This window comes from Vicugna pacos, chromosome 12 (genome assembly GCF_048564905.1).
Source record: "Vicugna pacos chromosome 12, VicPac4, whole genome shotgun sequence".
NCBI lineage: Eukaryota > Metazoa > Chordata > Mammalia > Artiodactyla > Camelidae > Vicugna > Vicugna pacos.
Genome location: NC_132998.1, coordinates 12,971,169 through 13,034,882, shown reverse-complemented (window position 1 = coordinate 13,034,882; position 63,714 = coordinate 12,971,169). Strand labels below are relative to the sequence as shown.

At 48.9% G+C, this 63,714-nt stretch overlaps 4 protein-coding genes and 1 non-coding gene across 16 annotated transcripts; 3 read left to right on the top strand and 2 right to left on the bottom strand.

Annotated features, from left to right (window-relative positions):
* The first annotated feature begins 4,747 nt into the window (after positions 1-4,747).
* Positions 4,748-8,314, top strand: PRPH (peripherin). Of its 2 annotated transcripts, none has more exons than XM_072973916.1 (9): positions 4,748-5,342; positions 5,741-5,801; positions 5,960-6,055; positions 6,431-6,598; positions 6,701-6,826; positions 6,915-7,135; positions 7,240-7,289; positions 7,536-7,615; positions 7,873-8,314. In XM_072973916.1, the coding sequence occupies exons 1-9, from the start codon at positions 4,801-4,803 to the stop codon at positions 7,936-7,938; spliced, it is 1,410 nt and encodes a 469-aa protein (XP_072830017.1). In that variant the 5' UTR covers positions 4,748-4,800; the 3' UTR covers positions 7,939-8,314. The 2 variants fall into 2 exon arrangements, with proteins under 2 accessions (XP_072830017.1, XP_031538718.2); XM_031682858.2 differs by having other exon boundaries at positions 4,789-5,342; positions 7,870-8,314.
* Positions 8,315-26,985: 18,671 nt separating this feature from the next.
* On the top strand, positions 26,986-33,450 carry TROAP (trophinin associated protein). 9 transcript variants are annotated; one of them, XM_072972853.1, is made up of 15 exons: positions 26,986-27,064; positions 27,320-27,468; positions 27,573-27,759; positions 28,278-28,435; positions 28,525-28,662; positions 28,854-28,936; positions 29,438-29,490; positions 29,950-30,071; positions 31,015-31,131; positions 31,239-31,322; positions 31,423-31,482; positions 31,736-31,867; positions 32,026-32,659; positions 32,932-33,125; positions 33,286-33,450. In XM_072972853.1, exons 2-15 carry the CDS (start codon positions 27,325-27,327, stop codon positions 33,331-33,333), a joined length of 2,154 nt encoding a protein of 717 aa, XP_072828954.1. In that variant the 5' UTR covers positions 26,986-27,064; positions 27,320-27,324; the 3' UTR covers positions 33,334-33,450. The 9 variants fall into 9 exon arrangements, 6 of the variants coding, with proteins under 6 accessions (XP_072828954.1, XP_072828953.1, XP_072828956.1 ...); XM_072972852.1 differs by having other exon boundaries at positions 29,923-30,071; XM_072972855.1 differs by lacking the exon at positions 31,423-31,482 and having other exon boundaries at positions 29,923-30,071.
* Positions 33,451-34,604: 1,154 nt separating this feature from the next.
* C1QL4 (complement C1q like 4) lies at positions 34,605-37,518 on the bottom strand. Its single transcript, XM_015238088.3, has 2 exons — positions 36,982-37,518; positions 34,605-34,899 (listed from the first exon to the last, which is right to left on the bottom strand). Exons 1-2 carry the CDS (start codon positions 37,516-37,518, stop codon positions 34,720-34,722), a joined length of 717 nt encoding a protein of 238 aa, XP_015093574.3. The 3' UTR covers positions 34,605-34,719.
* A 10,033-nt stretch (positions 37,519-47,551) lies between these two features.
* DNAJC22 (DnaJ heat shock protein family (Hsp40) member C22) lies at positions 47,552-54,870 on the top strand. Of its 3 annotated transcripts, none has more exons than XM_072972850.1 (3): positions 47,552-50,369; positions 51,407-51,588; positions 54,853-54,870. In XM_072972850.1, exons 1-2 carry the CDS (start codon positions 49,530-49,532, stop codon positions 51,584-51,586), a joined length of 1,020 nt encoding a protein of 339 aa, XP_072828951.1. In that variant the 5' UTR covers positions 47,552-49,529; the 3' UTR covers positions 51,587-51,588; positions 54,853-54,870. The 3 variants fall into 3 exon arrangements, with proteins under 3 accessions (XP_072828951.1, XP_072828950.1, XP_072828952.1); XM_072972849.1 differs by lacking the exon at positions 54,853-54,870 and adding an exon at positions 52,106-52,842; XM_072972851.1 differs by lacking the exon at positions 54,853-54,870 and having other exon boundaries at positions 51,391-51,496.
* A 5,344-nt stretch (positions 54,871-60,214) lies between these two features.
* On the bottom strand, positions 60,215-60,344 carry LOC116282746 (small nucleolar RNA SNORA11). Its single transcript, XR_004192325.1, has one exon. It is a non-coding gene; the product is annotated as a small nucleolar RNA SNORA11 (small nucleolar RNA).
* Positions 60,345-63,714: the final 3,370 nt, after the last annotated feature.

Here is a 63,714-nt window from a genome sequence, read left to right as displayed (position 1 = left end):
TTCTAGAGATTCAGAAGATCTGGTAGGAGCATTAGAATCTGCCTTTTAATAAGCCCCCAGGTGATTCTGAGTCAGGTCGCTAGGCCACCCCATGAGAAAGAAGCTTCACTTAGCATTCTGTAGCCATAAACTCCTCTCCTGTTCTCCAGTTGAGGTCGGTAGCTGGTTGGAAAGCCTGGCAGGCAGATAGAGATGCAGTTTTACAGTGATGGTGGGACTTGAGACTGTGGATGGAGTAGAGGGTGTGGGGGGAAGTTGAGGACAGAATTTGCCTACTTCCCTGGCTTTTGGCTTCTGGGGTGCAGAGGAGGCTCCAAGAGCCCAGGGGAAGAAATAAATCAGGGCTCAGACCTCCTAATACAAGTACTGCTAATCTATTTTACACACCCTTGGATAATTCTCCTCATCTTTATAAAGGAGGTCATTATAAATTTAGGAGCATCCCCCAATAAACCCAATAAACATGGATGGATTCAGATTGCAGATTTGTCATTCTAGATTCTGACCAGAAGGTGGCAGCAACACACCTCTATTTTCCAGACCTGCCAACCATGGGAAAGATTTGTTTTCAGGTGCCTCTGGGTTCATTCCAGTTTAACCAACACTTATTTGACTGAGGTCCTGTGATGGACACCACAAACACAAAGGGGAATTAGACTTGACCGCTGCCCTCAAAGAGTATATTGTCAGGGAGCAGGAGAACCAGACATATAAACAGATTACTAGTTTACTAGCTGTGTGGCCTTGGGCAAGTTGCTTAACCTCTCTGTGCCTCAATTTCTTCAACTGTAAAATGGGAATATTAGTAGTACCTATTTCATAGGGTTATTGTGAGGATTAAAAGCGATAATACATGTAAAGTTCTTAGCATAGTGTTGGGACATAGGACATGTTAGCTATTACTGTAGGATACAGTGAGAGAAGTGATGAGATGGAAAAGATACCCATGGTTCTCCCTATCTGGGAGGAGTGGATCCCCAAAATGGAGATAATGGGGAAAGTATTCTACTCTGGTGGAGCCACTCTTTCAGAGGGGACCCTGCAGCCAGACCAGCCTGGGAGAGCCCACCTTGAATGGAGCTGGATTCCTTCTGGCTTGGGCTGATCTTAGCTCTTGCATGCCCAGGGCCCAGAACACCAGCAGGGACTGACCAGCTGGGCCACGTCCTCTTGGAGAGGGAGTCGAAATTTGCTCACTGCACAACCCGAGCCTCAGACCCTACTTAGTGATGGAAAGGGGACCACAGGAACCAAGGGACAGTGCTGAGTTCCACATCCAGGACACTGGAGAGTCACTGTAAAGTCAGTCAATTCAGAGACAGCAGGGACTTGGAGCTAGGGATGTAAAGAAGAAGCAACATTAAGGCACAGAGGTCTTCGGGAGGACTTTGGGCATTCCCCAGGATGCAGAATGGAGGTTGAGCCACTCCTAGACCTCAAGAGGCAGGAGGCCCCAGCTGACAGATTGTTACAAGTAATAAGGTTAAATCATTGCTCCTCCGTGTCTGTTTCCTCTCTGTCACATGGGAGGGGAAGAAGGAAATCAGCAGTGTTGAATACTTACTATGAGCCTCACAATCTGCTTATTGCTTAGTGTACACTACCTCATTTAGATCTCACCACATCTCTGGGAGGAAGGTGTCATCTTCTCTTTTACAGATGAAGAAAGTGAAGCTCAGAGAGGACAAGTAAGTGGCCCAGGGTCACACAGCTAGTAGGTGCCCAGTCTGGTGGCTTGATCTCTTCTCTCATGACCTTTTCCACCCTTCCACCTCAGCCTCAGCTGCCCACTCCCTTAGAAACACTCTGAGAATCATCACCTTTGAATACCCCAGCTCCAGAATCGCAAGTTCGTACACCCTGCTTTCTGAAAACAACTTCCTACCCTCTCAGTGCCTCTTGCAATTCCTTTGTACTATGATTGTTCTTTGGCCTTGCCTGGACGTCCAGCTATAGACCTCTTTACTCTCCCAATATCCCAATATCCCACCATCTTTTGCATACGCACCCCTCCTCATTCAACTTTGAGTCCATGACCTGTCATTTAGCAGCTCTCTTGCCAGTAACCTAAACTTCGTTGCTCACCTGCCTTGCAAACCTCTGAATGCATCCAATTGTCATAACTCTCTGAGCCTTCACCAGAGCAGCCAAGGGCAGCAGATGGAGGAGGGGGAATAATAACACTGGCTAATACTTACATAGCACATGTTATGTGCCAAGCCCTAAGTGCTTCCCATATTGGAACTCATTTACTCCTCCAATACTATGGGGTAGGTCCTGTTGTTATCATCCCCACTGATGGATAAAGAAAATGAGGTGAATAGAGGTTAAATCATTCAACCAAACTCAAAGCATTCAGCTAATTAAGTTGAGGAGCCGTGATCAAACCCAGGCAATCTGTCCAGAGTCTGTGTCTTTATCAGTATACTATTTGCCATTGCACTGTGGAAGGGTGAGGCCACCCCCTCTCCCTCCATTAGCCAGGAAGTACTGGGCTCCTGCCACCCTGGTCCAGCCCTGCACTTAGAGGGGACAATAGTCCAGATCCTCTCTGCCCTTGAGGGCTGACAATATCACTGGGTGGCGAGCTGGGAGCTTAAGCAGGAGAGGGGACAGAAACCCTACTTGTAACTCTCCAAACTAGCCCTAGGGGCCTATATTGTGAAAGGTCCAGGTCTACTAGCAGCTCCCTATAAAGATAAACCTGAGGCTTTGACTGCTCCTCTTCAAGCAGTACCAGCTCATACGCCCAGCTTGTTCCCAGAGGATAACAGGCAAGGGCAGGGCAGGGCCTAGGCTGGAGTTGATGGGGCTCCAGGCCAATGGCAGCTGGAGCTCAGAGCTCAGGGCTGCAGCAGAAAATACCAGGGCTCCCTGGCCCCCTCCTCATAACTATCAAGCCCCTAGACCCCAGGTCAGGCAGAACCCTACCTCTCCCCACTTCCAAGAGTTAGTGGGGACAGGCCCTGGTTTATCCATCCTATCCCCTCTCTCCCATCCTCCCTCTTCCCATTCCCCTGGCAACCAAACCAGACTCAATCAAGGAGAGGGACCTGGCAGCTGTGCAGGGAGAGACTAATAGCCCGGAAGGAAGGAGGGGCCTGGAGAGGAGAGGAAGGCGGTAGAGATGTGAGCGGGAGGGCGTTGGCCCATCTCAGAGGACACACAAAGAGTGGGGAGGCTCCCCTGCCCTGCAATGCTGAGGAGATGGCCAGCCAGGGAGCCGCCCTCCTCATCCCCTCAGCCAGAGATCCAGCCTGGAGTCCCCATCCTGTTTCCCCAGATGCCCAGCTCTCGTCCTCAGGGCCAGTCCGAGGTGGACCTGTCCTTACCGGAGAGCCCAAGAGTCCCTGGCAAGCCCAACAGGCCTCAGCACCCCGGATCCTGCAGACCATCCAAGCTGTCTCTCTCTACTCCTGGGCAGCCTGTGCCTGCATTCTGGAAGCCGTTTGACATGCAAAGGCCAGATTTCAGCCTCCCTGCTAAATGGGTGGGGGTGGGGTGGGGGAGAGGGTACAAAGGGATGTGTGGTTGTTTGTGTGTCTAATGTGTGCACACACAGGCATACAGTGCTGTTACGCATATGCATCTGCTTGTGTACACAGGCTTGTGGATTTTCTAGGCCTCCTTTCTCCTCTTTCAGTCCCTGAACTATTGGGGATGGGTACCTTCTCTTTCCCCTTCTCTTCCCATCCAGCCCTGCCCACCCCTGGGTACCTGCAACTCCTCAGTACTGGAAACCGGTTCCTGCCAGTGCATCCTTCTCTCAGCCTTGGCAGCAGCTGCCACCCCTCAGCCCCCTCCCCTTCCTACCTCAGGAATTGCCCTGGTTCCCGTAAGGTCGGAGACTGAGTAGCGGTTGGTTGGGGGAAGGGAGAATCCAGTAAAGCCAGACAGTACACACTAGCTCACTCGCTCATCCTCCCCCTGGCAGGGCACGGATACAAGTGGGACCCAGAGCTGGGCCTAGTCACCCTCAGCCCCATCTGATGTGTCCACCCACTTTGTTGGGGCCTGGGGGTACATTTTAAATCTGTGTCTTTCAGGCTGAGACATCAGCAGGCAACCCCTGGCCAAGTGTCCAGGGGAGGGGGAAGGGAAGAGGCCAGTCCATTAGCAGCAGAGCTGGCACCAGGCAGCAACTCTTCACAGAGCCCTGGAGATTACAGAGAGATCAGCCATTCCTCACCCACCTCAGCTGTCTCTGCCTTCCTGGCCCCCAAATCTCTCTGGGTGTGGTGACAGGGTAGCTGACAGCAGTTGAAAAGCAGAGCCTAGCCTTCAGGGGACACACGGAGGCACAGGCTCTCTGGCCTAAGCCAGGCCTATTCTCCATCTACCTGGGCCACCTCCTCCCGACTCATGTGCCAGAAGGCTGCCCTTTAACCTCCAGTCTTCCTACCCTCCAATTTTTACCAGCTCTTTCAGGCAGGGACTCCAGCTCAAGTCAGGCCCTCCCGCCCTAGGCTCCAAATTTGGATGCTTGCTGGAAGGTGCTGACCCCCAAACCCCGGCCTGCCTGTGACCTGTGGTCTCCATCCCTGCTTCCCTCCCTGTCAGCAACAGGGGGAATCAAGTAGGCAGGGCGCCAGCAAACAGGGAGGGAGGGTGTGTCGCTCCTGCTGCTCCGCAGGGGTGGGGCGTCCCCCTCCCCACATAGCCCCACTGTCAGGCCAGTGGGAGGAGCTGCCCATGCCCCCGCTGAGCCCGCAGGGCTATAAAGCCGCCTCGCAGCCATCTCCGGCTCCTTCCCAGCGCCCGGACCAGGTCTGCCAACGGTCACTGCCCATCCTAGCAGCCATGAGCCACCCGTCGGGCCTCCGGTCCAGCATCACTTCCACCTCCTACCGCCGCACCTTTGGGCCACAGCCCTCACTGTCCCCTGGGGCTTTCTCCTACTCATCCAGCTCCCGCTTCTCCAGCAGCCGCCTGCTGGGCTCGGCGTCCCCTGGCTCCTCCGTGCGCCTGGGCAGCTTCCGCGGTACCCGGGCGGGTGCGGGCGCCCTCCTGCGCCTGCCCTCGGAGCGCCTCGACTTCTCCATGGCCGAGGCCCTCAACCAGGAGTTCCTGGCCACACGCAGCAACGAGAAGCAGGAGCTGCAGGAGCTCAACGACCGCTTCGCCAACTTTATTGAAAAGGTGCGCTTCCTGGAGCAGCAGAACGCGGCCTTGCGCGGGGAGCTGAGCCAGGCCCGAGGCCAGGAGCCGGCGCGCGCCGACCAGCTGTGCCAGCAGGAGCTGCGGGAGCTGCGGAGGGAGCTAGAGCTGCTGGGCCGCGAGCGCGACCGGGTGCAGGTGGAGCGCGACGGGCTGGCGGAGGACTTGGCAGCACTCAAGCAGAGGTCAGGGGGCAGGGCCAGGGCTGGGCGGTGGCCGTCAAGGCGGCTGCTCTGCGCTCCTCTCCCCTCCCCACCAGCCGCCGGAGGGAGTGGCTCCTGGGCGTGTGCAGGCAGCATCCTCTCCCGCGGGCTTCAATCCACCCCCTGCCCTCCCTGTAGCACTTAACTGAGTCTCTGGGGAGGTAAGGGAGGAGGGGTTACTATGTCTCCCCTGGGTATAAAGTGGCACCATCTCAGCTCCCAGCCGACTGAAGAGAAAACTGGGTAAGCCCATTTGGCAGCCTGAAGACCCCTCCCCAGAGTCCTGAGCAGTAGCAGCCTCTAGCCCAGATCGTGGGGGTAGCGATCCGAAGACTGGGCAGTGACCCTGCAGTTCAGCTTCTGCTCACTCTTCCCACCAGGCTGGAGGAGGAGACGCGCAAGCGGGAGGACGCGGAGCACAACCTCGTGCTCTTCCGCAAGGTGAGCTGGGGCCCCACGTCGAGCTCCATCTCCTCACCCCTACCCGGACTGTGTACCCATGGAGGCCTTTGTGGGCGCAGGGAGGCGACTAGATGCCTCCTCTTCCTCGGCCTAAGCAGCCCCTCCCTGCTCTCAACCCCTACTGCCACCCCATGAAGGACGTGGACGATGCCACCCTGTCCCGCCTGGAGCTGGAGCGCAAGATTGAGTCTTTGATGGATGAGATTGAGTTTCTCAAGAAGCTGCACGAGGAGGTGGGTGGACCCGGGTGTCAGGGGAAGCTTTGGATGTTGGGGGTGGTCTCGGAGCTAGGAGACAATCTCTGGAAAGACTGGCGAGTGGAGCCGAGGAATAGCTGAGGAAGGTTAGTGAGAAACCCCCTCTACAGGTGGTTTGACGTCCACCCCTGCGCCACCTGGTGGCGAGCAGCAGAGCTGCACCCCTGTAATCTAGCCGGGGGCTTAGAGCCGGCGGGGCGCAGGCCTCGCAGGCCTCGCAGGCCTCCGCACGCCGCACTCTCTGGCGCCCCCTTCTGTTCATTTAAGCGTTTCTTCTTTTTCGTGCACCAACTGCGCCGCCCGCGTGGGATATGTGTGGTGAACTGGACATCTCTTTGCCCTGGGCGGCAGGAGCTAAGAGACCTGCAGGTGAGCGTGGAGAGCCAGCAGGTGCAGCAGGTCGAGGTGGAGGCGACCGTGAAGCCCGAGCTGACGGCGGCGCTGAGGGACATCCGTGCCCAGTACGAGAGCATCGCGGCGAAGAACCTGCAGGAGGCAGAAGAATGGTACAAGTCCAAGGTACAAGATCACGGGAGGGTTTTGGGAGGGCCTGGAAGGGTAGGGCGCTGGGGGGAGAGTGCATCTGGTCCGCTCACTCCCGGGTTGCCCCCCACGCCCTAGTACGCGGACCTGTCGTACGCCGCCAACCGGAACCATGAGGCCCTGCGCCAGGCCAAGCAGGAGATGAATGAGTCCCGACGCCAGATCCAGAGTCTGACGTGCGAGGTGGACGGGCTTCGCGGCACAGTGAGCACCGGGCTGTGCGCCCTGGCCCAGGGGGGTGGAGGTTGAAGGCTGCTCCCCCATTGACCCCCACTTCCCCCACAACCTCCAGAACGAGGCGCTGCTCAGACAGCTGAGAGAGCTGGAAGAGCAGTTTGCCCTGGAGGCCGGTGGGTACCAGGCGGGCGCCGCGCGGCTCGAGGAAGAGCTGCGACAGCTAAAGGAGGAGATGGCGCGACACCTGCGAGAGTACCAGGAGCTCCTTAACGTCAAGATGGCCCTGGACATCGAGATCGCCACCTACCGGAAGCTGCTGGAGGGCGAGGAGAGCCGGTGAGGGGCGGGGCAGGGCGTGGTCTGGACTGGATGTGAGGCGGAGGAGGAGGGGTAGAGGCCAGGGGCCTGGAGGAGTAGCTGACCACATGCTTCACCCCCAGGATCTCCGTGCCAGTCCATTCCTTTGCATCCTTAAGTGTAAAGACGACTGGTGAGTCTCCCAAGTCTGTCTTCCAACCTGTCTGTTCCCTTGTTCATTTCTGCCCTGACTGGACTCTTGGTATGGCTCTGCTCAGGGATACGTTCTCTCTGTGAACTACAGAGTCCTGGTCTACACTCGCCCCCTTCCTCAGGCCCTGCCCCTCTTCTCCCGTCCCCTCCCAGAGAGAATGAGGGCTTTAAGAGAAATCCCAAGCTTCCTCCCATCCACCCCTCATGCTGTTTTTTATTTTTCTAGTGCCTGAGATGGAGCCTCCCCAGGAGAGCCACAGCCGGAAGATGGTTCTGATCAAAACCATTGAGACCCAGGATGGGGAGGTGAGATGGGTCACTTGAGTCTACGACCTCCTCATTTCCCATAGTATTTCTGAGCCCCAGCCTCGCTGCAGCTGATCTTATGGTATTGTTGGTTAGTGGTTCTTGGAGTGGGAGGGAAACAGGGAGATGGATAAGGTGGATGGATAGACTGAAGCCTCAGTTGGTTATGCCAGGGAGAGGGGACACCATGCAGCCAAGGAGCTGGGAGGAGGGCGTGCTGAATGGTCTGTACCCTTCACATGCCTCACCCCCAGCAGGTGGTGACAGAGTCCCAGAAGGAGCAGCGCAGTGAGCTGGACAAATCTTCTACTCACAGCTACTGATCTTATTGTTCCAGAGCTCCCTGACCCTGCCCTAGGCCTCTAAACCCAAACCCTAATACCAGTCCTGAATGAGTCTTCTCCTTCTCTGCATGTGTCTAGGGGATGGCACCAGTCACCCCTTCCCTGGTTGTGGCCAGGCCCTGCCCAGCACTATAGCTGGGCGTCTCCCTGCTTCTCCATGCCCACATAAACATGATTCGTATGCTCCCTACTTCTTGTTCTGGTAAGAGTCTATATGTTCCCCATGTCTTGTCCTGGTAAGAGGCTGATGATCCCCAAGACAAGTTCACTCCTGCCATGATCCCATGATTAGTGAGTGGGCCAGGGTCTGAATTTCACTTTTAAATTAAATAAAACTGCTATCAAGAGAACCCTCTCCAGCGGTGATCATTTTGTAATGTATAAAAATACAGAATCACTATGTTGTACACTTGAAACTAATATAATATTGTAATTCAATTATACTTGAATTTTTACAATCATGGAATAGTAAAAAGAGAGAGAGGACCCTCTCCAGTGCTCTTATGTCTGTGTCTGTGGAAGCGCCTGTGCAAAGGAGGCTCAGCAGTATTTTTGCCTTGTCTCAAGTCCCTTTTTTTCTGACTCCCACTATCTCAGCATCTATGACTTCTGTCTACCCTTCTGGTTTTCTCCCACCTTTCTGTCCAACCCTTCGCAACTTCTGGTCCCCATCTGCAGCTCTGAATGTCCAAAGCAGAGCCCCTCATCTCACTCTCCACTGTCTGAATCATGTTCTTCCTTCTGAATTCCCCACCCTAGAGGAAGACACCACCAGGACCTCTGTTGCTTAAATTAGAATGCACTTCATCTTATACCCCTTTATTTTCTTTGCCTACCCCCCAATTCTGTTAATTCTACTTTATAACTCTTTCAAGTCTGTCTGGTTCTCCCTGTCTCCACTGCCACCACCCTAGTCCGGGCCACTGTCATCTCTTACCTGGGTTACACTGTCTGCCTCAGTGGTCACTTTCCCCTGGCCTAGCCCTGCCACCCACCTAAACCTATTCAACACACTTAACCAGCAGATCCGATTCTGCCACCACCACCCCTACCCCTGCTTGAAAATAGCTATTTCCATGCTGCCGTCCAACTCTACTCCATACTACCCTTGCCTTCAAGTTAAAAGCCACTTCTGAATTTAGAATGATCTTTATCACTCAATTGTGGTGCTAGGTGCAGGGAGTAAGCCAGAGTCCCTGCACTCAAAGAGCTCGTGGTCTGGGATGGGGGAGATAGGCAAGCATACAATTCCAACCTCGTGATGAGTGTTATGACTGAGATAAGGACATGGTGTTGTGGAAACTTGAAGAAGAGCACCTAACCCAGCTTTGGGGCAGGGATGGCTTCCCCAAGGAGGTGCTATCACACTGAGCACTGGAGAACGAGCAAGAGTTATTCAGGTGAATCAGGGAGAGGAAGAAGACTTTCCAGGCAGAAGAGTCAACCTGGAGATAAGAGAGAGTAAGTTTGGAAAGTGAAAGTAGTTCTATGATGCTGGAATGAAGGATAGAAAGGAAGCAATGGTGTTGAGGTTAGAAAGATGAAATGAGGACCAGGTCATGGAGGGCCTTATATGCCATATTAAGGCATTCAGAATTTATTCTAAAAAGGGAAAGAAAAGGATTTAATCAGGAGGGTGAGATATTCAGATCTGCATTTTAGAAAGATCACTCTGGCTGTGCTGTGCAAAGAAAACTGGAAGAAGATGGAGGACCAGTTCAGAGGCTGTTGCAGTGAAACATGTGAGAGATGGTGGTGGGTGAAGAAGTGGATGGATGTGAGAACTACTGAGGCGGGTAGAATCTATAGTTCCTAAGGAGGAATTGTCAGTGTGAGGGAAAGGGGAATAGCAAAGATGACCCAAGGTTTGGAGTCACAACTAGGAGGATGGTGGGACCATTCACAGGAACAGGGAAAATTGGAGTAGGGGGAAGTGGGGGCCCAAGAAAACCAAGTCAGTTTTAGACATTGATTGTGAAATACTATGGAACAGCCAAGAGGAAGGGCTGGCTGGCAGCTGGGTCCAGGTTCTGGACTTCAGGTGTGATGTGACATTTTGAGATACTGAATCTATCAGGATACTTTCTTCTACAAGTAACATATAACCTCATTTTTTTTAAGAAAAAGAAAATAAAGAAATGTAACAAAGAACCTGAGGCAGGTGGGCTCTGAGGTTGGTTGATTCAGCAGCTCAATAATGTCAACAGGGACCCAGGCTCTGTCCATGGTTCTGCTCAGCCTTCCTCCTTGGAGCAGAGTTTCGTCCTTGGGATGGTTTTCCTCGTGGTCTAAAGATGGGGGCAGCAGCTACTGGGGGATGCTTCTCTCTTCACATCCAGTAGAGGAAAGAGAAAGCCCTCCCCCGCCTAAGTGTGAGATATAAGTCCTTTCCTTTAGGCTGTCTGGCAAATGTCACTGGTGTGTCCACTCCTGGAGCAGTAACAGTCATCAGGGAAAAGCTGCTTACTGACGTGGGCTAAACATCAGGTATGGAATGGATGCTGGGGATCAACCACAATGTCCATTGCAAATATTACTCAAGCTCCCCACCACCATCACCCTCCACACATGGGCATACATACACACACAGTCTTTAAATCCTTTGCCCTCGCTCCCTTTCACTCAGTGGTATGTATTACTTCAGACGAGAAATATCACTGCAGAAAAGGAGACAAAAGCTTCAGAGTTTCAAATGTTTAGGTTTTCAAGTGAGCAAAATTTCCAGTTTGGAAACTTTCACATCAGAGTCTGTGGCCTATGATTTGTACCAGATTCAGGAAGAGAGACTGAGTTGAAGAGAAGGGCCAGGGACAGCTAAGGTGTCCCACATGAGAAGTAGTGAGACCACCCAAGAACAGGGTATAAAGTGAGAAAAGAGAAGTGCCTTGGGGAGACTTGTAGAGGAGAGAGGAAGAGAATCTCGAGAACTAACTGGCAGAGATGCAGAAGGCCTCCGGAAGGCAGGGCAAGACGGCGCTTCCAGGAGGGCGCGGCCAGCTGGGTTTGAGGATGCTGGGGACCCAGGTTAGAGAAGCCCTGGGAAATGGGGGGTTTATCAATAAGAAGGTGTCAGGGACCTCAGTGAGGGCATCTGCAGGGCAGGGTAGGGTCAGAGACCAAACGTGGCCAACTGAAGAGTGAATGAGAGATGAGGAAGTGGAGAGCAGACTGTTTGACTGTTAAAAGAAAGAACCAGAGTAAAGAAACGACATTTTGAAGAAAGGAGAAGCCAGGCCAATAGTTTTCAAACTATGGGTCATGAAACATCATAATATAAATTATTGGGTCAAGACCAACATTTGTGTGTGTGTTTTTAAGTTTTATTATTAATTTTACAAGATCAAAAATTTTAAAGGAAAAGAATAGAAAACTTTAGGGTGTGGTGAAACTTTTATTTTCAATGTATTTGTATATAGGTGTATACTGAGTTGTCATGTTAAATACATTTTAAAATCTTGGATTGTGGTGAGAAAAATGGAAAAAGATGAGACTTGAACAAGTTTAAATGCTGGGGAGAATTAGAAAAAAATCAATTTGTCATGGGTGGGCCCAGCCACCTACTGAAATAACACAATCTCAGACTTGGCTGTGATTGAAGAGTTTTAGGAAAACTCAAAATCCAATTCTAATCAAGAGATCTGATGTTAACCTCAAGAAGACAGGGCTGGGATTTGATTGTAATTAAGAAAGCTTATACCACATTGATTTTATTGTACTCTGCTTGTTGGAAGAAGGGAGGTAATTTTCATGTCATCTCTATGAAGGTCACCTCAAAAGTGGTCATGTGACCACATTTACTTGGCAGTTCCTAGAGGGAACTGGGCTGTGGTGGGCATGTGTGTCCTGGACCCCAGGGAGGTGCCGACTGCTGTAGCGTGATAATTTTTTAGGGGTCACCTGTCGTGGATGGAAAAAGGGGTTCAGTTATCTGAACTGTAAAGAACAGAGATTAACCAAGTATCTCCGGCAAGGGGGAGTTAACTGTGAGGTTACACATGGAAATAAGGGGGACAAGAATTCCAGCTGCTCTGAGTGGAGTGAGTTACTTCACAGGAACCCAGAAACCTGTGTGACATGGGCCCCATTGGGCCTCACCGAGCATGACAGGTGACAGAAAGCACAAGGCTATTGCTTCTATTGCTCCTGTCACAACGAGCAAATGACCTCACCCTTACCCTGGCTCTCGCTGACTCATGGTTTCTTCTTAACTGGTAGCTTCACCTGTCCTATGGCTTCCGTGGCCTGATAGCAATTGCATGCTGATGTTTGGGGCTTTCTTTGGTTCCACTCTCACTTCCTATCATAGAAGATGCCCTCCTTACTAGCCTGATAGGTTCCCTGACGCCCTCCACTCCTTCTGCGAGACACACCAACAGATACCCCAAGGCTGACAGTCTGCTCTCATCCCCGAGCACGTCCGCTCCCACAGTTAACAAATGTTGCTTAATGCATAACAAATATTGGTTGTATTTGTTCCTAAACCTTTGACATGTATTCTTGTTACAGAATCCCATAGTTCAAGCAAATATTTTTTAAACTAAAGAAAGTGTGTAAAGAGAACAATTTGTATTTAACAGATGGCACAGTGGTTAAGAACCTGCATTTAAATCTTGGATCTTCTTCTTATTAGATGCATGGCCTTGGAAAAGGTACTTCACCTCTCTTTGCTTCCGTTTCTTCATCTGTATAATGGAGACGACCATACTTCCTAGGACTGTTGTGAAAATTAAATGAGATGATTCGTGCAGAGTTGAGTGGACTTGGAGATCCTACAGGCAGGAGAATGAGGTGACATGGTTCGGAATAAGGCCCCCTGCAGGGTAGTGGGGGACCCATTATAAAAGGCAAATTAGAGATCACAGTTCTAGTTCTTTTTCAGCTCTGTAAAAAACCAAAGGTTTTTTTCTGTTTTAAGGGGACAGCTTGAGTATGCATTGCAGGCTTTTTTTTTCCTTCTGTATTAATTTCTTATTGCTGTTGTAACAAATTACCACAAATTTAGTGGCTTAAAACAACAAATGTATTATCTTATGGTGTTGGAGGTTAGAAGTCTAAATCTCTTTCCTTTCAGCTTCTACTGTAGGCAGCAAGAAACCAGACCACACCTTCAACACTTGGCAACAAAGCTAAATACCCAAGTTGATCGTTACAAATTCTGCTTTTCACATAACTGACTCAGTTCTCCCACTGTATAAAAAAAAATCCACTCTTCCATTTTCCAATAACACGCTCCTCATTTCCTTCTGAGCCCACAGTACCAGCAGCACCCATAACATCCACATTTCCACCAACAGCCTGTCTGTGATGCCATACGGCTTCTCTAAGATGCCATAGGTGTCCCCTGCCGCGCTCCTCGCTTCCTTCTGAGCCCTCACCAGCAGAGTTAACATTCGTATTTCTACTAACAGTTTGTTCAATGCAAGCTAGGTTTTTTTCTATTATGCTCCTCAAAGTTCTTCCGGACACTATCCATTACAAAATTCCAAAGCCGCTTCCACATTTGGAGGTATTTCTTACAACACCACACATTTCCAGGCATCAAAATCTGCATTAGTCAGGGTTCAACCAAAGAAACAGAACCAGTAGGAGATATATATTTAAGAGACATTGCAAGGGATTGGATTATGCAATTGTGGGGGTCTATGGTTCAAAATCCATTGGCCAGGGGGAGGGTATAGCTCAGTGGTAGACCACATGCTTAGCATGTGTGAGGTCCTGGGTTCAGTCCCCAGTACCTCCATTAAAAAAAAAAATCCATAGGGAAGGCCATCAAGAAGGGCAGGCTGGAACACTTGGGCACAGACTGAAGTTGCTGTCCACAGGCAGAATTTCTTCCTCAAGGAATCCTCAGCTCTGCGCTAAAGGCCTTTCAACTGATTGAACCAGGCCTACTCAGATTTTCTAGGATAATATCCCTTACTTAAAATTAACTGATTGTGGTCGCATCTACAAAGTACCTTCATAGCAACACCTACCTTCATGTTTGATTGGGGACTGAGCCTATTTAAGCTGACACATAAAACTGACCATCAAACATCCAAATCACTTACAAATGATAGAAAATATCTATCAACAAATTAACAAATATGTAGCCAACCTGTAAAACAAGAAAAGGACTTCTTAGTGGGCCAGAATCAAGATAATTCTTTTTTCCCCTCAAAGGTCCAAAGTTTTATTGTTTTAAATACAGTCCAGCAACCCCCGCTATCCCCCACTCCCAACGTCAGGTCTCCAGTACAGAATAAGCCTTGACCACAGCCCCATCTCCCCCACTAAGATGCAGAGGGGGCTTCCAGAGAGGTTTCAGGGACCCCCTTCCCATCTGCCTGCCCATGGGCCTGTCCTACGAGCAGCTGGGGGTGAAAGGGTTGGATCAGAGCTGGGGTGGGGAGTGAGAGAGGGATTGTGGGCACTTTGAGAGACTTGTGGCCCACAAGTGGCACACCTCACCCTCCTCCAACTCCCACCCCGATGGAATTTTTGGTTCATCATAAAATTGTCCCCCCACCTTCCCCTCCTACAACCTTGTAGAGAAACCCAGGCACTCATGGCCCCTGAAGGGCTGGGGAAGGCAGGAGTAGGGTTGTGGGTGGCTGGTGGGGGAGGGGACAAGGTACAAGAGGCAGAGAGCTGAGAGGGAGACAGGATTTTACTTCCTAAGCAATTGTAATTTAAAAGTTCCTAGGTGTTGAAGCCAAAGGGTCAATTCAAAGATAAACTTCCCAGAACGGATGTGGCCTCCTGACCTCCCCCAACCACCACTTTGTCCTGAGCTTAGATACCCTGGGGGGTGGGGGCAGCTCCAGCCCTGGGCACCTACCACCATCACCGTTAAAAATAAACAAATGAAAGTTTTATATTGAATTTGGGGAGGGGAAAAGAGGAGGCAGGGAAGAGACTAGAGAGCTGCCCTCACCTTCAGGGAATGGGGGAGGGGAGGAGGCTAAGGCATCGGAAGGAGCCTGGAGGCTGCATGTTCCAGAGGGAGCTGGGCCCTTCAGAGTGAGGGGTCCCCTAGCCTCCTCTTGTCTTTCCCTCTTGTCCTCACCCTCATCCTTGAGGCCCCCAGCGGGGGTCCCACAACGTCCAGGCCCGCCTTCACTCCAGCGCCCATTAAAGCGCAGCTTCAGGGCCGTGCGCTGGGCGGCCCAGGCTGCCCAGCTTGGGCCTAGAGGGCGCAGGTGGGGCAGGGGGCGTCCTGAACGCCTCTGCATCCCCCTACCTCCTCCGACTTGCCTTCAGAGACAGGCTCCACCCTGCCCTGGGGCTGCGGGGCCGGAGGACCAGCCCCCTCCTCCTGAGCCCGCTGGCCCGCGCTGCCTCCACCGAGGCCTGCGCCTCTGCTCCCGACTTCTCCCCAGCTCCCGGGTGCCCGCGGCCCAGCCCGGCTGGAGCTTCAGCGTCAGTGGGGAGGAAGGAAAGGACGAGGACGAGGCCGAGGAGGGGACGGCGGGATTCCCGGGTGTCATGGCGGCAGCAGGTACTTGTCAGGGCTCTGGGCTGGGGACCACCCGCCAGGGCAGTGCAGGAGGGCGCAGGGGCCCTGGGGTGCTTGTAGACGCTTTGGGTGTGAGTCTGTCCCGAGGTTTCATGCCCTCAGGGCTGAAGGAGAAGCAGGAGTCTCCCGGAGTCACGGGGGTACACAGGGCTCAGGTGGGCGAGGGTGTGTCAGGTGAGCAGGCGTCAGGGCTCTGGCAGAGCCGCTGAGAGCTGAGGGGATGGCGGGGAGCCAGACGCTGCCAAAGGCCACACAGGGATGGGGCCAAGGGGCTCAGGGCCAGCAAGGCCTTTGCTACAGTCACTGCCTGAGCCTTAGTGGTCAAGGTCACCAAAGCCGAGAAGGAGAACGAGGAGGTAGAGCAGGCCGGAGGTGAGTGGGCGACAGCACTTGGGAAAGTGGGGGGAGGGAGTCCTCGAGGGAAGGAAGTGGAAAGGGCTGCGCAGCTGCTCCAAGGTATCACAGCCCCAGCCAACCCCGTGATGAGAGGGTAATTAACCAGGAACAGTTTGCTGAAGTTGAACTTGTAGGTGAACCATTCCCTGCTGCTCTGGTGCAGAATGTCTTTGTTGTAATAATAGCGCAGGGCCCAACTAAGCTGGTCAGAACCCATATGGGACTTATACTGGAGGATGCCCCTGAGCCAAGCCACCTCGTTTGTCCTTGATGACAAATCCCCTGCAATCCAGGAAATGACACCTTGGTACTCCTCCCAGCTCCAGGATAAAGTGACGCAGCTGAATCTGCCTCAAGCCAAGGAATGGCTCCAGCTTGTAGGCCCAGTTAGAAAAGGTGAACCCTGTGTCTACTGGGTCTTCATGGCATGGGGGCCGGAGGCAAGGCATCCTACTCCAGGCTGCAGCTCCTGATGCCTGTGCTGCCCTCTCCCAGTCTCTCACCTTCCCACATCCTGGCTGCCTCAACCAACCTTGCCTCTCAGAACCTCTCCCAACATAACGCTTGAAAGTCATCTATTGCCGCATAACCAATTGCCCAAAACCTTAACTACTTTTATGGGGGGAAGGTATATCTCAGTGGTAGAATGCATTCTTAGCATGCATGAGGTCCTGGGTTCAATCCCCAGTACCTTCATTAAAAATAAATAAATAAACCTAACTACCTCCCCTCAAAATTAAAACAAACAAACCAAAAAAATTTACTATCTTTTAGTTCCTGTGGATCAGAAACCGGCACAGCCTAGCTGGGTGCCACTGCTTCAGCTTTTATTAAAATACTATTGAGCATTCAGCCAGGGCTACAGGCTCATCTGAAGGCTCCATTTGTTTGGGGTTGGGTGTGTGTCGGGGCGGGGCTGGGGGAGGGTACTTGTTGCTGAGCTCACTCATGTTCTTTGCAGAATTTGATCCTTGACATGGGCTTCCCTACAGGGAGGCCTCCTGTCTTGGCAGCCGGTTTTCCCCTAAGAGTGAGTTATTCACGAGACAGCACCCTAGGCAGAACAATCGTCTTTATAACCTAGTCTTGGAAGTGACATCCCATCACTTCTGTCATATTCCATATTCAAGCCACCCTCTAGGGGAAGGGATTACACAAGGGCATGTCCACCAGCTGGCAGGGATAATTGTTGCCTTTCTTAGAGGCTTTCTCCCACAGGCAGTGATTAGATGAAAAGGTAGACTACAGTGAAGGTAAACTACTCTTCTATGAAGAATTCTGGTGTGGAGGTGAGGAATAGCACAAAGGGTATTCCATACCCAAAAGGGTGCAGGCTAGAAGCAGCAGACCAGGAGCACTAACAAGATCAGACTGAAGTATCAAAGCAGCAACAATCCATCAGTCTGGCCCCTGCACAGCCCCTTTCCCCCCTGGCCAAGCAGCAGTGATGGGAGTCATGTCCTACTCTTTCCCTGCTTTAACTGCAGACAGGCTAGCAGTGAACAGTAACACGTGGAGCAGCACCCTGCTCACCCCCGTGTGGCTCCTTAAGAGAAATGGAAGACAGTCTAACCAGTAATAACATTGACAAAGGTGAGCGCACAATTAAGAATCACTGCATATTTCAAGAAAGCCAAGTCTAGAAAGAGAGAAGATAAATTTGACTTTAAAAGTAAGTCTTTTTGTGGGGGAGGGTATAGCTCAGTGGTAGAGTGTGTGCCTAGCATGTGTGAGGTCCTGGGTTCAATCCCCAGTGCCTCCATTAAGTAAGTAAGTAAGTAAATAAATAAATAAATAAATAAGCCAACCTAATTACCCCCCTTCAAAAAAAAAAAGTAAGTCTTTTTTGCAGAAATGGAAAAGCTGATCCTCAGCTTTATATGGAATTGCAAAGGGCCCTGAATTTCCAAAACAATCTTGAAAAAAGAGGAACAAAGTTGGAGGACTCACATTTCCAGATTTTAAAACTTACTATAATTAAAGTAATCAGAATAGTGTGGTACTGGCATAGGATAGACATACACAATAGGATAGAGCCCAGAAATAAATCCATACATCTATGGTCAATTAATTTTTGACAAAGGTGCCAGATCCATTCAATAGGGGAAGAATAGTCTCTTCAACAAATGATGCTGGGATAACTGATTTCCACATGCAAAAAGAAAAAAAAAATGTGGACCCTTACCTCACGCTACATCCAAAAATTAACTCAAAATGCAAAACAACCTAAACATAAGAGTTAAAACTCTTAGAAGGAAACAGGAGTAAATCTTCATAACCTTGGGTTTGATAATGGATTCTTAGGTAAGACACTGAAAGAAAAAAACAATAAACTGGACTTCAAAATTTTAAAAAATTTTGTACATCAATGGACATTATCAAGAAAGTGAAAAGATGAGCTACTTTCATGGGAATGGGGTAAACTATTTCCAAATCATTAATCTGATAAGAGCTTAGTATCCAGAAAATATAAAGAACACCAAAAACTCAACAATAAAAAGATAAATAATGCAATTACAAAATGGTCAAAGAACTTGATAGATATTTCTCCAAATAAGATATATAAATGGCCAACAAGCACATGAAAAGATGCCCAGCATTATTAATCATCAGAGAAGTGCAAATCAAAATCACCAAATATCACTTCGCACCTGCTAGGATGGCTATTAAAAAGAAAAGGAGAAAAAAATTAAGTAACAAGTGTTGGCAAGGATGTGGAGAAACTGGTACTCCCATGCATCGCTGGTGGGAATGTAAAATCATCAGTCAGCTGTGGTAGAAAACAGTTTAGCAGTTCCTCAAATAGTTAAACATAGAAGTACTTTATAACCCAGCAGTTGCACTCCCATTTATACACCCAAAAGAATTAAAAAACAGGTGCTCAAGCAAATACATGTACATGCATGCTCATAGAAGCACCATCCACAATAGTGAAAAGGTTGAGACAACCCAAATGTCCTTCAGTGAATGAGTGGAAAAACAAAATGTGACATATCCATACAGTGGAGTAGTATTCTGCTATAAAAAGGAATGAAGTATCTGCTGCAAAATAGATGAACCTTGAAAACATAATGTTAGATGGAAGAAGCCAGACACAATAGGCTACATATTATATGGTTTCATTTATATGAAATATCTGGAATAGGGACACAAAAAGCAAACTGGTGGTTGCTGGGGTTGGGGAAGAGAGGAGAATGAGGAGTAGCTGCTTAATGGGTGTGAGGTTTCCTTTAGAGATAATGATAATGTTTTGGAACCAGATTGAAGTGGTACACTAAATGCCACTAAATTGTTTGCTTTAAGTGATTTTTACCTCAGTTAAAAATCACAGGAGGGAGGTTATAGCTCAGTGGTAGGGTGCCTGCTTAGCACGCACAAGGTTCAATCCCCAGTACCTCCATTAAGACAGATAGATAGATACATACATACATACATACATACATACATTCATACATACATACATACAAACAAACTTCCCCCCAAAAAGAAAAAAATCACTTAAAGCAATTTTTAAAAAACTGGGCAGGGAGGGAAATAGCTCAGTGGTAAAGTGCGTGCTTAGCATGCACGAGGTCCTGGGTTCAATCCCCACTACTTCCATTAAAAAAAACAAACCCCAAAACTAGAAAGAGCTCATAGCTATGATCAGGTAGAAACAATATTTCAAGTGAATATAATTAACATTGTTAGAGATAAGGAATAATATAATCTCCATAAAAAGAATAGGTAATTATGAAAAAGAACAGTTAGGCATCTTGGAAATAAAAATTACAATTGTTGAAATGTAAAATTCAGCTTGTTTTGTGTTCTTTCATGTGATGGTCAGGTGTGGCTACAAGAGGAGACACACAGAAGAGGTACAAGAAAACAAAGTTTATTATACTCACAGGTCCTAGAGAGGGGACCATCACATGCCATGCAGGGTTACAGGGGAATCTCTGGGTTTTGATCAACTAACAGAAGACAGGAGTCAGGGGAGAGCTTAGGCCACAGCATTTATTGGAGTTTTCATAGGAAAGGCAAGGCAGGGCAGGGTGAACAGTTTGGGATTGGCTAGTTTGAATAATTTCAGCAGGCTCTAAATTGCAGCTGTGGTTCTTCATTTCCTAATAGCTGGTCCTGGGATGATCAAGGCAGAGGAGTTCTACTTCTTGGGAGTATAGGAGTCAGTTAGAGGAGGCAGGCTTTGGACTGATTAGTTTGAATTTCAAAAGAATGCTCCAGCCTGAGCCCTTTGCTATCCCTAAGAATCAGGTAGCCCCGGAGAGGGGCAGTCTCTCTCCAATTTTTTTTTAAAGCTATCAAAACGTCATAATTATAGAAAATTATGTATATGTATCTATAGATATTTATATGTAATACAAAGAGCATCTGAAGAATTCCAGAATGCTCCTGTTGCAGATTAAATTAGGGCTGCATTATTTCAGAATTTACAACGGGAAAAAGAGATAGAAAGTATGAAAGGAAAGTTTAAAACATGGACAATAGATGCAGAAAACCCTAAATCCGTCCAACAGGCATTTCAGTGGAGAGAATAAACTAGTACTTCCCAAATTTTAGCATGTATACAAGTTATGTGAGGATCTTATTAAAATTCAGATTCTGATTCTGAGTAGGTCTGAGTGGGCAGTGAGTTATAAACCAAACTTTAATAAAAATTCTTCAGAGCAGAAGACAGGTGTAAGTTCTCAGGTTCAAAGGGCCTTCAGGTGCTCATTTGGATAAATCAAAACACACAGCAGGACATGTTAGAATTAGATTTCAGGACCCTCAGACCTTCCAGACTCACTGAATCAGGATCTGCATTTTAAATTTCAGGACATCAAAGATAAAGATTTCTACCCAGGAATCCTGCTCCTGGGCATATATCCAGAAGGAAACCTACTTCAGAATGCAATCTGCACCCCAATGTTCATAGCAGCACTATTTACAATGTCCAAGACATGGAAACAGCCTAAATGTCCATCAACAGGTGACTGGATAAAGAAGATGTGGTATATTTATACAGTGGAATACTACTCAGCCATAAAAACTAACAACACAATGCCATTTGCAGCAACATGGATGCTCCTCGAGAATGTCATTCTAAGTGAAGTAAGCCAGAAAGAGAAAGAAAAATACCATATGAGATCGCTCACATGTGAAATCTAAACAAACAAACAAATAAAGCATAAATACAAAACAGAAATAGACTCATAGAATACAAACTTGTGGTTGCCAAGGGGGCGGCGGGTGGGAAGGGATAGACGGGATTTCAAAATTGTAGAATAGATAAACAAGATTCTACTGTATAGCACAGGGAAATATACACAAGATCTTATGGTAGCTCACAGAGGAAAAAATGTGACAATAAATATAAATATGTTCATGTATAACTGAAAAATTGTGCTCTACACTGGAATTTGACACAACATTGTAAAATGATTTTAAATCATAAAAAAAGTTAAAAAAAGAGAAAGATTTCTAAAAGCTCCCAGAGAATTAAAAAACAAGACTACTACAAATTAATAAGATCATATCGACAACAGACTTCTCATCAGAAACATGGAATATAAGAAGTCAATGGAGCTATACTGTGAAAGTGCTGAGAAGATAACTTCAAACCCAGAATTCTATACTCAGCCAAAATAACATACAATTATGAAATCCTCAGACATGTGGAATTCAGAACTTTATCACCCACAGATTTTTTTTCTGAAAGAATCTTTAAAGGAGATACTCCAGATAGGAAGTTTTAAAAAGTGAAACTAGGAGAAAGTAGTTCTGGAATAAAATAGTGTCATATGAAAAGCGAAGGTAATAAAAAGAAAAAGTAATAAACTTATTACATCTAAATAAATAATAATTATTTTAAAATCAAAATATTTTCTAGATAAAAAAAAAACCAATATAGCAATGAGCACAGCTAGTGTCCAGCTCCTGGTTTTGAAATAACATTCTCCTCTAAAAGGGAGCAGAGCTCCTTGGAGAAATGGCTGATTCCAGAGTCAGTGCAGGGAAAGTATATATTGAGCCTGAAACATGTTTCTGTGCCAGAAAGAAAAAAAAATGCTAAGAAATGATGAATGCTAAAGGATACAGACATGCTGAAAGGATACAGGAGACAACTTGAAAGGGCTCCCACTGACCAAATCAGAGACAACTTGAGTAACAAAATAAATAATATCATAATTGGATAATAATCCACTGAATAGAAGAGGAATTTATGAGTCCATGGTGATATAATTAAGTAAATAAAGGGAAAGTTTGACGAGGAATGGAATATTTACATAATCTCAAAGTACTCCCCCTACAAAGAACATTAATTACAAAGGGGAAAGAGTAATTTACAGTGAAGAAACCTGGCAGATACCACTTTAATCAAGTAATCAAAGTATTCCCATCACAGGAAACATGGAAACAGGCACCACTTGAATAGGCTGCAGTAGACAGAAAACAGCGTCATTTCTGTGATAGTCCAGCCAGAGACACAGACTCTGGGTCTAACCATGAGGAAACATCAGAACAAACACAAATTGAAGGACATTCTGCAAATAACTGGCCTGTAATCCTCAGAAGTGTCAAGGTCATGAAAGTCAAGAATGAAGAACTGTTCCAGATTGAAGGAGACTAAATAGACGTGACAACTAAATGCAACACATGATTTTGGATCGGATCCTTTGCTATAAAGGAGATCACTTAGAAAACTGGAAGAACTTGAGTAGGGTCTGAGGGTTGGATGGATGGACTGTATCAGTGTTCTTTTCCTGATTTTGATGGTTGCACTATGGTTATTGAAGGAGAATGTCCTTGTTAGCAGGAAATATGCACTAAAATATTGGGGAGAAATAAGGCAACATATTGGCAACTTACTCTCAAATGGTTGAGAAAAAAAGATTTTGTGTACTACTCATGCAGCTTTTCTGTAAGTTTGAGATTTTTTTCACCAAAAAAGGTGGGGAAAAAAAAGAAAAGAAAGGCTACTCTTTGGAGAAACTTTAGATGGTTTCCCACAACTCAAGTTTGCCCTGGCACTGTAACTGTTAAATATAATATTGGAAGTTCTATACAATGATGAAAGAAACTCAAAAACATCAAACAAAACAAAACAACAAAAAACTCAACAAGGTACAAAAGGCTGAAAGGGAATATATAAAATGGTTTTTATTTGCAGAAGACATAATTATGTCTATAGAAAACCCAACAGAATCAATAGAGAAACTAGGAAAACCAAGAGTTCATTAAGGTTGCCAGATAGAAAATCAATTATATTTCACTACAGATGTAAAGGAAATATTTGCAGTGTCTAAAGTGGACATGGGGTTAATATGCAGAATATACAGTGGAATTGTATAAGTCAAAGAAATAAAGACAGGAAAACCAATAGGAAAAAAGTGCACAAAGTGTATGAATAGGCATTTCACAGAAGGAGAGCTCTATGGGCTAATAAGAATATGAAGTAACATTGAGACTCACAGAGGGAGGGGATTGCTCAGTGGAAGATTGCTCATTGCCTAGCATGCACAAGTCCTGGGTTCAAACCCCAGTATCTCCATTAAAAAATAAAGAATGGAAAAAAAAACATTCAAACTCACTACTAATCAGAGAAATGCAATTTAAAATAACCAACAGTCCACTGAATACCCATCAGAACTTGTGTAATATCAAATGTTGAGAGGACAGAGGTAGTAACTTTCAAATAACAATGTTAAGAGTATAAACAACTACAGACTTTCTGAAAAATAACCTGGAGGTGCTTAGTGAAATTAAGTTTGTGTAAAATTCATGATTCAGAAATTCCATTCCTGGATGTATGTCCCAGGGAAATTCTTGAACAGGTTCGCAGTGGGCAACATAAGATAATCTGTGGAAGTGGGGAATGGATAAGCAAAGTATGATGGATGCCTATCATGGAATCCTGTGTAGTTGTTAAAAGCATGAACTATATTATATATAGCAATCATGATGGATCCTAAAAACAGAGGTGACTAAAAAAAGTAAAAATAAAATTATATGACAATGCCATTTACGCAAATTAAAAACACATACACTAAATAACCTGCAGTAGGTTGAATAATGCCCTCACAAAGATGTCCATATCTTAATTCCCTGAAGCTATGAATGTTACCTTACATGGCAAAAGAGACTTTGCAGATGTGGTTAAGGACTTGAGATGAGATTTATCCAGTATCATATGGGAAGGCCCAATGTAATCACAAGGGTATTCATAAAAGGGAGGCAGGGAGTCAGTGTATAGTAGATGTGATAGCAGAAGGAAGTGGACAGAGTGATGGAAGAAGGGGCCACAGGCTAAGAAATGCTGGCAGCCTCTTAGAAGGTGAAAAAGGCAAGCAAACAGACCCTCCTCTGAAGCCTCTGGAAGGAATGGAGCCAGGCCAAATCTTGATTTTAGACTTCTGACCCTCAGTCCTGTAAAGCAATAAACTTGTACAGTTTTAAGCCACTAAATTGGTAGCAATCTGTTACAGCAGCAATAGGAAAGAAATATACAACCCTACACATTTATAAGCACACGTGTAGTTAAGAACTTACATCAATCACATGAGAGTGGTGTCTCTGGGGGAGAGGAGTAGGAGATCAGATAGGGAATGAAGAGGGGTGACAGGATAAAACAAGAGACGTGGCCTGCACCTCCCCATATGCAAGGTCCAGCAAAGACAGACAGAAGCAGGTCACTCTGACTGCTGTGTAGAAAACAGGTTGAACGCTCTGATAGGTGTGGCAGATATTCTGAACTCTGGCTCTTTTAAAGACTTTTACAATATAAAATCAGTCTCATTTGTACCTTGACTCTGTGAAGGCAGTGCCCTGAGGGGCAGGCATAAATATTTTGCTCACCGAAAGGTGTATCATTCAGTTTTGCTTACAAATTTGACCAGTGTGTGTGTGTAAGATCTACTCTGGGTAGCCTAACAAACTCAAGTTTGGGGGGGTGTGAACTTGGACCTGCACTGTGCTGATCACCTTTTTTTTAATTTAGATTTTTTTAGGGGGTAGGTAATTAGGTTTATTTATCTTTAGAGGAGGTACTGGGGATTGAACCCAGAACCTTGTGCATGCTAAGCATGTGCTCTGCCACTTGAGCTATATCCTCACCCTCTGTGCTGACAACCTTAATATCATATAAAGCTATTGTGCAGACAACCTCCATCCTGGTGCATCCTCATCCTTCACCTTCAGCCTTATTCCTCCCCGTATCCCAAATGTCTGGTAAAGGGCCTTACACACAGTAGGCACACAGTGTTTGTCAGCCATCCTTGCTGATCTAGTAGTTAGGACCTGGCACGTTCATAGTACCTATTAGTGAAATGAGGTGACTGACTCTCCCCTTCCCTCAAGTCAGATCATCTTTCTAGTTTTATTTCCTACTGTCCTACGTTCCATCTACCCCTAAAGACTTACTTTACTATACTATGAACACTCCATATTTTTCTCCTGCTTCCTTGCCTTTGCAAGCACTGTTCCAAGTGACTAGAATAGATTTCTCTTTTAAAGAGGAGTTTCAAATATTACTTCTTCTTGGAGGTCTTCCCTATCACTCCATGCATTCATTTGATCAATTATTCATTCATCCATTGACTCATTCAACAAACACTGAGCACCTTTACAGCTAGGTACAATGCAAGGCATTGAAAATATAATGTGAGCCAAAAATAAAAGGTCACCACCTTCATGGAGGTCTAGCAGGAGAGATCAAGTTTAATAAACATGATACATTATGTTCACATTGATGAACTGAGATACATGCTCTGAGGAAACACTGTTCTTTGAGAGCACATAACTAAGGAATTTTTTTTTTAGAATAGGGTGAGTTGTGAGTAGAGGGGTTCAAAGAAGGCCTCTATAGGAAGTAACAGTGAACATCAATTTGGAGGCATGAATAGGCAAAGTGGAAGCAAAAAAGGTATTCCAAACAGAGAGGCTAGAAGGAATATGACAAATTTGAGGAACTGGAAGAGGCAATGGAGTTGGAAAGCAGAGAACAAGGAGGTAAGTGGTACAAGATGGGGAATTCGAGTGAGGAGAGGTCAAGGCACTGTGGCATGATCAGATCTGCATTTTGGAAAGATTATTCTAGCTGCTATGTGGTGACTGTATTAACGTGGAGAGCAAGAGAGAATGGAGGGTGGGAGGCTTTTGCAATCCTCTAGGTGAAATCAGGGTAGAGGTAATGAAAAGGAAGAAAGTAAATGAATTCCAAAGATAATTAAAAGGTAAAATTAATAAGAGTGAGGGAGAGTTTTAAGGGAAGAGAAAGAGGAATTCAAGAATAACTCCTAGGCTTCTGGCTTCAGTAACAGGAACCACTGGAGTCAGGGGAAGAACCTACCAGAATCCTATACAATTGAAACCATCGCCCATTTCCCGTCTTCCATTTGAGTTTAACCCCTTCCATTCTAACCGGGGTATTCTAAGTTCCCTCATTGTCACACTCTTGCCTGCCAGCAACAGGCAGGTGACACACCTCTCCCCAGTCCTCCAGGCCTGTTGTGTTGAAGGAGTTTCAATGACACAGTTTTTGAGTCTTGTTTCTTATCTTTAAAATGGAGACTACACCTCACCAGTCGTGAGGCTCCAGTTTAAAAATGATTGTATCCTTTCATTTTTGTCATTGTTTGGCTGTTCACTTTTTTCCAGCCCTCTCCGCCTGTTTGGAGGCAGTTCCTCGTCCCAGAAACAACGTGCAGACAATTCATATAATGTGTCTGGAACGGCGGCCCCAAAGTTTGCCGCCCTGCTCCGGTCAGAGTCCGGCCAGGGGCGCCGGCCAGCCTCCTGCAGGAGGTCAGCCCTCCCCACAGTGCCGCGAGACTGATTCATTCCGCACCGGTCCCGAGACCTCGCGAGAGTAGACGGCGCCCGTTGTCCCCGGACTTGGAGCGCCCCGCCTTCCCCAGCCTCAGAACGGTCTGCTCCTTCTTCTTTCCCCGCCTTCCACCCCGCGCTCCGCTCTCGGATTGGCTGATTGAGTCGGGTCAGGTTTTTCCTGGCCAGAAAGCGGCTCGACCACTAGTCCTTCTTTTGCGCCCGCCTCCGAAGCCTGTGGATTGGACAGCTGAGTCATGCGTCATGCGCCTCCGCGGGAGCGTAGAAGAGCCAATCAGGAGCTTGGTGTATTTTACAAACTGGGGAAGTATCTGCAGCAGGAGCCCACAAAGTCCGGCGAAATAGCGAAGGCATTGGGGGCGACTCTGAGGGGTTCCAGGGGAGGTGCGGCATGGAAATCCTGGAGGGAATGAGGGCTGCGGGGGCTCATAGGGAGGAGAGGCAGCTCGGGGTCCTGGGGCGAAAGAATAGGCTCCGGGTGTCAGGAGGTGACGCCTAGAAAAGCGACCTTGTAGGCACCGGATCTTATGGGCGCATGGATTTGAGCGGAGGTGAGAGTATCAGGGAAGCTAGGACCCAAGCCTCGAACTGGCTGACCTTTGATCCCCGACCCTGCCTTCTTCTCCGTCTTGGTTGTAGCCATCATGACCACCCTCCAAGCCACGAAGGATCCTCTCCTCCGGAGTGTATCTCCCACCCCTAGCAAGATTCCCGTTCGCTCTCAAAGACGGCCTCCTCTCCCCACGGCCAAACTCTGCGCCCTGGACCAGGAGAACCAAGATCCAAGGGTAAGAGCGGCCTGAGGGGTGAAGACAGTAGTTACAAGGAGGCAGCACACACCAGCAATGCACCCAAACGCTAAGCCCCAGCTTTTTGTTCTCCTCTTCCCCAGAGATTGGTGCAGAAGCTCAGTATTCAGCCTCCCCTCGTTGACTCAGCAGGCACCAGGCCGAAAGCCACACTTCAAACAGAGCAATCAGAGAAATCGGTGGGGAGCACTCAGCTCCGGAATCCCTTGGAGGAGCTCAGGCCTAGCCCTGGGGGACAAAATGTGGGGCCTAGGCTCCCTCCCCAGACAGGTACTTGTTGAAGGCTTGAAAACAGTCTCCTTGGCTAGGTTGGAAAATGGGTTGGGTGCAGTGGAGTTTGGGAGCTTTGCACCCCCCACCCCTGTTTACTATAAGTCCTAGTACCTGTTCCTGGAAACCTCTTTGCTCTTAGAAGCCCTTTCCTTCCTTCAGCAGAATGTCATCTCTTCTAAAGTCTTTTGCAGCATCCCGCATCAATTGCTCTGTGTTCTAGTACTTTGCTGTACTTCTTTTATAACATGTCCATGCTTTGCTTGAGTCTGTTACCTCTCTATAGTTTGATAATAGCTGATTGAGGGTGGGGCTTTGTCTTACTCATCTCTTGGCGCCAGTGCCTAGAGTAGTGTTTTACACAGAGTAAAGTTCTGTGAATGTTTGGTGAGTTGAGTTCAATTACATGAATCTCTTTGGCTCCCTCTTGCACCTCAGGGTGACTGCTAGGCTCCCTGGCCCCTCAGCCTCCCCACTTCCTGTTCCTTTTCACCTTTTCTTCTCCTCTTCCCTTGCAGAGGCTCCAGGGACCATAGAGTTTGTGGCTGACCCTGCAGCCCTGGCCACCATCCTGTCAGGTGAGGGGGTGAAGAGCTGTCGCCTTGGGCGCCAGCCCAGTTTGGCTCAGAGAGTACTGATTCGAGGGAGCCAGGGAGGCACCGCCCGGAGGGGCCAGGTAATGAGCCAGGATAGGAAGAGATCAGGCTGGGATGGACTGGGGAGGGATTCCTGAGCCTGTGCTGATAACCTCTTTTGGGGTCCTAGCATGCCCGGGCCTCTGCATATTTGGCCCCCAGAACCCCCACCCACCGACTGGACCCTGCCAGGGCTTCCTGCTTTTCAAGGCTAGAGGGACCAGGACCTCGCGGCCGGACCTTTTGTCCCCAGAGGCTAGAAGCTCTGGTGAGTGCCCTTGATGGGCTGATACTCGGTGCTTCTGGGACCTCCTTCCAAGGACAAAGCTGGGCCTTGGGAGAGAAGGTACCTTGTGATGAGCCAAAGGGGTGGTGTCAAGGCATGTGGGATTGGTGATGGGGCCTGAAGATTTGGGCCCTGCCTCTGACTCTGCCTTTTCCCTTGCTCCTATGGATCAGATTCCTCCTTCAGGACCTTTGTCTCACCCTTCTGCTCGTCCTCATTTCCAGGAGCTAAGAAAAGAGACAGGTAGCAGCAGCAGGTAAGGAGAAGAGGGTCATTTGAAAAAGAATGATCCAGTGTCTCATACAGGGGTCCCTCAGAACTGGGGCCTTCCAGTAGCTTTAGGACTTCCCACCAACCCGGGCAGGGAACCTGTGACTGCCCAGGGTGAGCCCTTGGGATGGGGTTCAGGCCTTCATCACCAGTCCTCGGTATAACATCCATTTCTTCAGGTTATGGGGGAAGGAAGGGGAAAGAAATGAGAGGTGCCATCTCTTTTGTTTAGTGGCCAGAGCATAGACTGTGGCAATAAATGGGGTTTGCGTTAGATTCCTGACTCTGGGCACTTAAAGGCTGTGCAGGCTTGCCCTAACCTCCGAGGTTCAATTTCTTTAATCTGTCAAATGAAGATAATGTTTGTATCAGCATTTGAGATTGTTGTGAGAATTAAATGAGACGATGTTTGTAAAGCACTTAGCACAGTGCCCAGCTCTTACTTGGTACTCAGTGACTAGCAAGCTGCTGTCCTTATTGTCATCAGGACTTCAGTGAGCCAGGCCTCAGGATTACTTCGGGAGATCCCTGTCCAGCCCGGTGAGTGTGTCTGGCCAGGGAGAGAGGAGCAGGGGTCTGCTTGTAGCAGGGAGCAAGACATGAAAGCTCAGCAGGCTCAGGGGGCAGGCCAGGTCAGAAGGAGCCAGAGGGGAAGGGACCTTCTTGATAGTCCGGAGGTTGGCCCAGTTGCACTGGTGTCGAAGGATGTGGTCCCCATTTCTACCTTCTCTCTGCCACTTTCTGCAAGGTTTACCTTCCACTCATTGTTCACTCCTCAACCCCTAAGAGCTATCACCACACCCCCACCCACTCAGGGTGTTCAGATTAATGAGTGGTTACTGAGATTGTGCTAGGCTTCAAAGGGATGCTGGATGGGGTCCCTGCCCCTGCTAGTGCACTGGGGGCTGTCAAACTTGCATACCCTCCTCAGAGGTTGCAAAGCCCTGTACCAACCTTTGATGTGTGTTCCAGACACTACAGAAAATGTCTGTCTCCTAGCTTCCTCTCTCCCTGAAGGAGAACATGAAGTTGTCATTCACTCAGATGAAGGAGGAGGGGGCCCCCTTGGTCTGGCCAAGCGGGTACTGTTAAAAGAAACCCGAGAGACAACCCACAGCAGGGTGAGATGGGACCCTCTTGAGATGGGGGAAGGGAGTCGGGGAGATGCATGGGGCAATTCCCCAGCAGCAGCTGGCACTGAGGACTGTGGGTGGAGTCAGACAGTCCTTGCCTGGGCCTCTGGATGTTAACTGGGTCCTGATTTGCCCCAGATGGGTCCAGGCCCTCTCCCAAGGGGGACCAGCCTCTGTTTACCACGTATCTGAGGCCGGGAAGTGAGAGGCCACAGTCTGGTATATATTTGTATCATCATCAGGCCAGTGCCAAGAGTGAGACAGATCTGACACTTGTCAGCCAAAAACATTCGTGCATTCATTCCACAAGTGTTTATTGACCAGCTACCATGTGCCAAGCAATGTTCTGGGTATACAGTAGTAAATAAGTTCACATTGTAGAAGGGGGAACAAAACTAAACACATATGTAAGTTATATAGTTTGTCATATAGTGATAAGTAATCTGTAAAAGAAAAAAATAAGGCACTGAAGGGGAAGGAGAAGTGGAAGGGGATTGGGTATTGCAGTTTGAAATAGATTGATCAGGGGACTCTCATGGAGAAGGGGTGGCTAAGTGAAGGGCAGAAAGAGCTGAGGGAGTGAGCCATGCAGATATCTGGGGGAAGACTGTTCCAGGCCACGAGAACTACTGATGAAAAGAGGGGATGTGCCCATTGTGTTTAAGGATCAGCAAAAAGGCAAGGCTGAAGCAGAGTAAAGACAGGAAGTGAGGTTACAGTGGTGATAGGATCAGGTTGGGTAGGGGTTTGTAAACCAGTGTGAGACCTTGGCTTTTACTTGGGGTGAGTGGAAAGCAGTGGGGAGCAGGGAGGAACAAGGGAGGGCCATGATTTGATAGATCTTACAAAAATCCCACTGGCTGCTGAAGTAAGAACAACACAGCAGTGCAAAGTAGGAGGGATCACTCTTCCACCTCGTCCTTCTTCACAGGATGGCTGCGGCTCCTGCCTGATGCCCTCCCCTGGCCGAGTAGTGCCACCTTCCGTCATCCGACCATCACCCTTTGGACGGGCTCAGCGTGTACCCTCCCCTGGCCCCTCAGCTCCAGTTTGTATCCACAATTCCTGGGGACTGGGCAAGGGCAGAACAGTCTGGCTGGGATCCCTGCTGGGTCCAGGTTTTGTTCCGGCTCAGCCACCCCCATCTCTCCCCAGACCTCATATTCAGTGTTGCGGCGTCTCGCATTCCGCCCCAAAACCCAGTTCACACCCCTCCCATCGGCCCCCAGAGTTCCACAGGTAAGAGACGGCAGGGTGGGTAGCTGGCATAGGCCAGGGCTCCAGGAGGAAGGGAATGCATGGTTACAGGGAGAGTTATGGCATCTCACTTCTGTCCCAGGCCCGATGGTTGAGTGGCCTCTCCCCTCAGCCTTGCCCTGAAGAGCCTGCCCTGCCTTGGGTAAGTACCTGCAACCTTCCCATTCTCAGAATCCTCGCCCTGTCCTGTGGGCCTGAGGCCCAGCAGTTTTGAGGCAGGTGGCTCTCTGAAAAAGCTACCCACTCTCCCTACTTCTCTGCTGCCCCTCCTAATCCAAGTCTAGGGCCTCTCAATTAAGGACCTAATCCCTTCCTCATGAGGGTGGGACTCAAACTAGTCTTCTTCCTACCCTAGCCTGGCTTCCTCACATGGCCCCTCTCCTCCCATGTGGCAGGAACAGATTGCAGTCCGGTTATTTGACCAGGAGAGTTGTATAAGGTTGCCGGAGGGGTCTGGGAAGCCACCCATGGCAACTCATGGACCCCATCCCAATAGAACCCCCAACCTCCAGGAGCTGAAGATGCAGGTGGGCCTGTGTGGGCAACAGCTTTGATGCCGATGGGCAGTGACAGGGCTGGAGACAAGACAGACAGGAGGAGGGCGGGTATGGGAATAGGACAGTGTGCGTACGAGACTTGCACCCACATCTTGACATCACACTGGGGTACTCTCTCCCACCCACAGCGCATCAGTATCCTGCAACAGCTTTTGCGACAGGAGGTAGAGGGGCTGGCAGAGGGCAAATGTGCCTCCCTTAGTGGGGGCTCCTCTCTGGATATGGTTGAACTTCAGCCCCTGCTGGCTGAAATTTCTAGAACACTGAATGCCCCAGAGCATAATCCTGGGTCTATCCACCTTCCTGGACTGTTACAACACTCTGGGCAGCCAGAGCCCCACCTTCCAGAGGAGTGTGGGGAACCGGAGCCCTGCCCTGGAGCAGAGCCTGAGGTGGCTCAGCCCTGCCCTCCAGCAGAGCCAGGGACCGGAGAGTCCCACCAGAGGAGGGAGCCTGAGACACCAGAGCCCTCCACCCGGGAACAGCCTGAGATGCCGGAACCCTGCCCTCCGGGAGAGCCTGGACCCCTTCAGGCCTGCCCCCAGGGGCAGACAGGACTCCCAGAGCCCTCCCCTAGGATAGAGCCTAGGGTATCAGAGGCCTGCTCCCCGGAACCCAGAAGTCCAGAGTCCAGCCGACACCCCTGCTGCAGTCAGTGGGCTCCAGCGACCACCACCCTGACCTTCTCCTCTCAACACCCACTTTGTGCCAGCCCCCCTATCCACTCACTCCAGTCTCTGAGGCCCCCACCAGGCCAGGCAGGTAAGGAGCTGGTTGAAGGGGTTGTGAACAAAGAAGGTGCTCGTCTGGCTGGGAGTGGGGCCTGCCCCGCACCAGGTTATCCCATGCTTTCTTTCCCCTACCTGCCTTGCTCCAGCCCGGCTCTCCTGCAGGAAGAAAGGGGGAGCTGTGCTTTCAGTCCTGTGTTCCTAATTGGTTTGGCCTTTGGTTGGAGAGTGGGACAGGGCAGTATATGGTTGGGAGTCTAGGAGTCCAGAGTCCTCCCTGAACTCTCCATGGCCCCTGGCCCTCAGACCTCAGCAGTCTGGCGCCTCGAACCCTAGCCCTGAGGCAGCGCCTCAAATCATGTCTGACCGCCATCCACTGCTTCCACGAGGCCCGCCTGGACGATGAGTGTGCCTTCTACACCAGCCGAGCGCCTCCCTCAGGCCTCACCCGGGTCTGCACCAACCCTGTAGCCACGCTGCTGGAATGGCAGGACGCCCTGGTGAGCTTCCAGGCTGCAGCCAGCTATGCCTGCACAGCAGGCCTGTGGGAAGTAGGAGGTGGGGAGGGGGCCGGCCTCGGCTCCTTTACGGAGGTCAATAGGAAGAGTTGGCTGCGGTGCAAAGATGGCCGGGCTGTAACAAGCTCTTCTCTCTCTTCAGAGTTTTATTCCAGTCGGTTCTCCTGCCCCACAGGACTCTCCGTCATGAGGCATCCGCCTCTACCCACTCCTGTGCTGCCTTGCTCCTCCCTTTTAACCCTTATTTATTTTCTGCTCCATGGATTGGGAGCCAACACCCTTTTGTCCTTCAATAAAGTTTCTAAAGTGTCAAACGTCTGTTTTCCTCTGGCCCTAGGCCAACTACTGCTGTTGCTCTCCAATTGCCCACAAGGTGGCAGTGTCCCCCAGCTTAGATGTCAGCCCTGGGTTCTCAGGATCCCTCAAGCTCCCTCACCTAGGAGCTGTCCTAGCATCCCACTCACTCCTGCCCACCCCACCCACCCAGCAAGTTCTGAGTTGAGTGTGTTGGGGAAGCGGGAGTGGGCCTTTGGGGACTGCTTTTCTCCTTGCTCCCTGAGATCATGTCCCTTCCAGGAGCCATCAACAGTTCACTCATCGCCTCGAGCTCCTTAGAATTCTCTCCCTGCATTGGGCTGAAAGCAAAAGCACAAGACCCATATCTTTGGAATCCTCCCTTGTTAGTGCCACTCTAGTTGGTGTCTCCCTACAGTGTGAGTCCTCAAAGCTCTCCTGAAGCTGGTACCCTTCCTTCCCCGTATCAGAGTGGAAACCCTGGGCTACTCCCCTCCTACTCCAGAGACAGGCCTTGCCAGGAATAAACCTTTGCCTCTGGCAGAATGATAGTCAGAGTGGGGGATCCTTGAGAGAAGTGAGGACAGGGTCAGCCACTTTTTCCCTCTCCGTGCACCAAGTTAAGAGGCACTCACATTCTCCAACTTCACTTTATTGGAAGAGGCAACAGCAGCTGTAGCCCCAGGGCCTAACCTGGATCGGGGTGAAATGGGGGCTGTACAGGATGAATTTTAAATGCTAGGAAAGAATTAACTTGTTCCTCCAGTTCACACGAAGGCCGCCATGACTAGAGCCTGGAGCCTGAAAATGGAGATGAGGGGAAGAGGGGATGGCTAGAGAAGTCAGGACAGAGGACCAGTGCCTACCCCATCCTAATGTCTCTTCTCCTGCCTAGATGGGCTCCTTCTATTTCTGTTTTCTCCCTCGGAAAAAGCCAGGGCTTCCCTTCTGTTTTCTGCTTTCCATACCTCGGAGCTGCGTCTAGTGAAACTGTTCCCTAGCTCCCGGCAGAAGAGAGGGCATGACCTCCGCCCCTGTCCTGGCTTTCATCACATGCCTGCACACGGATGCTTCCCGCTCTGCACTTCCTCCGCTCCCCAGCCGCTTATACCCCGGAGCATCAAGAGTCCGCCCACTAAGGCCACCTCCGAGAGGGGGAGGGTCCGCTCCACCGCCACGTTCTCAAAGGATGGGGTGGCGCCTTGGGTGGGGCCAGGTGAAGGTGGGTGAGGAGAGGAGCGGAGGCGAAGGGTGAGCAGGGATGTGGGGGATGAGGCCCGGCTCAGTCCGGGTAGATGATGAAGCCAGAGAAGGTGCTGTACTTGTTGGTGTTACCGCCATGCACCTTCCCGCCGTCCAGCTTGATGAAGACTTCATCTCCCACATCCAAGTGCAGGATGACGCTGTTGCTGGCGTAGTCGTAGTTCTGGTCCGCATCCTGAGCAATGGCGCTGGCTCGGACCTAGTGACGGAGAACAGAACAACTCACTCACGCCCCGTGCCAAGTTGGGGTGACGAGGGGTCGGCCGAGGAGGTGCAGCTGGGTCTGTGAAGGAGACGTGAGGGTAGAAGGCTGCAGGGGTTGGGAAGGACAAGGTGCTTCGCAGGCACTGCCATTCACTAGCTGCTGTGACTGGGGCAAGTTTCATGCCTTCTCTGGTCCTCAGTTTGAGCTATAAGGTGGGAGGCAGGAACAGAGCCTACCTCATACGGTTATAGGATTAAGTGAGTGTGAAGTGTGTTAGAACAGTGCTTTGCACAAAGAAAACGCTGTATAGGTTTTGCTATTATTATTGTCATTAAAAAAATAAAATTAGCCTAAAGGATAATTTCAAGATTCTGAACCCTCTCTGATCTCCTAAATTTGCATTCCGTTCCTCCAGTGATAGAGCACAGGCGTGTCTGTGCGTACTCAAGAGTGCGGGGGCCCTGGGAAGGTGCGATGATGCATTACTGCCCTGCTAGATTTCCCCTCCTACCGCCGGTGGGCGCCCCGATGCGGGGGTCGCCTTCTGCCCCAACAGGTAGACTCTCCTGCCCTTTGGCCTCTGCTGCTGTTCGCCTCTCACTACCAGCCCCCTCTCCAGCCCCCCTTTTCCTGTCCCGCGGGGGTTGGTTATTAACTCATTAATTATTCATCATTATTCTAATCACTATTTACCGTCCCCAGGGCCGCAGCGCCCGCACCACGGAATACAGAGTGGGAGCCACGCAGCCCCCGCCTCCTCGGAAACCGACACATTCTAGATACAGACTACCCACCTTGCCCCTCACAGACACCTGGCATGGACCACACACACACCTGCACAGTGCCACATGCAGGTAGACACCCCTTTACTCGCACACTTTTGCACCCCGCACCCACAGACACACTTGCATCACGCACTAACACTAATTCTCGTACACAATACACTATCTCACTCCCATATATGGACACAGATACACTCTCAATCCCTTTCCCTGGTTTCCCGGGGCATCTCTGCTGGGAGGAGTCCCCAGTGCAGTGTCTGCGGGTCTTGGAGGGAGGCTGCTGCAGCAAGACCTGGGGTTCTGACAGCTGGGATGAGCAGGCCGGATGCGACACGGTCAAACCACCCCATCGCACACAGGCATTTAAGAGGTCACAGCTCAGCCCCAACCTTACACCCTGCAGCTTACAGGGGCCAAGGCACCTTTCCCCACCTCCACCACTGTGGCCTCTCTCTTCCTCTATGCATGTCGTGGACCTTGAGCTGAGTCTTTGAGGCTTTTCTCCCAAGCCAAGACAGTAGTGACTCCGACTCAGATCACAGGGGCAGGGACTAGGCCAGGGTCCAAGGCTTCTGCTTTATCTGTCCTTTGCCTCTTTCTTTTTCCCATATCCATTCCGGCAAGCCACCTGGCTGACCCCTAAGCTGCCACACCATTTTTTACCTCTGCCTACCGACTCAGTATTAGCTGAGGGTAAGGCCCACTGTAGAATTGGTCCCAAGCCCAGGGGCTAGCAATAAGAGCTGCTTGGAAAATGAGCGAATGTTTTCTTTCTTTTTTTACCTTTTTCTCAAAAAGCCAAGTTTAATGCCCCACACAGGAACAGCTACCTACTGCCACTGCCTGAAACCCAGATTCCATTCTATTTTGAAGGAGCCAGATTCCAGTCAGTCACCCACAGAGCAGCTGGGAAACCAGAAGGCCAGAAGACCTACCCAAGACAGGACGAGAAAAGAAGCTAATTGGCAGCATGAAATACCAAAGAGGTTGGATGTACAGTTGTCTACAGTTGGAGTGTGAAGGAGCGGCTGCAGCGATAGTAGTAAGCTCTGAGTCCTCAGGTACTTATTCTGAGGTACCATTCCTAATGCCCTGTGAGACCCTGGGCAGGTCGTTTACTTTCTCTGGCCCCCAATTCCTCTTTAGCCAAATGACGTGATTTCCAAGTTCTTGGCCACCTGGCCTTCTTGGATTTAGTGACCCTATTTGGGAAAGAGGTTCGGGTCGCGTAATGAGTGCAGAGAGATTTAGGAAGCTACCAGGTCTGGAGCTAGGTGGGGGAGGGGCATCTCACCTGTCCATTCTTCATCAAGTCAGCCCACATGCTGGTGCCGTCACCGCCGCGCATGAGCACATGGTAAGCGAAGAAGTAGACACCTGGCATGGGGCAGGTGAACTTGCCACTGGCCGCCTCATAAGCGTTGCCCACGTTGGTCACCACGTCGTCGAAGCGCAGCACCTCGTAACCCTCGTGTGGCCGCCGCAGACCAGCGTAGAAAGCTATTCGAGGCACGTAGCCGGCAGGGGGCGCCACCCCGCCGGGACCTGGGCCGGGAGGGCCCGGGGGACCTGGCCTGCCCGGCTCTCCTGGAGGTCCTCTGGGACCTGGAGGTCCTGGGGGCCCTCGCAGACCTGCCTTCCCCCGCCGGCCCACCTCTCCCTTGGCGCCCGGAGGGAAGGGGGGCACGGAGGCGGGCGCGCCGTCGGATCCTGTGCCCCGAGGCCCATGCGGGTCGCACACCATGCGGCAGCGACCCAGCATCTCGTAGTGTGCCGGCCCGCGGGAGCTGTGCACTAGCAGCGGAATGGCCACCAGCAGCAGCAGCACCATGGCCACCCCGACGGCCGCGCCCGCCACCCGCTTGCGGCGGCTCAGCCGCGACGCGGCCAGGGCCAGCAAATCCTCCTCACTCTTGGGCGCAATGGCGGCGGAGGCCTGGAGCTCTCCGCGGACCCCGGAGGCGGTGGCCGGGCTCGGGCCTGGATCGGGATTCCCCCGACGGCTGCTCCCGGCACCCCCGCCCCTGCGGGCTCCCGCCTCAGTGCTGCGGTTCCCCAAACCTTCCGTCAAGGCGGAGGTCCCCCCGTGAGTTGAGCCAGGGGCAGCTCCCGACGGTTCAGAGTCCGTGGTCCTCTGTTACCCTCCTGTTCAGTCTAACACTCTCGTGCGCCTGAAATCGGTAGCTTCTCGGACGGCTGGTTTCTTACAGATCTAGGATGCCTGCTCTCCGGACAGCTGCTTTCTCAAGGATGGCGGCGCCTAAGTCCCCTGCTACCCAGACGGATCGCTCTCTGCCGGAGCTGGGACTACTCTCCGCGCTCTGGACGTCCCAGGCTCTGCGCTGCGAGTGGCGCCCACCGGACGCGACCTCCTGGTAGGTTTGCGCCCTGGCTCTTGGCGAGCACTGACCCACCTTTCTACCCCAGCCGCGGCCCCAGCCCCTGCTGGTGCCCTGGCCCCACGTCTCTCTCCAGCCAGCGCTCTCCCTCTCTGCGTCCCTAACCTTCCTCCCCTCCCTCCCGGGGCGGCAGTGCGGGTGGTGTGAGCAGCCGCGCGGCGAGAGCCGCTATAAGCGGCCGGGGGCGGAGCGACCCCTGGCGCCCAGAGAAGGAAGCGCGGAGGCGGGGCAGACAGCGGCCCCCACCCGCATCCCTCTACTCTCAGTTCCTTCCCGGCTCTAAACCAATACTGCAGGGATTCATTGCCCCCACCCTATGCTTACTTTCACCTTCTTCCCTGAGTTTGGTATTCCCAGAGCCCAGAGGAGGCCAGAAACAGCGGTGGGGTAAAAGGGGTTGAGATACATACAGAAAACAGGTGGATTCCTGAGCTAAAAAGAATCCTCCCTGTCTCCCCAACCAAATAAATAAATAAATAAAAAAGAAGAAAGGAAAAAACCTCAAAACAAACAAGAAGGGAGAGAAAAAAATAGAAATTTGCTACCCCATGTCACTCAGTGCCCGTGACCCAATAATGTATGGTAAAGTGTTCAACGGGTATGTGTTGGTTTGAACTAGAAGAGGCAAATCTCCAGGCACTGCTACCCTCGACCCCCAGTGTTGAGGGGCGCAGAGCAATCGAGAGAGTGAGGGAGCTAGAGAGTGAGAAAACAGATCAGCCTGGGGAGTGAGCAGGAAACCGACAGGAAAGCCGAGAAGGAGCGACAGAGAAAACAGAGACGAAAGCCAGATAGAGATGCAGAGACAGAGACAAAGCTTGGAAAAGAGACTAACTGACAGCCCCAGAGGGGGAGAGGGAGAGACAGAGACGGAGAGAGAGAGACGGGAGCCAAGACAGGTTGACAGATCGAGAGAGAAATGTAAATGGCGCGCTGCAGAGAGACACCCAGGTCCGTGTTCGGACTCCAATGTGACATATCAACTGTGGGGAAGACGCGGAGGCGGGGCGGTTCTTCCAGCGGTGTGGTAGGCTCTGGGCCTGTGCATTGTGACAGTGTGCTGCCAAGTGTGGACGTGTCCATGGGACCCTGGCCTTGTGTGTCCCTGGGTGAGTGGGATTGTGGACTGTGTTGTTGTCTTTGTGCGTGTATGTGTGAGGGCTGTTTAAAGGGAGGTTTTGCATTTGTCTTCCTTTTAGTTCCTAAATGTGGGACCCCACGAATGTCATCTCTTCCTCCTCAGGACTGAAGAGGAGAGTCTACCAGGGAGAAAGTCAGAAGGCAGTTCTTGCCCTGCCAGCCCAGCCCAGCCCCACCCCTGTCCTGGTCCCAGACCTTGTCTAGCCCCAGGATCTCTGCCCTTTCACTCTTCCTCACAGGTCTGTGGTTAGAGAGAAACTCATAGAGGTTGGACCCCAAGGAATAAATATTTGGGGGAGGGATTTGAAATTGTTTATGCAAATAACATAACTAAAATGTAGATTAAGTGCTCGGAACCCTCCTGTGAGAGGTGACTGTGTCTGTCATTTGAGTGACCAAGAGGAAACACAAGCTTTGATAGATCCTTCTCTATGAGGGATCTTCATCCTTCCTCAGGGTCTGACCCCTCTGGGGGCAATTTTTTGCTCACAGGAACCCCACGGCCAGAGGCAAAAGTAGAGTGTTTGGAGACCCTGGAGGTGGACAGCTGCAAAGGATCTCTTAGAGACGAGGCTAAGCCAGTACTGTGATATGTAAGAGTACATTGTGTAAAATGGAGAGCACCGGGCACATCAGGGCATAATTATTGGGTGGAAGGTGATTCCCTCATCTCCTGTTTCCCTTCCCTGCACCTCCCAACCCATAATGGTGCAGGAAAAAAGAGGTTGCTGAGGCTGGGCCTGTGTGGAGGGAGGCCCCTACATGCTTGAAAGGGTTGGGAGAAAAAGGATTGGCAGTCAGTGGGGGAGGGGCCTCCTCCAACCATAAATACAAATTTTATTCAAGGTCTTTGTCGCCATTTGTCTTCCTCGGGGGGCTGAGGGCCATGTCGGCCCCATGCATGTCTAATTCTGAATCTGCTCCCCCAGCTGGATGATGGATGGATCAGAGACAGAGAGCAGGCCAGGGTTCACCCTGGCCTCCTCTGCCTGATCCCCAAGCCCCATCGACCTCATGTCCTGCCACCCCTCTCCTCCCCCCTCTCCCCCCATGTACACTCTGAAGGTCCTCTCTGCTCAGCCCGGCCCCCCACCCCCTCTCCTACTCACCCAGGTCCCAGCCCTCTTCTCTCTGGAGCTTCCCTTCTCCTCCCATCCCCAGCCCAGGCTCTGAGCTTCGGTGACCAGCAGGGCTGCAGGCAGCAGCGGGTGTGTGTGGTGGGGGAAGCGGGCTTGGCTCACAGGGAGCCGAGGGGCCAGCTCCATGAATTTATTCATGTTCTGTTGCTCTTTCCCCACACTCCGGAATGAAGCTGCCAGCTCACCAGGTCCTTATTGCTTCCCCTGCAGCTGTCACATTCGGCCAAGGAGGGACCTGGGTAGGGTCAAGGCCAGCCAGTGCTCCTGGGGCCAGAAGCCAAGGGGTCTGGGCTCAACAGGAAATACGGGGGCCCAGGCTGGGGTCTGGGACAATTTACACTCCTTGAGCTCCTTGGGCAGCCAAACTGGGAGGCCTCAGAGGGATGGTATGGTTTGGAATGGGAAGTAGACAGAGAGCTGTGCTGCAGGACACAGAAGGGGCAGTGGAGGTGGGGACAAGGCTGATGGGGAGGAGGGGAGAGGAGAGAAAGCCTTTAAGTCCCCTAGGCTCCCTGATTTAAAAGCACAGCCCAGTCTGAATCCTGCCTTACTGTATTCGGCCCTTAACTCTGAACTAGCCCTGACCCTAATCTCAAAGTATACACTTGACTCCTCTCCAATCCTAAAATGAATCCTAACTCCATAACTTGACTCTAAATGGAACCCACCCCTACCTGTCCTGTCCTGGAACCCAGGGGTGTCCCAAGAATTTCCCCCAGGGCTTACAGCCAGGTGTGTGTCAGAGTTCTGAGGACCAGACTTTAGATTAGCATGTGATTAGCATATGATTTGCATATGATATGTACATTCTACTCTGAGGAAGTTTTCTTGTTAAAATTTTATGAAGTCTAGCAGAAAGGTCCTGGCTCCTTGAAGTTTTTCTCTTTTTGTTCCTTCTCCCACACTCCTTGTCACTGACCTGGACCCCTTCAAGGGAAGAAAGGGGGCCGGAGGAAACGAACAATAGAGGACTCACGGGAGGAAAGATCCCAGAAGTGTGATCTGATCTGCCCCTGTCACTTACAGTGTAACCTTCACGGGCCTCAGTTTCCTCATCTGTAAGGGGAGAGGAACCACCTGGCTGATGTTACATTAAGATCTATAGAAACGTCTTTTTTTCCCCTTGCAATCTCTCCTTCCTCATCTTTTAAGGGCCATTTAAAGTGTGGTTCTTTTCCACTCCTCCCTCCTCCCCCCTACACACTGGCTTTCAGCTCCCACAAGTAAGATCACACAGAACTGGATGCAACCTGGGTTGCCTGGTACCAGACCTCTGATATAAAGAGAAAGGAAATTTCCCACCTGAGAGCACAGGGACTAGTACGGAAAGGGAAATAACATTATTATGTGCTTACTGTATTTCAGAGCTTTTATGTTTTGGGTTTTTTGGTCGGGGGAGTAATTAGGTTTGTTTGTTTGTTTACAGAGGTACAGGAGATTGAACCTAGCACCTCCTACATGCTAAGCACGTGCTCTACCACTGAACTATACCCTCCCACACTCCAGAGCTTTTACCAGCAAGTTCTCATTGCATCCTGGAGACACTCCTGAGAGATGGATATATTGTCTCCATTTTACAGATGAGGGAAGGAGGACCCAGAAAGGAAAAATGACTTATCTTGTATCACCCTGTAAATGGCAGCCCTAGAACTAGAGTTGTGATTTCCTGGTTTCCTTCTCACTGCCCGGAGAAGAGAAATGACACCGGAAGCAGTGGAAGGGTGCAAGAAGCAGGACAGGAGTGGGAAAGAGAGATCTGAATGGGTCTCAGGGGAGACCTATGCTTGTGAGGCCAACAGGGCAGGCAGGACCTTGACCGAACGTGTCCCCCAACCCCCACCTCCAGCGCTGTGGAGCCTAACACCCAACAGGTGCTCAGTTGTTGGCTAATGGATGTTGGATGTTTGGCCGAAGTTAGCTGAGGAGAAGTCACTTAGTTCAGTCGGAAGAGGAGAGAAAAGAGAAAAGGGAGGGAGAAGGAAATGAAGGAATCGCAGAAAAAAATGTGCTCAAGATGCCAAAGGCAGGAAAGCCGAAGACGTCTCTCCTCCCACCACCGAGGGGTAAGCAATCACGGCCCAAGAGCCCGCACGCACTTTGCCTTCTCTCTCAGAAGGTCGACAGGCCTCAGCGACCCGCCAGAGGGCAAGTCCGCCGCCCGGCCCAGGGCTTCCATTCATCCGCCACACGGATCCCCTGGCATCGCAGCTCCGTGCAGCCTTAGGTTCAAAGGGCAGCCACCAGAGCTCACAAGGCTGAGAACAGGCTCCTGGCTCCACAGAGGATGGGTAGAGATTGCTTCCAACGTCAGGCCAGATCACGCAGATTAACTTCCGCAGCCCTTGACCCCTGGCCAGGTGCGGCTCCTCGCCCTAGCCTCTCTCTCCACCCTCTTTTCCCTCCCCCTCGCCCCCATCGTCCTCCAGCTCCAGCCTACAGTTAATGAAAAGTGGCAAGCGGCCGCACAGACAGCTGTCAGACCCCTCATTTCTCCGGTGGGATATTGGATCCCGCGCTGAGACCGACAGGTGAGCAGAGGAGGCGGGGGGGGGGGGTAGGGAGCCGAGGGCGGGGCTTGGGCTGGTGAAAGCCGGGAGCCCAAGAGGCAGTGCGAGGCTGTAATCTTCGAAGGCTCGGCTAAACGAGGTTGGCCCTAGGATGCTTTCTGCCCCTAGCTCTTTCTTCTTCTCCAGCAAGCGGGAGACTTCACGAACCCCTACACCCACCTGACCCGGGGACAGACCTAGACTCCTGGTCCCGCACCATAGGCCAGCCTGGCTCCCATGTGCGCCTCGTGCAGCGGCTCTGAGCCGGCGGCCGCGGCCGCGTACTTCCCCCTACCCCTTTCCATCCCTTCCTTCTTTCTCCCCCTCCTTCCCGCTCTCCCTCCCCGGCGGCCGCGGCCTTTATTAGGGATTCCACGGCTGTCGGTCCCGCCATCCATCCTGTCCGCCGGCAATTAGGCGGCCAGACAAAGAGCAGCTTCGGATGGATGAGGGTCCCGGCGGATCGGAAATGTGAAGGGTCAGCGCTGCCGCCCGCGGCGCACCCCGCTCCCCCTCCGCATAATCGCCGGCCGCCCGTCACTCAGCCTGCCGCCCGAGGAGCTCCGGGGCCCGGGCTGGGGGAGGGTGGGGGTGGGACAGCAGCCTAGGCTCCTAGGGCAGGGCGAGAGCAGACCTGCAACAGGGGCGCCTCCTGCGGGAGAATGGAGGACTGCGGAAGGCCGGAGGTGCGGGAGGCCGGAGTCACGGGAGGAAAGAGAGGGCAGTATATGACCCCCATCGTTCACTGAATGCGGACTGGGGACGGCTGCCTGGGGGCTTCCAGTGCGGAAGCCAGGACTAGCTGTGAGAGGAGACCGGTGGCCCAGGCGCCGCCTGCTGGGAGTCTGAGGGACGAAGCCCAAGAGCCTCCGGTCTGTAGAAGTGGGACAGAGCCCAGGATAAGCCCTCTTAGGATCTCAAGACTGGTGCGCCTCCCATTGAAATAAAATAATACTGTTGCTTCTATTCTCGATCTCTTAAGTGAAATCCAACCCATGCACATCAAATCCAGAAAGGCTCCAAGGCTGGGCGACCCCAAATGGAGGCAGAGGAAGTTCAAGGAGCCCAGGTTTTACTGCGGATTCTTTGGCGCTAGCTCCTAGCTTACAAATCAACATCTCAATCTGACAATTAGTAGTGGAGGTGGAGGGAGAGGGGGTCTTGCCGCCTGGGCCGCGTAGCCCTCCCGGCAGGCGCAGAGAGGTGGGCGGTGCTGGCAGTGATGAACGATTCCAGGGGAGCCCGGGGCCCGGAGCGCGCATTCATTACTCGACTGACAGGCGGGCGGCGGGCCGCGAGTGGACGTGCCGGGAAAGAGACAGTGACAGGAGGGGAAATAAGGGAGGCGTATAACAGCTCCACTGCCCGGTCAGCTTCTGGTTCCTTGCCTCGACCCTGGTACTTGACTTCCTCGAGATCGGCCTTTTAGTTGCTGGAGCTGGCCCTGGTTGCAGAATTTGGGGAGCGGGGACGGGGACCTAATCCCTCTGCTCAGATAAGGCGATTTAACGTCTAAGATGTCAAGAAAGGGTGTAGACAGGCTTTAAGACTAGGCACTTTGGCCTGACCTAGGAGGAATTGTGCGTGTCTGTGCACACAGAGGTGGTGTATGTGACAGGGATTGATGCGTGTTGGTCGCATGTGGGGGTCAGTGACTGTGTGTTGTCAGTGGTAGGGATGTGTCGGCCTGATTTTGTCAGTGGAGGTGTGTGATGCTTGTGTCTGAGGATGAGCTGCCGCCTCTCCTTGTATGTCTGTGCCACCCCACCCTACTTGCTCTCAGCTCTCTGTCTCCAATTCTGTAGGAAACAGCAGTGTGCACAGTGACAGCTGAGGTGTGCTGCTGGGGGTGTGGGGGATAGATGTTAACTGTGAGGGTGCTGGTCTGGACAATTGCTCCCTTCACCACCTCCAACCCAAACATCATCCCTTTCCCAAGCTTCCTGAGAGTGGTGGATTTTTTCCAAAGTCTGTAGACCCAGCTGCTAAGTTCTAGAGAAGGAAGCAGTTACTTCCAGAGTTTTCTACAGTCCACATACATATACACACTCACGCAGTCTCCATCACATATACAGTCTCCAATATAAGATGTGATCTCCAGCCCATCTGGCTTCCCAGGCTGGTGGTGGACAGAAAGGAAGAGGTGGATATCCAGAAGGGAAGGGAAGGCCATCAGACCTCCAAGAGAGCCCACCTCTTTTGGGGCTGGGTTTGTGGCTTCTGGGACCCTTACTTTTTGGATTTCAGGTCCAGTTGCTAGTTGACACTTTGGGAAGATAATGCTAATTACATTCTAATTCCTCTCCCTAAATAACTCTCTTTCTTCACTTGGTGTGTCTTTCAGCCCCTTCCATGTGCCTTACTCTTCTTTATACATAGGGTATCTCCTGGAGCCTCTGTATCTGTGTCTCTACATCCCTCCTTGTGTCTGTATGCCTCCACATTTAGGAATCTCCTCCAAATTTGTCTCCCTACGTTTAGGGGGTCTTTCTTTGTTCCTCTGGGGCTTCTCTTTCTGGGAATACCCCACTGCAACAGTGCGGTCCATGGAGATGGGGAGGGGGAGTAGGGCTTCCTTCCTACCCTCATCCAGAGGGGACTGCAACGTAAGGATAAGCAGCTAGTGTCAGGGCCCGGCCATGGCCGGGTCGCTTCTCATTCAGGGCACAGGCATCTGGTCGATGCCCCTCTGTCTGCCCCCCCACCCCCAAGCGGCCCTCCTCCAAATCCACCCCCGCCCCCTCCACCCGCCTGGAAAAGGCAAATTTGACATTTTTAAATCCCGAGCCTTAGAGGGATCGATGCGGCCCGGAGGCCCCGCCCGGGGTCGATATTCCTGATTGGGAAGCGGCCGTTGCGCGGAGCCCGCGTGTAAATCACCCGGACTGGGGGAGGGGGCGCGGGAGCCAACTGCGTCCCAGGCGCGCAGAGCCAGGCGGGGTCCCGGCCCTGGCCCCGGCCCCGGCCCAACCCTAGGGCAATGGAATGAGGAGACAGACAGGCCTTAGAGATTCAGAGACAAGCCTGCCCATGGCCCCTCTCTCCCCCGCCCAGCTCTGATAACTCTGCGGGCCGCCTCCGGTCTCGCTTCAGCGGCCGCCACCCTCCGTTGCCCCTGGAGCCGCCGGGGAGACCGGTGTCGGAGCCAGCCATGCGGCGGCTCCTCTCCGGCCGCTCCCGCGGGGCCTGGGCTTCGGCGGCGGCTGTCACGAAGCCGACAGGCCGGCCCGGCCGGTAAGGGGAGGGTGGCGGGGGAGAGGCGGGGGTGGAGGGGGGAGGCTGGCGCGGATCTGGCTCACAGTGGGCGCGCAACAGATGTTTGCGGAATTGAGGGACAGCAAGGTGGCTTGGGCACCGGGCGGCGCGGCACCTGGGCTGGAGGACGCGGGCGGGGCAAGGGGCGGCCCAGACCTGTCGGGGGTGGGAGTCTGGCCATCCAGCGGGGTTGAGCCTGCACCCGAGGGCGGTCTGGGGAGAATGAGGTGGATAGACCCCCCTCTCCATGTGACCAGGGTAGCAGACAACAAAAGAGAATGGGGTGAGCAGGCAAGTTCGGGCCCCACCTACAGCTGCCTCGCTGCTCCTGCCTTCTAAGCCTCTCAGTTCTCTTTTGGGGAAACTGAGGTACCCGAGGCTGAGAAGGGCCAGGAAGGTAAAAAGTCTTATCAACGATGAGGCTAGGGCAGCGACCATAATTCCTGCGTGGGTCTCAGGATTCACCTGCCTGCCCCAGGCCCGCTTGAAGGTAAATACAACACCAAGGCCCCCACCGCAGCTCAGACCCTCCCCTCCTGCTTCAGCCTGTCAGATCCCCCCACCCTCCACCCTACGCCAGTTTATAGAACAACAATTTGGGGAAAACAATCCGGGCCGAGTGACGGCCCCGTAATTGTGACAAAGTGAGTGCGGGCGGCTGGAGAGAGCGTTAGGGCGGGAGCGCGGCGGGGCGAGGCGGAGGCAGGGGCGCCTCGCGCCCGCCCCGCCGCCCTCTCGTTCTCATTCCGGTCATCTCCCATCCTTCTCCTTGACTCTTCTCCAATTCTTCTTCCCCCGTCTCCTCGCGCCTCCCTTCGCTTGTTCCTCCATCTCTCTTCCCTTTCCTCTTAGTAACGGCTCTTTTCCCGCCCCCGCCCCGCCACAGCCCCTCCCCCGGAGAGCTTTTCCCTGCCTCAGTTCTCCCTCTCTCCTCCTCCCTCCACTTGTTTCTTCATCTTTTCGTCGCGCTTATCGCCCTCGGGGCACTGACTCCACCGCAAAATCGCCTTCTCTCCCTCCCTAGTTCCAGCTTCCTGAGATGGAGGCCTGAGCCCCCTCCCTGTCCCCTGCTCTCCGGGAGGCAGGCGCAGCCCGGCACTCCGGGGTTCCTCCGGCCTCAGAGCTAGCGGCGCGCGGAGGCCCCGGGGCCCGGGCGGCCTGCCGCTTCCCTCCCCCTCCCGCAGCTGCGTCCCCCACCCGGCTCTCTGCGCGGGAAGCTAGTTTGTTTGTCCAGCGGCGGCCGCCGCCGCCGGAGCTGTTTGCCGAGCTTAGCGCGCCGCCGCACAGTGCCGGCCCAATTAAGTCTCATTCATTATTCAGCGTCCCGGTCCGCCCCCGCCCCTCAGCTGGCGGCTCCAGCATTGCTTCGGGGCCTTTCCCAGCCCCAGTGTGCCCCGGGGGCAATATGGGGAGCCACATTCCCTCCCCAGGCCAGGATAAGGACTGAGGAGGCTGGGAATGTGGAGGGAACAGAAACATTCTGCTGACTGCTAGGAGGCGACTTGGGTGAAGAACCTCCAGGCCCAGCCCACCCCCAAATCAAGGCTGGGGGACCGTAGAGATCCGAGATTTTCCTTTGCAGAGGAAGAAACAGGCCCAAGAAGCGGCAAGACTTGCCAAGGTCACGTAACAGAATCAAGATTGGAGCCCAAGACATTGAAATGAAGGCATCTTGCATCCCAGGTCCACCCCAGCATCGAGGCGGGAGGATGTGGACTATTCTCATGCTGGGGAAGCCCTCGTCCCCATCCCTTTTGCTTCTGGTTCTCCGTCTCGCCAAAGTCAGCGAGATACAGCGGACATGGGTTCCTGAGGGATCAGGGGGCTCCTCAGGTCTCAGGCTCAAATCTAGGATCTAGATGTAGTGCCCCTGACTGGCAGGCCTGGAGGCAGGGCAGTGAGGCAAATTCGGGGAAAGAGTCCCTCTCTGCAGCCTGTCTGTCGGTGACTCTGAAGGGCAATGGAGTAGGGAGAGAGGAGTGCAGCCCGAGGTGAGAAAGGAGACACATTCTCATTTGTAGGAGTGGAAAGGGGGCGATCAGGGGCTTTTTTTTGCGTTTATGGGGAACCGCCCTGGGCTGCTTTTTGCGGGGCCGTCTGGACAAGGTGAGTCTCGGGGACCCGCCCGGCACCACCCGTCCGTAAACGGCAACGCCACCTGGTGGTCGTGGTGCCGCAGTGCAGGTGTTCTCGGCCTGGAGTGGGGCGCTGTGCCAGCCGTGTTGAACCTGGGGACACTGAATACGCCGGGAAAACCTTAAACCGAGTTTACCCGAGAGGGCTGGCGAGAGGAGCCCCAGCCTGAAAAATGATCCCTAAGGGTCCAGGAAGGGCCTTGGGGAGGGGCCTGACCAGGACGGCCCGACTTCCGTGACACAGCAAACACAGAAAGACAAAGTCCATTTGGATGGAAGTGGGAGCGGAATGAGAGGGGCCATTTTGACTCTGTGGTCAAAGAAAATGACTGATCTGATGAGGTCTGGGAGCCGAGGTCCCCAGGTACGGATGCTCACACTGGGACTAGCGGGTACTAGCTGGTGGTCATGAGGTGCACTCTGTGTAGAGGGGAGAGACTGGCAGGCACTTTTTGGCATCTGGTTTGATATTCTGGGAATTCACCTGGCCGCTCTGGAGAGAATTTCCAAGTCTGCGCCGAAAGTTGGTGGTTGAATTGTGGAGTGCCAGTGTCTAAGTCAAAATGTAGTTTTCCGGAGCTGGAGGGAATTTAGGACCTCTTTCAAGTTTGACTTGTGGGAAGATTTCCTGATCTGGGGAGATGGGAGGCTGCAGAGGGATAAAACCTCAGCCAAGTGTCTGAGGGCAGCAGTAGTGGGAATTGGGGTGGGGGCAGGGGTGCTGTGTGACAGAGGACTTTAAAAACGTGTAGGAACTTTAAAAGGGCATTGTATCCATCCAGATTCACTCCACCCCACCCCCACCCCCCACCCCCAATGCATGAGTTAATTCGGGAGGTCGGTGATCTGAGGGGAGGTCTGAAATTTAAGCTTCTGCCTTTTTGTCTGTGTGCTGGGTTCTCAGTTACTCAACTGAAAGCATTTGAAACATTCTCCCCTAAATTTGGAGTCAGTGTGGTTGTGAAAAACAGAGATGAGGTGCTAGACCAAAGGGTATGGGAGAAGCAGAATTTCAGAGACACTCAGGAAGATCTGGACTTGATTAATATTGGAAGGAGAAAGGGTTACTGTGCTGGGGAACTGGATATAGTCTTACAACTGCTTTTTTCCATGTCTTAGGGTCTAAGGATAACTCTGGGGCCGTGATTCTCACAGAGGATCCCAGATTTCTGCATTCTGAGTAATGTCAGGTGCCACTGGACTTGTTCTGAGACCCTTTCCCTAGAGGATGGCCAAGGGGCTCTTGATGACCTATGTCCTCTGGGCTGTAGGGGGCCCTGTTGGGCTCCACCACCTGTACCTGGGGCGGGACAGCCATGCATTGCTCTGGATGCTTACCCTGGGGGGTGGTGGGCTAGGCTGGCTCTGGGAGTTCTGGAAGCTCCCAAGTTTTGTTGCTCAGGCCAACAGAGCCCAGGGGCAGAGGCAGAGCTCAGGAGGGGGGACACCCCCTCTGAGTCCCATTCGCTTTGCTGCCCAGATGATTGTGGGCATCTATTTTGGCCTTGTGGCTCTCATTAGCCTTTCTTTCATGGCCAGCTTCTATATTGTGGGCCTCCCACTGGCAGTTGGCTTAGGGGTCTTGCTGGTGGCTGCTGTTGGCAACCAGACCTCAGACTTTAAGAACACTCTAGGGGTGGCATTTCTTACTTCCCCTATCTTCTATGGCCGCCCCATAGCCATCCTGCCCATCAGCTTGGCTGCCAGCATCACAGCCCAGAAGCATCGCCGATACAAATCTTCACTTGGGTCAGAGACGCTCAGTGTGCGGCTCTACCGCCTGGGCTTGGCTTACCTTGCTTTCACAGGCCCGCTAGCATACAGCGCCCTCTACAACACAGCTGCCACCCTCAGCTATGTGGCGGAGACCCTAGGCTCCTTCTTGAGTTGGTTCAGCTTCTTCCCCCTCTTTGGCCGCCTGATGGAGTCTGTCTTCCTTCTGCCTTACCGAGTCTGGAGGCTGCTGATGGGAGGCCATGGCTTCAGCAGCAGCTACTTCCAGGAGTGGAAGAAGCTGTACGAGTTTGTTCACAGTTTTCAGGATGAGAAGTGTCAGCTGGCTCGCCAGGTAAGGTTTTCTCCTCTCTCAGTCCTGTCTGGGTCGGCTCCAGGGGTTAGGCTAAGCCTTATTGGAGCTGGTGCCCCTTATGTGGAAATACTGTTTTCATGTCTGCTGGGTCAGGCCCCAGAAGGATGTTCTAGACTGTTTGGGCTTCTGTGTGCAATGAATGAAGGTGCAGAGCTCTAATAGGGAGCAGAAAAAGGTATGTCTATATCATTTACCTTTGCTTGAGGTACAACATATATAAAGTACACTAATTTTTTGTATACACCTATGTAAGTACCACTCAGATCAAGGTATAGAATATTTCCAGTAGTAAGAAGGTTTCTGGGGGGAGCATATAGCTCAATGGTAGAGAGCATGCTTAGCATGCAGGAGGTCTTGGGTTCAATCCCCAGTATCTCCATTAAAAAAAAAAAAAGGTTTCCTTATGCCCCTTTCCAATTCCTTCCTGGGAGGGGTACCTCTTTTCTGACTTCTGTCACCATAGATTAGTTTTGTCTATTCTTGGGCTTCGTATAAATGGAACCATTCAGTGTGTACTCTTTTGTGTCTGACTTTCATTGAACATTATGTTTGTGAGATTTATTCATACTGTTGCACGGGATTATAAATTGTTTTCATTGTTGTATAGTATCCCATTGTAAGAATATACCACAATTTATCTATCTATTCTGTTGTTAGTGAACATTTGGGTTGTTCGCAGTTTGGGGCTATTCTGAATAAAGCTGCTACGAACATTCTTGTACACGTATTTGGTGAACATATATGCTTATTTCTCTTGTGAGAAGGACATCTTATCAGAGATGCCAAGTTCCAGGTTGGAAAATGGGTATCTGTGATTAAAGGCAAATCCTGGTTCTTGCCATGCGATCCAGAGCTTGTCTATGTTTCAAAAGGCTGGAATTCTAATCTGAGGCTCTGGGCATTTTTGACCAGTAAGTGGAAGCCAATTCCAGCATGATTTAGGAAGGGAGCAGGGAGAGGCCCAGATGCCCTGACAACTCATGAGGCTCTAATTTGTTAGTTTCTGTTTCCTGAAGGTTTTGGGTGTCTCAGAGGGGGCAACAAATGAACAAATACATCGCAGATACCGAGAGCTAGTGAAGATCTGGCACCCTGACCACAACCGGCACCAGACAGAGGAAGCTCAGAGGCACTTCCTGGAGATCCAGGCTGCGTATGAAGCCCTGAATCAGCTCAAGAAGCCCAGGGGTTCCTAAAGGTGAGAAGAAACTTCCCCTTGAGGATAGACTCTTCCTGGCAGAGCTGGGGAGCTTGTCCTAGCCCAGCTTTGTCTACTTGGGGCATCCTAACAATGTTAAAGAAACTGTCATTTGCAGCAGAAATGAGAAAACCTTAGAGGTGAGAAAGCTATTGTGATGAAAGAATGTATTTATGTTTTTGAATTTCTGAATTCTTGACTATTATATTCCTGATTATTTTTTCTTAAAGCCAGATAGTCAAACGAAAGACGTATTATAAAACCAACAAAATATCTTTTAGAGACTATACCACCTTATTTCACCCCTGGTCCATTGATGAGTGATGGGGGAAGGTTATTTATCAAATTTTTTTTAATATGCCACGTACTGAGGTGATTGAACGGAAATATAAGATTCTAGTATTTCACAAGCTGTCCTGTGACAAGAGGGATTTGATCTATTCTATGGACTACCAAGGGGTAAGACTGGGGTTAAATTTCAAAATTTCAGAAAAAATATTTTAATTCCATTTATTAGGAGAGCTTTCTAGGAGCTACACTTTTCCCAAGAAGAAAGAAGCTGCTGTGGATTAGCGACAGTCCCCTCATCATAGACTCTTCTGCGTGAAGGGGTATTGTGGAATGCCCTCAAAACCTACATGGGTGCTGGACTGACTGAATTCTCAGGTCTTCCCAAACCTTGGGATTTAATTCTGAGCTACACATCCTGCTCCCTCTTTGCTTACAGTCCAGTGGGGGAACACAGGTACCAAGTCCACCTCACTCAGTGTTTTGAACTGCGTTCTAAGTGGTGTAACTAGGATGCATTAGAATGTTGCAGAAGAGACAGACGACATTGTTTTATAGAAACTCATGGGAAAATTCATGATTTTATATCTCATACGCCCTTATGAGGACTTTGGGGAAACCCTAGGGAACCAATAGCTTGAACATCTCAAGGGGGCCTTATTTAATTCCCAAATGTGGAAGAACTAGCCCAGGATGCTTCAGTTTGCAGAGGAAGACTGGAGACCAGGAACATGATGTTAGAATTATGTACCTTTACTCCAGCTTTCATTCTCTTCTTTATTTGTGGGTGTGTCCCTTACACTTTTTTTTTTCTGGAAGTTAACTCTGAGTGGTATATATATTTTAAACAAGTAGGATTATTTTGGCTAGTGTTCCCTACTAATTAAAAAAATGGTCTGATCAGTTGATAGGAATGAAATTTGTAGATGTTTTTTCTTTGCATCCATATATTAAAAAAATTGTCAATGAATTTATGTACCTTGATTTCAAGACCAAATTAACTTTCTCACCTTTCTAAAGTTGACAGAAATTGATATACATTGCCTTTGAAAAGCATTTATAATTTGTCAGATTATAATGTGGAATTTTAATGAGATATTTTCATAGCTATTAATTAATAACTTGTTAATATGACATGTAGTAGTACATCTGCAAAATGTAAATATAGTAAATAACAGTCTATAAGGAAAAAGAGACAAAAAGTGATTGGGGTTTTACTTGATTTGGAAAATTATTTTACTGTTCTCAAATTTTCTTAGGAGTTTTTGTACAAAATATGCAATATTTTAGTTTGTTCAAATGGGAACTGTTGATGAGCAGCCTCTATTTTTCCAATATGAGCCATGCTACAATAAATACCTTTAAATATATGTGCTGGTGTTTTTTAATTTTTTTGATGCTAGATTCCAATAAATCATAATGTCAGCTCAAACAGAATGTATGTTTTAAATTTTTATTGATATTGTATCAGGGTACTTTTTGAGAAGATTATAACATTCTACACTTCCACCAGCAGTACAAGTGGCCCTTTCTTTGTAACTGGTATAGACTGTTATCACTCTTTTAAATTTTTCCCACAGTGATGGGTAAGAAAAAGTACCTGATGACTCATAGACACAGAATACCAACTTGTGGTTGCCCGGGGGAGGGGGCTGGGAACGGACAGATTGGGAGTTTGAAATCTGTAAATACTGACAGGTATATATAGAATAGATAAACAAGTTTATACTGGGAAATATATACAAGATCTTGTGGTAGCCCATGGTGAAAAAGAATGTGACAATAAATATATGTATATCCATGTATGACTGAAAAACTGTGCTCTACACTGGAAATTGACACATTGTAAACTGACTATAACCCAGTAAAATAAAATTTAAAAAAAGACACTATCTAAATCACACATACACAAAAGAAATAGTATCTGATGACTTTAATTTGCCTTTCCCTGACTCCTAGTGAAGTTAGCATCTTTTCAAATGTTTATTGGGCACTTGAATTTCCTCTTCAGTGAATTGTCTGATCGTGTCATCTACCTATTTTTTTTTCATCGTGTTCCTACTTGTCTTGGTGAAATCTATTTTCTTGGTATCCTTTCTTGTTAGGAACCTTAGCAGTTTGCCACATGTGTTGTAGATATTTCCCCCCAGTCTATGGCTTGTCTTTTGACTTTAAGCATGAGTTCTAGAGTCAGAAGGATTAGGATTAGGGCTTGAATCTGGTTCCATGATTTTCTAGCTCTGTGATCTTGGGTTTCTTTAGCCACTTAGAGCCTTAGTTTCCTCTAAAGTTGGGATAATAGTATGTACTTTTAAAGGGTTGCTGTGATAAAGAAGCTGGCATAAGTAGAGTGAGCAAATGTAGCTAGTAGTTCCCTTTCCCCTTTTCAGCCTATGTAAAGAAATAGGGCTTGAGTGTCTAGTGAGTCACCTGTACAGAATGAACTCTCTATCTGTAAGGCTAAATTTTCCTAGAGTAAATTAGTGTATTTTGTATTTTAAAAAATTCCTCTTGTTTTCCTGTGTGAATGCTTACAAATGATGGTTAGAAAGAAGTAAATAGGAAGATTGTGTTGTGATGGGGGTAGGTTACAAGTGGTCCTCCCTTCTCTAGACTCTCTTGGGTTTTTTGCTTTTTTTTTTTTTAATGGAGGTATGTGGAATGGAACTCAGGACCTCGTGCACACTAAGCAGATACTCTGCCACTGAACTATACCCTTCCCCACAGTGCAGGATCATGAGAATAGCTTGCTCAGAGATGACCCTTCTGGTTTTTGATTGAATTAGAAATCCCCTGCCTGTCCCACCTTTGGGATATCCTTAATTGTCATTCTCTTATTAGACTGGAATTTTCTTCCCTGAAATTTATTCCTAGATCTGCCATCTCTTGCTACAAAGAACAAAAACTAACAAAAAACCCTTTCTTGAAAAGAACCTGCCCTTCACCTTATATCCCTCTAAATCTTCCCTTTTCCAGATTAAACATCACCTTGTTAAAGGAAGCACCATAGTTTGGTAGAAAGAGGATGGATGGAGAAGTGAGGAGATGAGGTTCAGCTTCTGCCTTTTGCGTGACCAGCCTGCTGACTTAGGATGAGCCACTCTGGGCCTCAGTCTTTTCCTTGTATGGCGAAGAGGTTGGACTTACATGACCTTTAAGATTGCTTTCCACACTGGATTCTGGGCTTTTAACTTCAGCTGAGGCTTCTGTTAAATGGTTTGGTTTGTCATCTTTTCTCTGCCCTCTTGTGGACACTGTTAGGAAGAAAATAAAATGTTTAATTGCTCAAAGGACAATGTAATGACCAATCAGAAATTCACCTGTATCAAACTATTTCCATTTACTCATGTTCTCTTCTAGTCCTCATCCGTAAATGTACGTAATTAACTTTACATGATCGAATCATATCAGGGATCTAATTTTGTACTTTTTTCCCCTCATTGAGACTTTATATATATACAATTACTCAGATATAATTCACATGCCATAAAATTCCGCCTTTTAAAGAATACAGGTTAGTGGTTTTTAGTATATTCATGAGATTGTACAACCATAAATACGAATTCCAGAATATTTTCACCACCCCAAAAAGAAACCCCTTACCTATTAGCAATTATTCTCCATTCTCCCCTCCTCCCAGCCCCCAGTAACTACTAATCTACTTTCTATCTTTATAGGTTTACCTATCTAGGACATTTTCTATAAATGGAATCAGACAATATCTCCTTTTGCGTCTGGCTTCTTTCACTTAGCATAATGTTTCAGGATTTATCCATGTTGTAGCCTGCATTATTATTATATATTTTTCATTTTTTTCAAATAACACGGAATTATATTTTAATGCTGTGTAATATTCCCTTCTCTGGAGACATTTAAGCTATTAATAGATATGTATATTTGTTGTTGTAAAGAATGCTGCATCGATATTTTCATGCTTCTAATTCATCTGTTCTCTTGAATTATATCAGAATAAATTCCCCTGGGTGGGATTATTGGGTCAAAGGCTATGAACATTTTTATGACTCTTGTCAATATTGCTCTTAAATTGTGGTGCCCAGAACTAAATGCAGTTCTCAGATGAGTTCAGACAGAACAAGGTACTGTGGAGCTATTAAGTTCTCAAGGTCTGGACAGTATATCATCCTTTAAATCAAGCAGTCTAAGAATTTATTAGCTTTTTTTTTTTTTTTTTGGTTGCTCATTGAGCTTATAGCCAACTAAGACCCTTAGGTCTTTTTCTAGGCACTGTGTCTTCAAGCTGTTGCATCTACTTTAGGACCCAGGAGGCTTTTGAGGACTCCTTAGCCTGAATTTAGTATTTCTTTGTTTTGTTTTGTTTTTAATGGTGGGTGGTCCTAATAAGCTAGCAGCAAGTCTGGGTTTACTGCAGTCTTAACTAAGAACTGCAGATGGCGCCTTAAGGCTGTCACAGGGTAAAATATGTCCCTTCATTTTTTTGGAATCTGGTAGTGGCACCTCCGTAGCAGATTCATTACTAGAGTTTATCCCCTCCTTTTGCTGGGAAGGTGAGAGCAACTGTGAAGTTGGATTTGGGTGTTATTCAGGGCAAACTTCAAATGAAGTATGTTTTCTAGAGGTTATTTGATCGCCTCAGAAACTCTGGGGAAATCTAGCTCATATTAGAGCTTTGCTTAAACACAAATTTCATGCCACTGCTTCGGTTTTTGAAGTTTACACCCTGAGAAGCTGATTTTTTTGTTTCTCTTCATGTTCTTTGCCATCTCCTTCTCTTAGTAACGGCAAGGATTTGAAACTTGTTCAATGAACCGGTTTTGTTTGTTTGTTTGTTTTGCTAGGGTGGCTTTTGAAGAACAAATGCAGAAAACTTTATCTGGGATTCCAGCTAAGTGAGGTTTTATTTCAATAATTTGTTGCTTTCTTCATTTTCCTTTTCTTCACAATTCTCTTTTTTCTCCCCACCTCTCATCCATCTGCTTACTTGCAAACTATTATAACTTTCAGGAAGACCTTGGATTTTCTAGATTTAAACCTCACTGATAAGTTTCAACAGAAGAGAGCAGTGCCCTGTGTGGGAGAGTTGGAGGGGAATGATTTTAACCCCTTCTGTGCCAGCCCTTAGTTCCATTTCTGGGCCTAAGAATTGTTGTGGGGGACATCCTCCGCTTGGCAGTGACTGAGTTATCATGAGAGTCTGGCTTCACAAGCATCACTTAAAAGGGCATTTTCCTACCATCAGTAGGTCAGGCACCTTGCAGATGAATTAGTATCAGGAAAGAAATTCAAAGGGTATAGAGGAAATATAAATGTCTTCTATTCATATATTTCTCAGTCAATATCTGAGGGCCAGTGAGGCTCATGTTACTCCCCCCCCCCATGCCTTCCTACCCATAACCACCAGTTTGGACTTAGCTTCTCTTGCTAGTTTCTCTTCTTCAGGCCTGGGGCCACAACAGAGAGTGTAAGCTTACTGCTTTTCTGTGTAACTTGGGTGGGAAAGCACTTGTTCAATCCAGGCAAGTGGTACCATATTATTTTATATTCAGTGATGGGAACTCTTTGTCCCTTAGCAGTTGACTTTTCCTGCGCAGCCAAAAGACTGATCATTTCAGACCCATCTTCCTTCAAACTCTAATTCTTTTCCATCAGTGTGTTTCTTGGTCTCACGTTCATGCCTTTGCTGATGTCAGTCTTTCCTATAATTCTTTTTCCTTGCTGCTAATTCAAATCTTTACACTTCTTTTACAATCCAGCTTAAGGTTTATCCCTAAATGATGCCTTCACTGATTAATTCCATTTTTAGTAATCGTTCTTCCTTGAATTCCTTCAGCATTCTTGTCTAGTTTGTACCATTCTATCAAGCATTTTCTTACGTCATTCTCTAGCTTGTGTTTGTTAAGCTTTGTCTCCTTAACTATATCAAAGCTCCCTGACAGCAAGGACTGTCTTCGTTTCTCCCAGTGCAAATAACAGGACATTTGCTAAATATGTTAAATTGTTATTTAACAATTTGGAGCCTCAGTTTCCCCATTTGTTACATGGGGATAATGATGTCACAGGGATGTTGAGACATTTAAATGAGATAATGTGTTGAGAGCACTTTATAAATCATAAAACATTTTATAGAGGGTGGCATTATCACTTTTTAACAAATAGTGACAGGCTGTATAAATGAAAGAGTATGCTGAAATTCTATGAATGAACTTACAGTAAAGCAGTATTAGTTAAATATCTTACACTAAGAAACAAATTCACTAAAAATCAATTCCAAGTTTAATGAACCTGCAAGGCATTCTTACCAAACTGAGTGTTTCTCAATTTTGGTTCTGACATTGCCACTAATTTTATGATGTAACAATTCAACCTTTGATAATTTAAGGCTTTTTTCAGCTCCAAACATCCGATACACAACTGAATTTGGGTATGTTACCCATGTTTTTGGACCTTAGTTTTGTTATCTGTGAAGTGAGAAATGCCAACTTAATCAAACCCCATTCAATAGGACTTTATAGAGTAGATGTTCAAGTGAACAGTAATCCTGCAAGGAAGTCTCTTGGGAGAAAAAAGTTTCCTTGAGGGAAAGCTGCATACTATATAGTGCATTCCCTTCAGTATTTTTTTTATTTGTGATTTTTTATGTAATGTGAAATTCATTTATTTTCCCTAATATTTTATAATGGACATGGATTATTTTTATACTCAGAAGAAGAGTTTTTTTTTTAATTGAAGTATAGTCAGTTATAATGTGTCGATTTTCTGGTGTACAGCACAATGTCCCAGTCATGCATATACATATATATTTGTTTTCATATTCTTTTTCATTAAAGTTTATTGAATATAGTTCCCTATGCTATACAGAAGAAATTTGTTTTTGAATCTATTTTTATATACAGTGGGTAACATTTACAAATCTCAAACTCCCAAATTTATCCCTAATATTTTTTTAATTGAAGTATAGTTGCTGTACAATCTTATATAAGTTACAGGTGTAAAATATAATGGTTCCCAATTTTTAAAGGCTATACTTCATTTATAGTTACTATAAAACATTGGCTATATTCCCCATGTTGTACAATATATCCTTGTAGCTTATTTTATACCTTATAGTTTTTATCTCTTAACCCCCTTTCTCTGATATTGCCCCTCCCCTCTTCCCTCTCCCTACTGGTGATCACTAGTTTGTTCTCTGTATCTGTGAGTCTGCTTCTTTTTTGTTACATTTACTAGTTTGTTGTATTTTTTAGATTCCACATATAAGTGATATTATACAGTATTTGTCTTTCTCTGATTTATTTCACTTAGCATAATACCCTCAAATTCCACCCATGTTGCTGCAAATGGCAGAATTTAATTCTTTTTTATGGCTGAATAGTATTCCTGTGTGTGTGTGTGTGTGTGTGTGTGTGTGTGTGTGTGTGTGTGTGTGTGTGTGTTTACCGCATCTTCTTTATCCATTCATCTGTTGATGGACACTTACATTGCTTCTATATCTTGGCAATTGTAGCTAATGCTGCTATGAACATTGGGGTGTGTATATCTTTTTGAATTAGTGTTTTTGGATATAGTCCCAGGAGTAGAATTACTGGGTCATACGGTAGCTCTATTTTTAGTTTTTTGAGAAACCTCCATACTGTTTTGCACAGTGGCTGCACCAATTTACATTCCTACCAACAGTGTAGGAGGATTCCCTTTTCTCCACATCCTCTCCAGCATTTGTTATTTGTGGTCTTTTTGATGATAGCCACTCTCACAGGTGTGAAGTGATATCTTATTGTGGTTTTGATTAGCATTTTCCTGAACATTAGCAATATTGAGCATCTTTTTTATGTGCCTGTTGGCCATCTGCATTTCCTTTTCCAAAAAACATCTATTCAGTTCTTCTGCCCATTTTTTTAAATAGCAGTTTTAGGTTTACAACAAAATTGACAGGTACAGAAATTTCCAATATACTCCCTCTCCACACATACGCATAGTCATTATTTTTATTAACCAGTCATTATTTTTATTTATATATATTTTTTAAACTAAGGATGAACATATTTTGACATACCATAATCACCAAAGTCCACAGTTCACCTATTTGGACAAAAGTATAGATCTCCATCATTATAATGTCAAACAAAGTATTTTCACTGCTCTTAAAAACTCCTCTACTCCAGAATGGCATATGGAATCTCTTTTTTCCCTTGAAAAGAGGTTCAAAGCCTTCATGTCTATAGAACCACTCATGGCCCACCCATGCATGGACTGGACAGGCTCTAGGTGGCAAATTCCCCTACTAAATACTGTGGCTTTTCTTCCAATATTGAGCCCTGTCCCACGGGTCCTGCCCAGCAGCCATGTGGAGGTGCAGGGGAATACCTGTAGGGTATGTGTTCATAGGAGGGCCCCAAGTGTTGTGCCTGTTGTCACAGTGAACCCGGATTCCTGTTGGCTGTGTTGTAAACAGAGGATCCATTTCTTCAGGCCCCCTGCTCTGAGCACACCCATCTTCTGCCCATTTCAGAACTGTGTTGTTTGTTTTTTTGATGTTGAGTTGTATGAGCTGTTTATATAGGTTGGATATTAACCCCTTATCAGTCATGTCATTTGCAAGTATTTTCTCCAATTTCATAGGTTTATCTTTTCATTTTGTTGATGGTTTCCTTTGCTGTGCAAAAGCTTTCAAGTTTAATTAGGTCTCATCTGTTTATTTTTGCTTTTATTTCATTTGCTTTAGGAGATGGATCCAAAAAAACTATTGCTGCAATTTATGTCAAAGGCTGTTCTGCCTACGTTTTCCTCTAGGAGTTTTATAGTATCCAGTCTTACATTTAGGTCGTTAATTTGAGTTTGCTTTTGTATATGGTATTAGAAAATGTTCTAATTTCATTCTTTTACATGTAGCTGTCCAGTTTTCCTAGCATCTCCCTTCAATTAACAAAGCACATTACCATATTAAATGCTCTGGGAAGTAAAGAAACCAATTTATCTTGATTTCACCTGAATTTCTCAAACTTACTTGGACCTGGAGCAGTTTTTTCAGATAACATCTATTCAGCATCCCATGAAACTAATTTTCTAAGACAAACAGTGTGGACTGCCAACATGAATATCCTTAGGTATCAGAGGTAGTCTAAGCAAAGGTAAATGTTCACCCTTATGTGATGTTCTCTGCTGGTCGTCATTCCTGTTGTGACTTCAGCTTTAGTTAAAAGAGATCTTAACTTCAGTCTTTTTTCTTCCTAAGGAAAACATGAAATTGGCAATCAATCATTTCGGATACAAAATATCAACTCAAACAAAAATATGAGAAAAGTTCTGATCTCAAGGATCTACTTGGAAATATATTAAATTAGGTCATGTATTAACATGACTATATCTGCCAAGGTGAAGTTTCCTGTCATGATTTATCTTTAATTCCAATTTTGCCTCACTCATTAGGTAACCTGGGGTAAATTCCCTTAAGGCTGAACTGAGACATATGAGTTATTTCTAAATGATCTTCTGTTGTAGTCCTTAGCAGTTACTCTAATCATTTCAGAAATTTGGTTGTTTTTGTGTTTTCTTCTGAGTGAGCCACAAGTATTATATGTTGAATTTATTACAGGATTTCTTTTCCTCCAATATAATTTGTAGGCAGATTTTAAAGAATTTGCCACTAATTCAAAGCAGGCAATGATCACTTTCTTTTATTGTAAAGTACAGCATATAAAATGGAAAATGCATATGTAATATAAAGAACAGTGATAAAATTAATAACCCAGGTCCAAAAGGTACTTTTGAAACATTTGTTCAATGTCCTTTAAGAAAGTGCTGCATGGAGAAAAGGGCCAAGGTGGGTCATGAGCTGCAGTAGCCCTCTTAGAAATCCCACTCAACAAAACATACACTCTATATGACCTGCCCTCCTTGGAGGGCCATTATTTTTTGAGTAAAATCCCTGTGAAGAGTCTACCCCTTCTGTCACCCCAGGGACTTTGCAAAATATTCTCAACCATACTCAGGACTCTCACTTAGAGGAGATCAGCTAGATATTTTTCCTCTCATTCGATTTCCAGTGATGTTTCGACAGCTGTCATAGATTGGGCCTAAGCATGTTCCTTAATCCTTCTCCCTTCTCCATGAGTGCGATATCCACCTATAAAAACTCTCTCTCATTAGACCAGGGGTTCTCAGGAAAGGAATCATGTCTTTCCTAACAGGCTGTAAGGTTTCCAGGAGTGAGGATTTAATTTTCCTCCCAAAGAAACTACATTGGTTTTGCAGCAGCATCAGGTACTACAATGAAGGTGTTTCCCAAGTGACTATGGGTAGGTGAAATCAGTCCTTCTAGAATAAGATCTTGGATCCTGTTGGTTCAGGTCCTATTCTTCAGTAAGACGTTTCCTACTAACCAGGGTCATATCATCCCATCCCATGCTGTATGGGAAGAAAGGGGAATTGTGGAAGAATTAGTCACTCATTCCTCTTTGTTCCTATACCACTTTGCAGTTTTCTGTTCCAGCACTGATCACATGTTATAGTTAATTATTTAATAGCTTTTATCCTCCAGTACAACTGGATACTTTCCTGGAGGATAATGATCTTGTTTTGTTCTTCTTTGTAAGTGACCCATGCCTAGAACAATGCCTACCACTCACTGAGTGGCCAATTTAGTAAATGAAAGAAGATTCAATAATAAGCAACACATGGTGTAGTGCCCTAACTAGTTGGATGACCTCATCTTCTGTTTCTTTAGATCTGTAAATATGGTTGGATCAGATTAGGAATTATTAACCAGGGGCCAGTGGGCTCCAGAGGATTTTTGACTCTTCCACCCCCTGCAAATTTAGAAACCAATGGACCAAATAACTTCGTAGAGATCTACTACAGGACCCCACTACATGTACTGCAACAGCAATAACAAACATGTGGAAACCAAACTACATTGTGCCTGTGGTGTCTGTACACACTCACACACACTCTCGGGCTTGTCGTTGGTGTCCAGTGCCCCTTACGCTTTGGCCTCAAAAAATAACGTGGGGATAGATTCTGATTAACCTTTCCAATGCTGATTGTCTAAACATCCAGCCTCTAGTCGCTCCTAATAGGTGGCTGATCTGTTGGCTGTGGGGTGGGTGCTTCACACACGGAGGACACTTGCTAGAAAGATGTACACATATTAGAGATCGTTCTTATCCTGGGGTGCTTGGGAATCTGACCATGAAGACATTAGAGTATTTGACAGAAACATACGACGGGCAATGTGCCTGACCCCATCTGTGCCAGCAGCATAGATGGATGCCACAGAAATGGACTTGGGCAGTATGTCCAGCGGACGTGGCAGAGAATCCTCAACTCACTGCTGAGGTTATCCTGCGCCAGGTCCGGAAGGCGCAACCTCCCCCCAACACCACGCAGCAACCCCGATAGATTCCCAGGAGGCTGAGTGGCTGCGGAGTCCGGACGTTTCCTTCAGCCGGTGGCTCTGAAATGGCCTTTTGCAGTAAAACTTGGGTCGGGAAGAAGGCAATGGGGAAAGTGCTGGAAATACGTCGGGGCGGAGTTGTAGCGCTGAAAGGCGAGCGGCCTGGGAGACCGAGTCCCGGCTTAGACCTAGAGAGAAAAGCCCCTTGCAACGCTTCCCTCGAGGCGGCCGCCTTCGGCAACCTCCGGGGGAGTTTCGGCTCTTTCCGGCAGTTCCAGCTCGGGCCCTCAATTCCCAGTCAGCGCTATCCTCCCACCCCCACGCCGCCCAGCTCTTTCTTGGCGCGGGCCGTTCTGCACGTGCGTGCGACCTCGTTTCCCGCTCGTCCCCACTCATATCTAGTTTGTTCCCGACCCACTCTTCCAATCCCGTCTCTTCCTGGTTCTTCCCAATCCCCGGCTACGGCCGAG

Coding starts and splice junctions, on each gene's coding strand:
- PRPH (XM_031682858.2), top strand. CDS start 4,801: ATGAGCCACCCGTCGGGCCTCCGGTCCAGCATCACTTCCACCTCCTAC. Junction 5,802..5,959: donor ACCTCGTGCTCTTCCGCAAG/GTGAGCTGGGGC, acceptor CACCCCATGAAG/GACGTGGACGATGCCACCCT. Junction 6,599..6,700: donor AAGAATGGTACAAGTCCAAG/GTACAAGATCAC, acceptor CCCACGCCCTAG/TACGCGGACCTGTCGTACGC.
- TROAP (XM_072972852.1), top strand. CDS start 27,325: ATGACCACCCTCCAAGCCACGAAGGATCCTCTCCTCCGGAGTGTATCT. Junction 31,323..31,422: donor CGGCCCCCAGAGTTCCACAG/GTAAGAGACGGC, acceptor CTTCTGTCCCAG/GCCCGATGGTTGAGTGGCCT. Junction 32,660..32,931: donor GCCCCCACCAGGCCAGGCAG/GTAAGGAGCTGG, acceptor CCTGGCCCTCAG/ACCTCAGCAGTCTGGCGCCT.
- C1QL4 (XM_015238088.3), bottom strand. CDS start 37,518: ATGGTGCTGCTGCTGCTGGTGGCCATTCCGCTGCTAGTGCACAGCTCC. Junction 34,900..36,981: donor ACTTGATGAAGAATGGACAG/GTGAGATGCCCC, acceptor CTCCGTCACTAG/GTCCGAGCCAGCGCCATTGC.
- DNAJC22 (XM_072972850.1), top strand. CDS start 49,530: ATGGCCAAGGGGCTCTTGATGACCTATGTCCTCTGGGCTGTAGGGGGC. Junction 50,370..51,406: donor AGTGTCAGCTGGCTCGCCAG/GTAAGGTTTTCT, acceptor TGTTTCCTGAAG/GTTTTGGGTGTCTCAGAGGG.